General features: G+C 37.5%; 3 protein-coding genes across 4 annotated transcripts in view; all 3 read right to left on the bottom strand.

The window, feature by feature from the left end:
- Positions 1-7,925, bottom strand: part of LOC116805859 (dendritic arbor reduction protein 1) — a 14,098-nt gene extending 6,173 nt beyond the window's left edge. The window contains exons 1-2 of the mRNA XM_032740712.2: positions 7,807-7,925; positions 25-705 (exon numbers count right to left, since the gene is read on the bottom strand). Coding sequence (XP_032596603.1) covers positions 25-673 — 649 coding nt within the window. The 5' untranslated portion in view covers positions 674-705; positions 7,807-7,925. The remainder of the gene's footprint in view (positions 1-24; positions 706-7,806) is intronic.
- Positions 7,926-39,624: 31,699 nt separating this feature from the next.
- On the bottom strand, positions 39,625-40,849 carry LOC6568137 (general transcriptional corepressor CYC8-like). Its single transcript, XM_032740672.1, has 2 exons — positions 40,231-40,849; positions 39,625-39,785 (listed from the first exon to the last, which is right to left on the bottom strand). Exons 1-2 carry the CDS (start codon positions 40,838-40,840, stop codon positions 39,625-39,627), a joined length of 771 nt encoding a protein of 256 aa, XP_032596563.1. The 5' UTR covers positions 40,841-40,849.
- A 17,019-nt stretch (positions 40,850-57,868) lies between these two features.
- On the bottom strand, positions 57,869-59,859 carry LOC6568138. 2 transcript variants are annotated; one of them, XM_001994590.2, is made up of 2 exons: positions 59,487-59,859; positions 57,869-59,391 (listed from the first exon to the last, which is right to left on the bottom strand). In XM_001994590.2, exon 2 carries the CDS (start codon positions 59,305-59,307, stop codon positions 57,970-57,972), a length of 1,338 nt encoding a protein of 445 aa, XP_001994626.1. In that variant the 5' UTR covers positions 59,308-59,391; positions 59,487-59,859; the 3' UTR covers positions 57,869-57,969. The 2 variants fall into 2 exon arrangements, with proteins under 2 accessions (XP_001994626.1, XP_032596477.1); XM_032740586.2 differs by having other exon boundaries at positions 57,869-59,394; positions 59,487-59,818.
- Positions 59,860-72,089: the final 12,230 nt, after the last annotated feature.

Raw genomic sequence — 72,089 nt, 5'->3', positions numbered from 1 at the left:
TCATCTCTGTGCCGCTTTACTTACCGGTTATTGGTGGTGGTTCCACCACTGTCGATGGCCCAAAGAATGAGGGTATATCGCTGGATGTGGTCACCGGCGTATTGAGATCACCGGGCAAGGCCTCAATCAGCTGTTTGGCCTCAACGGCCACGCCGTGCTCTGTGGCCGTAACGGGACTATGTTGGCTCGTATTCAGCAGGCTGAGATGCGATGCTGAGCTGCGTCCGCTGCTGGCGGCTGCTGCACTGCCGGCAATTGGCTGAGCAGCCACGTTACCTGGACTGCCCCCCTGTGTGGGTGTGGCTGTCTGATTGCGTGCACGCAGCACCGAGTTATTGTTATTGTTGCTGTTGTTGTTGTTGTTGTTGTTGTGATTGTGACTTGTTGCTGCTGCTGCTGTCGTGTAGTGCAGCAATGTTTGACCGCTGGTGCTGCTGCTGCTGGCAGCCGCAGATGAGCTGGCGCCGAGGCCGAGACCGACGCCACTGCCCCCGCCAAATTGTGCGGCACTCAGATAACTGGCTGCCGACGGGCTGCTGCTCTGCGCCGTGCTTGTCTTGAACAGGCACGTGTCGAAGCTCAGCACATTGAAATGGGCCGCAGCGGCCGATTCGGTTAGCAGGAATGCGTGATGCGTTGGCGCCACAAGGGTTTCAAGCCCTTCCATGATCATGGCCGCTGATGGAGTTCCAGGGGCTACGCCGCCTAATGAAAGCAATAAAAAAATGCAACAAAATGATTAGTCAACTTTTATTCAGATTGTGGAGTTTTTACAAATATATATGGAATATTTAAGCTATTTTGGCATTTTATTTTAAGTACATTTCTATGTTAAAGACATGCAGCTTATTTTAACTAAAATTTGTTTAATAATTTCTTGAAGATTTTTAAGATTCTCCGTGGAGATTTCGGAAAATTCAATTGATAGAAGAGATCATTAGGATAATCTAAAAAAAAAAAGTTCATTAAATCTTTCAGATCATTAGGATCCTAGATAAAAACATAATACTTGTTTGTGAAATAGATCTGTGGGGATAATCTCATATTAAGTTCGTTTTGCTTACAGATTAGTTAATATATTGCTTCCTAATGCTCGTGAAACTTTATAATAGTCACTAGCTGGCAATTAATTGCATTTTCACAGCTTCAACTTAATTAGGCACGTAAACCGATCGGTTTTAATACCACTTGATGCCAGTTTTTATACGTTATGACCTGTTAGTTAAAAAGCATAAAAAATTGCAGATTTAGAGTCTGTCGCAGCGGGTGGTGGCGGACCATCAAAAATCGAGCAAACCATAAATTTCAGGTCGATTTTCGGCCTGAATTTTAATTGATTTGCCATGACAGCTGTTCAATTGCATAACACGCAGCAGTTGACAACAATTTATGAACCACAAACAATTTAATTTGCCACAAATTGTCTGAGTAACATCTTGTTGTTGTTGTTGTTGTTGTCGTTGTTGCTGTTGTTGCTGTTGTTGTTGTAAGACTTTCGTTTTTAGCAGCTGCGACTGCGCCCACACTACTGTCCCGGCTAAGCAATTAAATTAAAATCGATTAAACGCTTAAGTGGACGCCAGTGAGAAGTAGAACATGTGGCTTTCCCACAGCTGCCCACCTCTCCAAGCAAGTGGGTCATATTGCATTGGGTCAAGCATTGACCTTACGCAATGGCCAACACCGCACAAAACATACATATTTATTTACAGAAAATGGCAGCAAATGCTTAAAGTTGCGCAAGCGCAATTAAAATCCGCTCATATACCATAAACTTGGCTTATAATTTGGCAAACACCGTTGATTTGACTGGCAACACAGACTGTCATCTCCAGTTACAGCTACACTGAGAGCTTATTCGTATTATGAACGTTGTCACAAGACGACGTAATACAAACATTTAAGCACATTTTTTTGGCATATAATAAAAGTGAACAAAAAGCATTATTGACTCGAACATGACAATGAATAACGGTTAAGATAACTAAACACACACAGACTCAAAAATATTGTGTATACCACATGTATACCACATCAAGAGTCTATCGAGTGAATTGTAAAAATTGTAATTAATAATTTATACAAATTCTAAAGGTGTATCTTAGCTGTAATTTGTATGTTTTCGTGGCAGATAAAAATAGCCAAGTTTTCTATAGTGCTGCAGCTATCTTTATCTAAGAAAATATTTGAAATTTATTTTGCTTCGATAAAATTATGTAATTTTAACATTTATTTTTGTTAATCATTTCCATCCGTTTTGAAAATGTGATTTGGTTCAGTGCATGTGGTCAACCGTAACTGAGTGAATCTTGTGGCAACTGTGGCGTCATCTTTGAGTGCCGTCTTGCGTCGCTTCGCGTCGCGTCGCTGTTCGACTTGACCGCGTTGATTTGCATTACAAGTGCACTCGTGTTGACAGGCAGCTATGCGCCAAAATAACTACCGTGCCGCTGCGTATCCGACAGTTGTCGGCTACCCCTTCACTTAACTCCCCGCTCCACCATCCTTGGCGGCGCACGGTGAGAGACACTACTCTTCATGCTGGTCTCCAGCAGCGTTTGCTGTTTTGGCACTTTTGCTTTTTTATTTACATTTGATTTCACGCATAATTTCCGTGGCAAAGTGCACTCGAGACGAGACGAGCAGCAGCAGCAGCAGCAGCAGAGGCAGCAATGAAATTACGTTGAAGCTGCAAGCATACACAGCTAGAGATACGAATACAGCTACAGCTAGAGGCACAAATACAGATACAGATACAGATACAGATACAGATACAGATACAGATACAGATACAGCTACAGCTATAGCTACAGATACATGGACAATGGCAGCGCGTGCTGTGGCTGCCTTTTGTTGTTGCTCCATTCATTCATAAAATTATGCGGCGCAGTCAATAATTTTTACAGTCGATCAAAGATTTGTATCTTCTGAATACGAGTGCCACATGAATCATTCACATCTCTCGAACCAGGTGTGTGTGTGTGTTTTTGTTTTGTTTTTGTTCGCTGCTCTGGGGCAAAACTCAACCGTGGCGAACTGGTCTGGTCTGGCCTGGCCCGGCCCGGCCTGGCCTGGCCTGGTGGCTTCTCAATCGCCAAGCTCTGATCTTGGCCAGCTCTCGGCATCAGCTTCTTCTTGTGCGCTTAATAACTTGGCTAACAATTGACACTCCCTTAAAAAAAACGACAAAACAAAAAAAAAAAGAAAAAATGAAGCGAAGCTGCTAACGTTCAAGATGTTGTTGTAGTCAATGTTGTTGTTTTTGCTGCTGCTGCTGTTGTTGTTGTTGTTGTTGTTGTTGTTGTAGCTGTTCGTGCCACAGACATTTACATTTTAAGTTAGCTTACAACAGTGCAGCTTGCCTAAGTCCTACTGTTTTCTTAGTTTGCCTTAATAGGAGTAGCTCTACTGGGTGATCTGCCGCTGCTCGGAGTAAACTCTTCTAAATAGCCTAAGATGCTTTGATAGCTTGTGTGGTTAACGAATCGAGGTCAAATTACGTTTTTTGTTTTTATTACAACTGTTTGCGATTTATAAGCTAAAAATGCATTTTAAAATAAAGCTTAACTGCGAATTTTTTTATTTTATTATTATTTTATTATTATTATTTTATTATCTTATAAATTACAAGTCAATTTAAACATTTTTTTAAATACCAATCTACTGCAATTTGAAATGTTTTCCCATTGAAAATATACTTTTCCCTAAGAAGTCTTGCTTATAAAATAAAATTTTACTAATTTACTAATTGATTTCATTCAGCAACCTTAGCTAGTGCTACCAAATTATATTTTAAGCTAATATTCAAGATGGACAAATAAAAAAATCTCTTATAACAGCAAATATTAATATTATAAAATTCATTTCTGTAACTCTAGTTCTTCTTAGTGAGTTAGCACTGCAGTAAAACTCATATATATATATATATATAGCAAACTCATATGTATAGTAAATCTTCTGTGTGTGTGATTGTGTCTGTTGCCTGTTTCTTTCACTCTGCATAATTTTGCATAGCATTTAGGTAGATGTAGTAGTCTCGATCTTAGTCGCCTTAGACAGATCGAGACGCGTTCAAGATATTTGCCATGAATGAATATTGGCACACAGCTTCAAGCCGTACAGCCCGATATGAGGAAGAAAGAAAGGCAGCAAGAAATAATAAAAATTGTTATGTTGATATTATTTTAATTAAGTTTTGCCAAACCGGTTGCTCATGTTGTTGTTGTTGTTGTATTGGCTGTTGTTGTTGTATTTGCTGTTGTTGTTGCAGTTGTGTGTCTGACTGGTTCCGTAGTTTCATTTGGAGTTCTGCTCTTCGAGTGTTAACAATTCGATAGATGGGCGCCAATTTGTTTAGCTTGGCAAGTGGACCAGCGAGATCTTGGGCCTGACCCACAGTTAAACAAAAAACACACACACGAACACACACACACATACACACACGTACACGCAGAAATTCAATGCATCTTTGGGTAAGTTTGTTGTTTTTGGGTATTTTCATGGAGACCTCATTGAGGATTAAGTTGCGACCTTAGCGTCTCTGGCTACTTAGCGGCTCCAAAAATAGCTGCAATTTGTTTTTTTAACGTCTATTATTTTATGTACATAGCGTTTACTATTTTATTGTTTTATATCGTTGTTGTCTTATGCTGACAGATTTGCATAAAGAGCTCTGAGATTTGATATCACACTAACCTTGAGCTGAAATACCATCAACGACAGCAATATCAATAGCAATAGCAATAGCAATATCAATAGCAATATCAATAGCAATAGCACAACACAGTTCCCATATTGCCAAGCAATTAACAACAACAAGAATTAAGTATTGGTCTTTGCTGGTTATTAACATAAAAAGAAATTGGAGAAACGCCTTGAGAGTGAGAGAGGCGGCGTCATTAGTCAAAATGCAAAAGACTTGCAGTAAAAGTATCTTTGGCAGCTACATAGCTACAAACATGCAACTCGCATGCGACACGGATGCAACACACACACACACACACACACACACATAAGCAGAGTGAGAGTGAGAGAGAAGAAGGTAGTGGCAGAGGCGCAACAACTGTGCATATCAGAGAGTTGGCAGTTGCAGGAGACAAAGACAAAGTCCATCATTCACGCAGCGGGCAGCAGACTCGGACAACTGAACCAGCCAACAAGTTAAGCAGTGCAACAACAGCAACAACAGCAACAACAGCAACAGCAACAGCAACAACAACAACAACCACAAAAACAACAGCAACATCAACATCAACATGGAAAATGTATCTTTTGGCCGACGCCGTCTTTGCATGCGTAACACTTTGTCACACTTTTCATGCCAACAGCTTCGACTGAGCATGTTGCTGTAGTTGGTCTTGTTGTTTTTGTTGCTGTTGTGTTTTTCTCATGAGAACAATTAATGAAAATAAACAGCCGCAGGCCTTACAGCAATATAAACAGCGTTAAGCAACAACAAAAACAACGCGGACGCGTTATACCCTATTAAAAATAACTGAATATGCAAAATGTAGCTTTTATATTTGTGGTATAAAATTAAGTTTCGGTTCTAAAATATTATGTCTGTAGCTGGTCAAAAAAGCTATTCAGACAGCTAATGTAAAATGGCCACAATAGATAGACACAAGAATTAAGAAAAAGTCAATTTATATGTTAAATATTCATAGTTAAGATTGTTAAAACATTTTATAACTTCTAATCAGTAATTTGGAATGGCTTCTCCCAGAGCGGAAAATAAATGTTTCTTTAAAATAATTATTATTGAAGAACAGATAATTGAGAAGGAATAATCAAATAAAAAGGTCCTGAGTAATTTCAAAATTGAACAAAATTTAATTTATTTATTTATATATCTAGAGTATATAATGTATTTATGATATTTGTGAAGAATATGAATATTTAACATATATATTCATTAATCATTTGTAATGTTTCACATATATAAAAAAAAAAAATAAAAATTTAGCTTCAGCAATATTTTGTGGTAATGTAATTTTTCTTTTAAATTTACAAAACGTAAATAAATTAAGAAAAAATCTTAACGACACATTATCGAATATAAAATCATAGTAAGCAATGTAAGTAATTGAAACATTCACCCACTTTAGCAGCATTACAGGGTATACATATGTAAAAACAACACGAAAAAAAGTATATTTTTGTAACATTTTAAAATCATATGTATTAGTGGGCACTTAGTTGTTGGGCGGGCCAATGGCTTTACTACTTGTTTGGCTTGGCAGCTTCAATCACAACCACAACCCCAAGAATATTACCCAGCAGCAGCACCACTAAATTGAGTGGCCAGTGGCTGCGGTGTCAAAGTGCCATTTGGCATGGCAAAGTGTTAAGCGACTCTTCGACGAGCCGTCGGTACTTTGTTTTGATGTCATAATTATTTGGTTAAATACACAAAAAAACATATACATATATATATATATATGTATCTGTATATGTATATGAATATCTATATATATATATATATATACATAAACCAAACAGAGGCAGCAATATGAAAACTGGGAAAATTGAAAAAAGACTTTGTTGTTGTCGCTGGACATGGGAGGCTGCGTGTAAATCATTTTGCTAATTGTTTTTCTTTTTATACACACTTTTCTTTTTCTTGGCCTCTGCATTTTGTTGCCTTTTAACGTCTTGTGCTTTGGGGCTGGGTTAGTTGTCCCAACACTTTTAGCGGCTGTTGGCGGCGTTCCTCCTAAGATGTGCCATTAAATTATATACAACAATTTGAGTTGTTGTTGTGTTTGTGTTTTTGTAGCCGCTCAAATTAAGCGCAAAGTGCAATGACAATAATTTAATTACAAAATTGCAATATATACAGCTGATGCGTATGATGATGCCCAGAAATATCGTACATAGTTGCAGGTATGGTTCTTTTCTCGATTTGTGTTTCTGTGATTTTGCTGCGCTGTTTAATAACCTGCACACAATTTTATTATGCGTTAAATGAATTTATGCATCATTCGCATCGTTTCAAAATGAGCAAAATTTTGGGATTTGCTCAAAAGAAAGCCCATTCAGGAAGAGATTTACTGAGATCAGTGGGAGCCGAAGAGTGGAAAGAATTTGATCATATTTTCATTTGGATTAGTGAAAGTGAAAAGATATTTTTTAGTTGAAATAAACATAATAAAATTGAACTGATATTAAGAAAAATGGCACAGGTTATCAAATAACTTATTTGCTGTCTAGTCTTTTTATATAATTCCGTTGAAAACAAGATTTTCTACTTGACATCAGATTTATTTAATGCTCGTTGATTTTGAATTAAAGCTGATATTTCAACTTTTTTTTCTCTGTTTCAAATAAATTAAGCTGACGGTGAAATACATAAATCAACCAGAAGCTTAAGTTCTGAATTAAAATCAATGACATTAGTTTGATTTGTTAATCAATATTATGGGCTTAGACACTTGCTCTTAAATTATTTAAATATATAGTAAATAAATTTATACGTCTCTTAAATACTCAATTATGTTTACCATATTTTTCGAGATTACTGTCTGACTTAAATAGCATAAAAACAAATTAGTTAAAAAAATTTACTATCTCAATTTCCAGTTCTATACTTAAATCGGTGAACTTTTTTTAATAAAAAATTTAATTCGCTTGTGTCAACAAAAAGTTATTTGCACAAATTAAAAATGTGACAAATATTTTTATTTATTTTATGACTTCCGCTAAACTAAAAATCAAATCTAAAGAGACGTATCTATAGATAGATAGCTCAACAGTATTTAAATATATGTATGTCTAATTTATATATTAAATTCACTAGTTAATCACCTGGATCGCAATGGCACGTGCTGAAGAATTCAAAGGTAGATTTCCCTTTAGTCTAGCGCAATCCTTTGGATTGCTGCCTCACTTACACACACACACACACACACACACAGACACGTGTACACACACAAACACACTGTGCACTTTTTCTTTTAAATGTTGCCACTTGCCACTGCCACTACGTAGAATCAATATACGAATTCAACGCAGAATGCCTAAGTTAACATCTTTTATCGTATGGCGGCCTTTAACTGTAATTGTGTATATTTTTTATATATATTTTGTGTATGCTTTATTTGCGCATACGTCACAGTCACCGTTTACTGCACGATTTTCATTCATTAACTTTTTGTTTGAACAGTGGGAGATGTTTCGTTAGTGAGGGTGGTTGGAGGGGGGCGGCGGGTGTTGAGGAGCAAAGCTTTCGCACAGCGGCCGTCGCCAAGTCTTGCAAAAATATCCTTTCACTCTCTTTCACTTGTGCGTTTCTATTTGCGAGCAAAGTTAATTTAATTGTTGTTGTTTTTTTCACATTTATCGATGACACTTTTTCTTTTGCACAATATTTGTTTTGTATATATATTTATATATATATATATATTTTTTTTTTCTTTTCTTTTATATATATGTGTGTAGTTGTGTACGTTTGAATTGAATTTGATTTTTCTTTAAAAATTTTTCTTTTAATTTGTTGCTGTTTAGTTTTCAAACCGTCGCGTTTGCTTGTTCGAACCCAACTGAGACACGAGATGCGCCCTCTTTCGGTTTTTATGAATGAAAACTCAACATCGGCACGGCACAGCAACCACACACACACACACCCATATGCACACGCAGCTGGCTAGCACACACAGACAGAGAGAGAGAGAGAGAGAGAGTATGCGAGAGGAGCCACATAGACATTACCCCTACTTGGCAGCGACTGGCACGCGCCCCAAAGCATAAGCGGCGGCCAGTTCGATATCGAAACGAGAGCGCCGCCGTCGTGGGGAACTCGCACGTCACAGCGCACACACACATGCACACACTAATGTAGTCGCTAGCAACCGGTCGGTCAGCGTATCCAATCGTATGGCTTGTTGCCTCCCTACGTTGCAGCCATTTTCGTGGCGCACGCGCACTGCAGCCAATCAACAGTTTGCCAGGCCCGTTTGTCTGACGTGCCTATGTGTGTGTGTGCTCTGTGTGTGTGTGCGTGAGCTGTGGTGAGTTTTGCTTAACCGATCTCTCAGCGGCATTCGACTCTCTTTCTTTCTCATCGAAAGGGGGCTCTGAGGTAAAAATAAGACAACAGGTACCCCAGTCGATGTGCTCTCCCTCTCTCTCGATGTGTGCATGTGTGTGTGTTGTGTTATGATTTCCCAAAATACGTCATCAACGTTCATATGCGCCCATTAACTTTTCAATCTACGCAAACACAATGTAGGAACCACGCCAAAAACCAAAAACCAAAAAAAAAGAAGAAAAATGAAAAAGAAGGAATGAATAGAATTTAAACAAATGATTCACTTGACCATTTATGGACAGTTTGATTTCGAGAACTGTCCGATTTGTTTAGATCGTGTTGAAAACTATTTCTATATCTGCGTTGGGTGGCTGGGTCAAGGAAATTGTCTGCCGGAAATAGAGGTATTTTCACTTGGCTGGGTCAAGGAAGGTAATACTTGGTACACATAATAAAAATCGGGGTGTGTTTCAGTTGTGTTGAATGTATGGTATGGAAAACTTTGAACAGGGTATGATTGGAAATTTAGAGCTATTTTGTTTGTTTAAAATAAATCGTGGTAGGTTCACTTGAGAATTTAAATAGTTGTTAATTTATTTACAATTTTTCAGATTTTTACTGTAAAACTATATTATTTTTTTGAGTAACTTTTAAGTGAATTTTCCAGACTTCAGCTCAGTATTAAGCTTCGAAAATTATTGATCATAATTTTGTTTTAATATTGACTATTAATTAATATTTAAGTTAATTTTTTATGAGGCAAGGAATAGTTGAAGTTTTATATATAATATTGGATAGACGACAGCAAAAAAGGAACATTTTTTTTTTAAATTTTGGGCGAATTTATTAAAACAAAGTATTAAGTTGTTTTTCGATTGACAGGAATTATTAGAAAATTAGTTAATAATCTAGTCTTTTAAATTAATTTAGCTATATTATTAATATTAAAACGTTTTATTTAAATAAATGGCAGATAAATTGTATGCAATGTATTAGTGCACATTTGAAACTGACATGAAAAGTTGAATAATCTTAGATTTTGTTTACGCTAAAAATACCAAATTTATAATTCCGCATTTTGTATTAGCTTATGCACTGGGCAGCGCTTGTCAAAATTCCATGCCACATAAAACATTTCTACATTTCCTACTAACCTCCCTACTAACCTCCCTACTACCTCCCTCCCCCGCACACATTGACAGACATTTGCCAAATATTTTAGTTCGCACATTTTCCCCAAAACCAAAACAGTTCTCATGTGTTAAGGACAAGGTTGCACATCAGGCGGCATAAACAAAGGAACAACAGCAACAACAAAGTGCATGCCGCATTGTTGCACAAAACGAAACATAAACAAAATGCCATATAAACAAAAGGAAAACCAAAAACTTTTAGCGCGAATTTATTGAAACGCAGCCAACTCAAGTAAAATGTTCAAATGTAATTTATTTACGAGTTTGAACCGCAAAGTGCAATTTGGAAGTGTGCATTAGGGTGACCATGACCCAAAGCAAATAGGCCGGCCGGCTGCCGGTCTGAACCAAAACCAAAACACAAAACACAAAACCAATATTCTGTTTGGAGCTTGAGCAGCACGCCATGACCTAAAAATAAACCCGATACAATTGGCAACTTTTGACGTCGGCAAAGTTTTCTTTTTTTTTTCTTTATTTTTTTCTTTTTTTTTGTTTTTGTTTATTTCGAACAGACGGCGCGGAATTACGAATTACGTGCCGTTATCTGGCAGATACAAACAGATACAGCTACAGATACAGATACAGCCGATAAATACCAAAAATAGAACTTTGCCTCATTTGTGAAAGTTTTGGGCCATGCAAAACACTATGCCGAGGACTATTTTTAAAAGCCTTCACACGATGTGCACATTTACGAGTGTTTGTTTATTTGCCAGACCATCAGGAAGGTGAGCAATTCTACACCGTAAGCAATTTCACCTTCAATTCAAATTTCTTTTGATACCTATTCAATATTTCTTGAATGTATTTAGTTGCATTCAGTTATGTCTTAATTTGAATCAAATATAAATAATAAAAATATCACTCAGCCACCTTTGTTCTGCATTGCTTAAAGATATATATTTTTAAAATAACATACAAACACTTAGAATTGTAAATGTTTTTGGTATTTGACTGAAACTGACAAAACGATTTTAAGTTGCAATTTAATTTCAGTTTGTTTTCAATTTGGGATTGATAAGTCGACATTGTGTCGCACGGTGTATAAGGGTAGCTTCAGCTGATGAGGGGGCTTGGTGTAGCACTGGGTATATGCCACCTGTAGCCATCAGTGCGGTGTGTTTGGTGAAAAATGAAAACTCATTACGCCAGTCGGCCAAAAATAAAGTATCTATTTGGACACAACATTTTTATGACGTCGTCGCCTTCAACTTGGCCATAAATAGCAGCTGCATCCACTCAGCTACGACTGCAGCGTTGGGTCACTTTTTTTTTGGGGGGGGGGGGGGGGAGGTGGGGGCCTATTAACAACTGTACAACAATTCAACTGCAAGTGCCTCATTTATCGGGTTATAGTGTTTCCGAGTTTTCTCGGGGCCCAGCCCCTCTCGCCTAACACCCACACAAAAAAACACATTTCAGAATCGTCCCGCTCAAAATAAAAACAAGTGTAGAACGTGCAGACTCGAGTGCTGGGCCAACAGATACCCTGTACATGGGTAGTTCATCGATCAAGCATGAACTAAAAGATATACAATGATATATGTATGCAATGCATTGCAGAAAGTTCCAGTTTTATTAGAAAAATAATTATATTTTCTGGATGAATATGAATATGTTTTTTGCAGACCTACAGCCAAGTGTTATTGCGTAATTTAACATTAAACTTATTAGACCATTGGCAAATTATAAATTGAGACTTTAATTAATTAAGAATTTGGCAAGTCCTAACAAACTTTATTTTATTTACCATTTTAATAGTATAGGGTATCAAAAGAGACACCGTTTTCTAGGCGCAATGCTGAGTGGGACATGTAAAATGATTTTTCTTGGATGACTGATTGCCAATTTGCGTACTCAGAGCTGATGAAGAGCCAAAGATGGACATGACTGTCTGCTGTTGGCAGTAAGCAGGGGCAAATTAAATAGGAGCTAAGGCTGAGACGGTGACTATGACTGAGATTGAGATTGGGAGTATGAGTGAGGCAATGAGGCTGCTTGCTGCACCTCTTCCTCAATTGGCAGCGCACCCAGCGACTAATAAACATTCATAAATTTGCCAGCATTCATTTATACCCTCTTCTGTTTTGTTGCCGTTGTTGTCGCATTAGCAAACTAATTGAAGTTTGCCATGGCAGAGAATATATAAATACATATCAATATGTAAGTGTAAAGACAGCGCTAGTCAATTGCTTAGAGATTTCTGTAAGATAAAAGATTTCGACATTTACTGTGCTTTTGCACTCAGCCGATTGTTCATGTCATGTGTTTAAACTTTTATTGGCGAGAAAAATCAGAAATAGCATCCTATTAATAGTTATTAGTTACTCACCGAATGTGTTTATCTTGAAACACTTGCAAGTGCAATAAAAATGAACAATGCAACTGCGAGCAACAATGTTAATAACAATCCATTCAAATCTGCAGCAAACACAATTTGAGAAATACTATTTTCGTTATACATATTGTAACAGCTTTGATAGTTATGGAGTATGTTTTATTTTTACATTTTTATTATGGGAAATGTAAGAAAAAATCGAATATCTGTTATTGAAAATATTTGAAATGGGATACTAGTTGGGGATGTCTTTTCGATTAATATAATGTGTACTTTAAAATCCATTTAAAGATTACTTAAAATTGTTAACATAAATGTGGTGATTCATTGCTATTAATTTGAATTAAATTTATTACTTTTCACACTCATAAATCGAAAGTATTTGAATAAAATATATAAATATATTTATAAACATATATGTATGTATATATATTTATTTGCATTGTATTTATCAAGCATCAATTAAGCTAACAAAATGACAGATAATTATGTTAGATAAAGCGAAAGCCAATTACTTTGTAATGATTCATAGTTGAACTAAATAAAGGCACAACAAGTTGGTCACACTTTTTGTCGCGTTTCTAATCATGTGAGTGGCACTGTGCGCTCATCTAGTACTTGTCGAATGAGTGTACATGCATATATATGTATATACATATATATAAATATATATACAAGTATATATATGTATATGTATTTATCTGCCCATATGCCAATTGTGTGTGTCGTGTGGGCTTTCTATGTCGTGTTATCTCTCGTTGAGAACTTTGCTGAGTTGTTGTTGTTGTTGTTGCTGTTGGGGCTGCTGCTGTTGCTTGCTGTGCTTGGTGCGTGGGTCAATGGGGAGACGGCGTGTTGTTGATGAGGCAGAGGCGTTAGATAGTCGCAAGTCGCAAGTCGCTAGTTGCATGACACATGGCACGCGCCTCAAAAAACATACAAATCAAACAAACAAACATTCAGATAGCGAGAGTGAGTGTGAGTGTGAGAGTGAGAGAGAGAGAGAGAGAGGGAGAGTCGTAGAGTGAGAAACACAATGAACACAATGAACGAGACGCGCCAATGCCAAGCAAACTCCCCACCGCACCCCTCTCTTAACACGTTCACATTCTCTATGTGCTAGTTGTAGTTATCCCAACAAGGTCCGCATTGCCATAAATGGTCGGCAGACTGAGAGGCTCTTGTTAGGGCAGCTCGAGCAGCTCGAGCAGCTCAGCAGCTCAGCAGTGTGTAGGCTGTAATTAAAAGCGTATTGACTGGTCTCGCATACTTAAACCTTTGCTTCGATTGCATTGCACAATCGCGCTATCTCGCTCGCACAATTTGAAATCTACAAGTTGCTAGTGTGTTCATGTTTGTTGTTTGCCACTTGTTATTATTGGTCGAGTCTGCCAGCTCTTGACAATTATTTTGTTTTTTCTTTTCATATATTTTTTTTGTATGCTTTGCTTTTCCATTTGACCGCCACCAATAAGCGCTTTGTAGAGACAACCCCTCCTCTTGATGCCCCCCTCCAACATTCATATTGGAATTTGATTGTTAAGCGTTTGATTTGCTGCCAGCTGCGCATTACGCAAGTCAACTTCATTTTCTATTGCTCAAATTGGAGAGGCTATATGGGCTATATAGCCATAAGCCAATGTGGCTATAAGCCCAATGGCCAGTGGGCGTTGTCATTCAGTGAGTTTTCGAATCGCTCCATAGAGGTGTGAATAAATTTATGTACATCTTATGCATAAATATATATGTTTATAAATATATATATATAAATTGTGTATCTCTATTTGTGGCGACCGTTTTGATAATGCTTAAATTTCAAATTGTAAATCTTAAATATATATTTATATATATACAATATCAATGAACAGTTTTCCATTTTATGTACTCAGCTCGCTGTTGGCTTGGTTATTTGTGTAAAATTCAGTAAAAAAAAATGTTGTGTTATACTTATATATTATATTATATTGAATAATTTATGAGCATCATAATATGCTTTATGAGCTTGGCATGTTGCCGTAAATTGCTCCAGTCAACAGAAAATAGAGCAATAACAACAACACCAATAACAACTTAGACATAAATTAAAAATTTAAACAGTAAAATTATAGGAAATTTTCCATTGGTCGAAATGGCGTAAAGCACACAAAACATGCAGTGGATTGAGTATAATTTTGTAAAGGTGAGAATTGGAAATGATTGGAAATTTTAAAGAAATAAAAATTATTTTTTGATGATACTTTTATTAAAATATTACCACATTTTTATACGAAAGTGTTGCTAATAAATTATCGAAAAATATGGCGATCGTAAAAATAATTATAAAAAATAAATACAAAATATTGATACAAATTGCCAAATGGCCATAAAATATTTTTGCCATCAGTTTTACTTATTTCACGATTTAGATATGTTTTATGCCAAGTTCAGTGCTCTGTAAGGACGAAGCTCGTAATCAAAATATAATATAATATATATAAATTCGGAATAATAAAAGATCTTGTATACATATATTTAATCGTTGGTTGTTAAATGTATACTTACTTTAGCGACACATTAATAAATATAATTAAAACAGATCATAAATTAAGTCATAAAAGTTTTATTTAAACATTTAAAATATGAAAGAGCTGAAGGCCAAATTAACCCTTCAAAAGATATGTTAATTCATTAATAAAAAACAATATTTCAATACCATAAGGTGTCCTTAAAAGGCTGAACTTTCTAACAACTTGAGAGATTATAAATTTCTAGATATATCTGTGTAATGTAAGAAAATTCAGCTTTCAACTTTCAGCCGTATCAACAGCATTTTAATAACTTTTAATTATTTGCTTGTCCATAACTGGAACTCAAATCTGATATTGAATATTATACATATAAACATATATTTTCTATTGATTTCGAAAGCTGAGCCAATCTGTCTGCCAAAGTATTTATCGCCTCCCACTGGCAGGCAGGCAAGCGGGCAAATATTGTTATTGTTGTTGACTCTTTGTCTAATTGCAAACTTTTATTATATTTGGCATAACAACATGAATATTCATAAATAATGTGTGAGCATGCCAAAATAGGCATAAGCCGCTCGACGCTAAAATTGGTGAAAGTGGGTCAACAAATTGCGCCAAAATGGCAAAAGGTATGAAAATAGTGACAAGTGCCTTTTGTTTTTCTTTCAGCTGCCCATTGGGCCTCTTACTCTGCATCTCTGTCTTTCTCTCTGGCTCTCTGTCTCTCTGTCTATCAGATCTCGTCGTCGCATTTGTGGCAATTATAAGGCCGTGGCAATCATCTAAATATAAAACGCGTGCCTCATTCCACTAAATTTAAAAACATTTTGATGAACATGTTTAGTCGAAAACACACATGAGAAATATTTATAATTATTATTATTTGGTTTTTTTCAGCTTTTGCATACGTACATGAAAAAACAGCAGCCGGCTCCGATATGAATAAAAGTAAAGAATGATCTGCTAAATATTAAATACTCTAACTATCTTAAGCAAAAGTAGAAAGTGTAGTATTCAATGTATAAATTCTTACTGAAAAACTGTATTTATTTAAATAGTTAACTCGTAATTTTGGCCAAGCTGTAAATGTAATGATTTTAATTAAAACCATTAAAGTTTTTCATAAAAAGACACTAGTCTGTGGTATATAGATAATCGACTTAGAGTAAAGTTTCTTTAATTATCAAAACCTATCAAAGAAAGGTATAACATATTATTAAAATTTGATATTTATATTTTCTGTAATGAAAAGACTGTTTTAAAAAGTCAACCCAAATAAGTTACAGATTGCATGCTGAAGTAATACAACTCTAGGAAATGATACCCTTGCGAATCCGTACAAAAAAAATAAATATACAGAATAATGCTGACTGCTGCTAATCAGCTGGTCAATGTGTTTTTGAGAGAGCGTGTGCCAATATAGAACCTGGTTAAGATCTCAGCACGGCATCATGCCTAAATTGGAATTAGACTCGCTCTAGCACACCACCCACTCTACCCCTCTCTAGATTTTTATTTCGCTCTCTGTACTGATCTTTGTAAACAATTGATTGACTGATTGTTTAGATTCATCTGTTTATAGTTAGTTGGCCAGGTTATGACGTGAAAAGCACCTCGTGCAAATATTGCAAATCGTATTATGTACGTCAAGTTCATTACTTCTGGCGGTGTTTAATCAGCTCTGTTCGATTTAGATGCTCACGTATTTGTGTACAATGTATGTGAATGGATGGATGCTGATTGTGTTGGCTATTATTAGTATTTGGGCATTGCGCTGCGGTCAAGGTAATTTTAGGCATTTTTAATGACGTCCAACACAACATTAAAAATAACTAATGCCGATGATTGGCAGAGATTTGCATTCGTACACGAATGATTGTGACAGCACTTTTGTGCTGTAAATACAAATATAAAAAATACAGATGCAAAGATGAAATTTTCTTCTTTATTTTTTGAGTTGTCGAGATGCCTTGGATTCCATTTTAATGACTTTATTTACGAGGCGCTCACCGAAATGTGTGGATATTTATATGACAACGCCGGCCACAAAAAGTTAATCCCACTAAATGCCGTTTATAGTTTATAGCACAAAAATGTTGTCTGTCTGTGTGTGTTTTGTATGTGTTTGTGCCAAACAAATTACTGTTTTGTATACCCTGGAAAGGAGTATTATAATTTCATACTCATGCCATGTATTACTTAAGCCATAACTGTTACTAAAGCTCAAGCTACAAGTAACAATTGTAATATTTTTAGTTTTCTATTCAAATTTTGTTTTTTTTTGCATTGGGTTCTAATTACAAATTTTCTAAAAATATTTTTTTATTTTAAAACGCTGCAAATCCTTCTCGAGTAAATTTCGCTTATGGTTTTATAAAAAAAGGATGGCAAGTTAATATAAAATTGTATATAATCTTTTCGATTTAAAGTATAGATTTAAGAAGTAGAATAAATAATAAATATATTTTTCGAAATTTGTATAGTTTAGTTTTGTTTTAGGCTCATTATCTGTTATTCTCAATAAATAAGTGCATTTAGACTTTATTATTTTTGAGCTGGATCTTTTATAATTAGAAATTGTGACAACAGATGATTGCTAAACTTTTCCGCTTCACACATATTTATGGCTAAGAGATGCATGCGGAATGCGATCCCATTTTTAGAATGTATTTCCAGCTAAGAAAATACACATAGCAACTGCATAGACAACAACTAGATGATGGAATTGTAGTTCCTTTTTGATCATGAATTGGCAAATTTGAATGCGGTTTGGTCACATTACGCTTATCGCTTATCAGTTGTCAAAGGACGTCACAAGTGAAGATACAGATACAGTTAGATAGATATCGATAAGCACGATAGCGTCACAGGGTTCACATTGTGCGTCAATCGGCCTACAATACAAGCACACTTTGCTATCTAAATTTAGTCGGGCATATATACACACATAATATATACCTCTATATAGATACTCAGCTACTTGGATACATGTCTGTCTGTATAATATTTGATTAAAAGCCAACTCGTATATTGGGTGGAGGGAGGGACTGCTATACTATGCCCGGCTAATGAACATTCGAAAGATTTGGAGGTAGCGCGGAATCTTTAAGATCCATGACACACTTCCGCTGCGCCAAGTTACATCATTAATTTTCCGTGTTCCATATGGCTGGCTAATGCTTTCTATTTGACAATGGGCCAGGCCAGGCAGCCGACAACAGCAACAGAAACAAAAACCAGAAACAGCCTAGAAACAAAAAAAAAAAAAAACAAAAAAAAGAAGAAGAAACAAAGACAAAATAACAAATTTTTGTCATGTTTGCGCCCGCGTTGTTGCCATTAATTTTTGGTATGCCCGGTCGAAGTATCTGCAGTCTTGATATAGCTTGTAATTTTAATGTTCGCAGCGCTGTTCAAAAGTCCACCCCAAAAGAAAGAATTTTCCCAGTTGCATGCTATTTCTTTAACACATCTGTACACAGTAAGAAATACTTTCGTTACAAATTATATATTATATAATTTAGTGATAATAATTTATAATATTCAAATCAAAAATCCAGAAAGATACTCTTAATTGCTGATGAAATTGTGAGTTAGAAGTAAAAATAATTATGTTTCGTATTTGAATTACTTATTAATGCTTTATAAATGGTTGAGTAGAATTTCTTAGGTTTTGTTTTTTGTTTAAAAATCAATAACTGTATGGAATTTGAATAATTCTTCATCAAATCCCATTACAATAAAATATGAAAAACAATTTCTCTTTTGGCTTTAAGTGTATAGTTTTGTCTGGTGATCTGAAGTGTGTCACGTACTATTGGACTTTTGATATCTGTTCTGTTTTTATTGATTTAGTGTCCCATTTAGCTGTTCGTTTATTTATAGACCCCAAAACTAACTCAATTCGGCTAAAAAATCCATGACGTGCTCCGATAATTGCAAATACGGTTGCGTCTATATTTAGATGTTCCAGACTGAACGGAGCACTATAGTTAGAACATGTTTATTTGTTTTCCTTTTTTCGCCGCAATAGTGTGGGTGGGATTTTCGTGTCTCAACCAGCCGCAGCTTCACAACAACTACAACTACTACGTCATTGTTGTGTTCCTTGTGGGGGTGTGAGTGTATTTGCGAATCTTTCAGCTGAACTTGGAGCAGCGTCAGAGCGCGTAAATACTTAGTGGAAAAGCATTTTGTTTATAATCAACAGCTAATATTCGTTACGTGAAGCATTATAAATAGCTTGGCATGTTATAAATATAGCGCTGCCCAGCATATGAAAATTGGGCAGAGATACACAAAATACTTTGATTTTTTTATTTTTTATTTTGTATCTATTTTTTTTTTGGATGCTGCTGACGTCGCTAAGCTAAACAAATGGCAGCGCAAAAAGTGAACTATTTGTTTTTTTTTTTTGTGTTTGAGATAGTACTAGTAGTGGTAGGTATACATTTTCCCCCAAAAACTCAACGCCGGCTAATACATTCTCCAATCTATCTAGTTGCTGTCATTTTTCATAGCGCAAAGTCGCTGGTTGACAGAGAGACGGCAATCTTTGGGGGCGACATAAATCCCTTCAAATGCCACGACATGTAAATATTTTCAAGAGTCGACGCGACAATCACAATATGAGCAACAAAAGCCACAACTCAAGTTGAGCAGGAAGAAGCAGCAGCAGCAGCAGCAGCAGCAGCAGCAGCAGCAGCGGCAGCGGCAGCAGATAGAAAAGAAGAAAACGAAGTCGCGCAGTGCAGCGCATATAAAATATAATTTCATTCTATATGAAAAATGCAAAGTGACAACATAATTCGCCAGTTTATCATAATCAAAATACGCCTACATTGTTCGCTTTTGCTGCTTTGCTTTTGGATGCATAATGAAAGCGACAGGCGAACACTTTACAGCCACACTCCAGCAACAGCAAAACCAACTACAACTACACTAACAACTGCAACAACAACAACAAGCAACAAACAACAACAACAAGAGCAAACCATACATGTAACAATGACACAGACGAGTGTCAGGCCGAGTGGCGAAAATAACTTCAAATAGTTTTGGCTTTTTTGGTTTTTTGATTTTCGTTAGCAAAAACATGCAATTTCTTTTTCGGTCTGCCAACTTGCATTTCATATACTTGTACTATTTCCCCATTCCAATCTTTTGGCAGTAAAATGTTGCTCGAGTCTCGGCCACAAAAATCACACGGCAAATTAATGCTGAACACGATGGAAAACACTTTTGTAATGCAATCAAATTAATCAACTTTAATGCTTCTAATACTAAGTGAAAATCTTTTCGGACGTGCACAAAAAGCTTAAATAATTCGAAGAGATTTCAAAGTGAAAAATATACGAAGTATTTTTCTTATTTTTTGCAAGGAGCTTGGAGTAAAATTTAAGCAAAGAGATACTTTAGATTTTGAAAATTTAATTGTGATTTATTTTCCATATTTTTTTAAAAGTTGTTTTTCCAATTTGTCTGGCATTTATAACAAAACTATCGTGCTAAAACTTACTAATATTTAACATTTCAGTCTTAGTGCAGTAAATAACTTTTAGTTTTTATTCAAAATTAAAAAACATTGCTTTTAATATCTTAATCCACTTTTTCCGACAAAAATATAAATCTGTATTTTTTAAATTACTTTTACTTAAGTCTGAAGTGTTAGTCAGATGTCAGATGATTTTGAGACTGGCCGAAATAAAATGTCAAGTGCTTAAATTCATAAATTCAAAGCATTTTATTTGCTTTGGCACCACAATAAATTCGTGTGGCTTAAAGACAAACACAGCAGTCAAGCAAAACAAAGAGAAACGGGTCAAGAGACAAAAAGCTTTTTGGATGGGTACAGGTACGAGCTATACAAGTATATTATACAATACATTTTAAAAAACCAAAATCGAGCGATAAACGTTCAACCAAATTTGGTCAAAAGTAGGCACCACAAATTTCGTGGCACATCATCATTTTGTGGTTTCTCTTGTTTCTCCCTTTTGCTGTGATGGTTGTTGTTGTTGTTGTTGCTGTTGTTGCTGTTCTCTTTCTTGTTTCTTGAGTCTTAACCAATTTTGGGCAAACTGTGTGATTTGTGCTTAATTGCGTTTTCGCTGGGTCTCAACTCCATAAATGGCAACATTTGCTGCCAGCAACAAAACAAGTTAATAATTTCATGGGACCGCTTAATCATCAAATGCGGCCAACAACAGCATCATCGCTGACTATTTTTAACTAATTTCGCCATGCAAATGCGAATCGGGGGATTTTAGTATCGTACTGTTGTTTTAAATTATTAGTTTGGCTTTCGTATGCACAAAGCCATTTAAATTACTTTAATAACACAATAATAATAATCTAAAATGGGACAAATGGTATTATGAAGCTCTGCAAATATATATAGATATTTCTGAATATAGAAGCTAAAAGTTCTCAGTTATCATATGCACATCAAATTTCGCGAATACCTATTTTGTTGACCAAAAGGTGCAAATCAATGCCATAAAACCTTCCATATATAATATATTCCAGGTTCCCCTAGCGGATCTGTTACGACTTTATCAATCTCCAATTTTGTTTATAATTGTTATTTATCTATATTTATATTTCTGTTTTTTTTTTTTTTTAAAGGATTATTTTCAATTTTCATTCAAGTGTTAAGACTTATTACTAAAAAGTAAATTTTTTCTCGCTTAAAGTATATATATTCAGATATATATATAATTAAGTCATCAGAAAAGTGCAGACTTTTGATAAAATATTATTATCTAACAAAAATAATTTATGTTATTTTTTGGATGAACAGTAATGACTTTTATCGAACATCTGGAAACGAACACAACTTATTTTCAAAAATTTAATATTGTTAGTATGTTTTCTCTTTTCTTAAAGAATTAAAGTATTTCTTTTTTTTTTTTTTAATCGATAATTATTTTTTACTCCCTATCTTACTGATTTGATGAAGTCATTCTTTTTAAGCGCTTTATACATGCTTGTTTTTAGTTACGGTTTGCGCTGAGTTCAAGTTGCATGACATTTGACTCGTTTCTAGTTGGTTTATTTTTAGCAACTTGGTGCAAATGGCAGCATGCATGAGTCTAATGACAATTTATGGGCTGCGACATTTTCACGACTTGCCCTGCGTCAGAGAATACAATAACAAAAAAAAAAAAACAAAGAAAAAAATAAAGTGCCGCCAACAGCTATAGAAAAATCCACCTGTTGTCAGAGTCAAGGACGAGCCACTTTCGTCACAGCTCAATGTCGCAAACACAAACACACACACACACACACACACACACACACATACACACACACACACACACACACACACTAATACACGCAGGCGCGCTGTTAAGTATGCTATGATTTTCGTATTCATTCATAAAAATCACCGGGAAAATTTACGCAAGCAACTATTTGGGGTGGTGCAAAAGCTCCTAAAAGCCCAGAAACCGGCAATTTTTAGCTCCATCGATTTTTGTTTGACACAACAGTAGAGAATGAGAGAGTTTGGAGAGGATGCGTGTTGGCAAGAGTGAAAGTTTGATGGCGTCTCTTGCGCTCTCTCGCTCTCACCCTCTCGCACTCTCTCGCACTCTCTGTTGGATGCTTCCCTTGACTTTGAGTTGAGTTACCACAGAATGCACATTGAGTGTGGTGGGGCAACAAAGTTTGTCGCATTGCTGTGACGCCTTCAAAACCGGTGCACATTTATCATTGCTGCAGTCAGTCAAGCCGCCAACCAACCAACCAACCCGATTTGTTCAGGTCTCGCCACGAAGGCGTTCAAAATTAAAAGTCGCTCAACTGCAGCAACAACAACAACAGCATTAAGGTGATTGCATTGCGCAAATGCGAATGATATTAAAATGAAAAGTTTGCCAAGTAATAAACTGATAAAGAGGCGACGTCTGCGCCGACTGACGGCGACATATCGCAAAGGTAACTTATTAAACAACATGGCGCTGAATGTTAATCAACTACTTAAGGAATTGGATACCACAACTATGCAATTCAGCTTGTGACTCATACAATCCTTGAAATTGGACAAAACTAATCATCAATTATAGTGGCTTTAATGTCTGTCAAGGATCAGAGTTCTGCAGACAGACAGAAAACATAACTTGATTTATTAACTGTTAAAAAAAAAAAAACTCAGAAAATAAATGCTCAACTATATAAATGAGTAAAAATTATCAAAAACTTTATTACTTCAAAATAAAGAATTATACAAAAATAAATATAATTACCTTACATATTATTATATATTATGTATATGTATATATATATTACATATATTATATATTATTAAGCAATTTAAATACTCTTAAAGTGTAAACAAGAAGCAAAGTCAAATTTCAACAGATTTAAAATTATATTCAAAAGTTTGATGTACATTCTTGAAATAATTGAAACCTCTCAGCTAAATATAAAATTAGCTTAAAATTTGTACTACGCCATTTTCTTCTGAATTACTTCGTATACTTAAGTTCTCAAAGTGCATTCACTCGTCGCCTGGTAAAAAGAATTTCTCTTTATTGCAAATAAAAACTAAACAAACCTCACGCACAAAAATATAGCAAGACAGTTGTTGTTGTTGTTGTTGTTGTTGTTGTATTGTGGCTGCCTCGTTGCAGGCAGATAAATGTAAATTATTATGTCGTAAATTTGTTGACTGCCATGTTGGCTAGGCTCTTCTGACAAGGGGCTCCAACAATGCGCCAGGCGTCGATTTGCAAAAGCCAAGCAAAAAAATAAAATGAAATAAAAAAATGAATAGCCACCAAAAAAAAAAAATAAAAAATGTTAAAATGGCTTATAAAATGGCTTGATTGAGTCTGTACTTGAAGCTTTTGCATAATACGTTCAAACAATTTGTATACATGTTTTTATTTCATATATATTTATTATAAAAAAAAGAAATCAAAACTGAGCTTGGGCGAACCGGATGCAATAGGCGTCGTGCAACAACAGCAGGCAGCAGGCAAAAGGCCGCTTGTTATTGATTTATTTGAGCCGGCACACGACCAGGCGACGACCACGTCAAAAATAAAAGAGAAAAAATCAGGAGAAAAAAAAAGATGGGCGACAAATGACACGCAGAAAAGTGCAAGTTACGCTCAGAATGTGGTTTAAAGAACGTGGGCCAAATCGTCAACGAGGCGTTCTTCGCTTGTAGCGCGTGCCAAGAAAACGCCCAGGCTCAAAACAAAATAATGATTCTAAATATTTTTTATTTGTATGCTGGCTGCCCTTGAACTTAGTCGCAAGCAGCTGACCGACATTTTGGCGGTACAGGTGGGTGGACATTATGGCCGGCCGGCTTTCCGACTGTGTGTCATGTGTGTGCGAGAGAGTGTGTGTGTGTGGGCATATGTGAACAAACAATAAAACAAACAGGTAAGAATGCACGACTAGCAGATACCCTAATACAAATTTATAGTCATTTTTACATAGAAACACCCCCAAAAACTTCTACACACGTTTTCCTCTCTTTTCGGAGTATTAAACTATGAGGAATTTATTGAATTCATGTGTTTCTTTGTCAACATTCTGGGTAATATCGCTAAAGATCCCTTGAGATCCTTTCTTTTTTTTAATATGTTGTGGTGCCCTGAAATATGTTTTGTCTGTTTGTTAAAAAATAAACTACACAAATCTTCAAATCACATTTCAGCTTACGCCAACCCCTCCTAAGCAAGGCCGGATATAGAAAAAAATTATATATTTATCGAATCCCGTCGGAATGCGTCTTCTCGGACACCGTTCAATCAGTAGAGACTCGATCGAATCCTTGCCGTTTGCATACATATGCAAAACTGTATGCTACCCATTTTAAGTGAGGTTACAGGGTATCCAAATAAAAGCCGGCAACAGCAAAACAAACAACCCCCGCAAAATTTTGCGACCAGACGCGACGACGCGACGTCAAACAAACGTCCCCTACACTTGTCGATGCCAAGCGAGAGCACGCAAAAATTCTCATACTACGTAACTGTTTGTGGAGGTGGTGGAGGATTGCGTTGGAGATGGTAGTGGTGGTGGTGGTGCTGCTGCTGCTGCTGCTGCTGGTGCTGGTGCTGGTGGTTGTCTGTGACGTGAGCCGGTCGCGTGCCGCTTTTGTCCTACACACATAATGGGGGTTCAGTCAACTGAACTGTATTGAACTGAACGGAACTGAACCGAGCTGATCACGCTCCAAAAACAGATCGAGAGATGTAGACAGTAGACAATCGACTGGAGGCGTCCATTTAGTCGCCACGCGACTCAGTTGCCAAATTGGTTAGCCAAGTGGGTTGCCACTTATTGAGTACACAGTGCATAGTTTAATGGTTTTTGGTGGGGTGTGGGAACTAATCGCACTTGAAATGCATTCTGAATTATTGTACATAAATTTCACACACTCACGTCTTTTTTTTCTCTGTCCTCCCTCTTTCTCTCACGCCCACCTCAATAACGGCCAACAAAACTATGGATACGGTATTCTCGTAACCAGAACGACCGATCGCCTTTAATTTAATTAGTTGCGCGTGCGACGAGAAGAAGAGACTAACGTCAGGTTGCATGCCTCAGTGGGCACCCGGGTTGCATCTCGTTATTTATGCGTCGCCTTCTTTATGGCTTCCCATATAAATTCTCATTCTGCTTGTCATCATTTTCGGGGGCAGTTGCTGTACGCTGCGATCTTTTCGCTTTTGTATTTTAAGCTTGTCGAGGCCATAAACTATGCGGTAGCCTTTAAGAACTAAACCGTTTTTGGCTGCAGAACATATGCAACAATGTTGCGTCAATTTACATATATTTCAATTAAAATACATTTCAGCATATATTAACAGGTGTTATATAGTTGCTAAACTATAAGCTATTGTATTCAAAGTGATATATTATTATTTGGTAGCATCTTTTCGTCATAATCATTTTAAATATGTGTCTACGATCATAATTTCCTATGAATCAATATCAATATTGTTGATCGACAACCTGTAAAGTGAATGTTGTATATCGTGATTGGAATATTACGAAATGTAGATTTGGTATCTTAATGAAAATAATTAATATTTTATTATGTTTAATCGATATTTTCAATAAAGACAACTTTATTTATTTAGCTCATATTTTAATTGAATTTAATTTATTATTGAACATATTTCAAGATATTACTTTATTTTGTTTTTGAAAAATAATATATTACTTCTACTTATGGACATTTTTATTGCTTAATTTTATCTGTATAATTGTCTATTAGTATATATTTATAAATGATTTCCCTGCAAGTCTTTTGCTGTAATTGAACGAGTATATAACATACATATGTATAATATATGCATTGTCTATTTATGAGGTGGATAGCCTTGTAAATGGGTACAATTAATTGATCAATTTTCGCAGCCATATTCAATTGGCTGCTTAGAATATTCTTTAACACAAGACCTAGACAGGAAATAGAATTAGAATTGAATAAGCCAGACAAGAAACCAAACAACCAACCAACAACAAGCACTTGACCAGGTCACAAAGCTGCTCAACAGCTTAGCGGATCATGGCTTGGATCTCTTGGCAGCTATAAATCGAAGTATCTGTGTTTTGTCTTTCGCTTTTTTTCTTTTTTCTTTTTTCTTGTGTAATGGACGCCCACCCGGCAAAATGTCTTTTGCTGTAATAATTTATTATCACATTCACGGCTTGGCAAAGCCCAGCAATTAATATGGGTAAAAACAGTGAGACGAGGCAAAAATGAAATGAATGAATGAATCAAAGCAACAAACAGGCAGGCAGCTGACACTGACAAGGCAAATGTCATAGACACAGCTCCCAAAAGCAGAAATCATCAATGAAAACGACCAGGCTTCTAGACAAGTATCTATGTATCTGTATCTGTGAGTGTTGGCGTAGCAAAAGGCAATCGGCAGCTTTTGACTGGCAAAGCGTTTGGCAATGCAGAAATCGAATTAGCCGCAACATGGCGCACGACAGCCGCAAGTAGTTAGAGAGACTCGCTGCTGAGCTGCGTATCTTACAGATACTTGGCGTGTGTGGGCTGCGGTCAGTGCGTAGGCAGTTGCTGCAACAGCACCCTGTATCTACGTATCTACGTCGCAGCATAATAAAATTCAACAATTTATTGCAGTTGCCGCTTTAATTTGTTGTTGTCGGCCAAATAAGAAAACAACAAAAAAAAAATAAAAATCAAAAAATTGAAAAAAAAAAAACAACTTTTCATTCACAAAACGGCGGCTGTTGTATGCAAATTGACCGCTGCTTTTAACTTTGTGATGCAGCTGACGCCGACACCGACGCCAACGGCAACTGAGACTGCGACACACTTGGCAAGCGATGTTCAGTGATTGCAACAGTGACAACAGCAACAACTAAGCCACCATCAATGAATGAAACTGTGCCCTGTGTACGGGCCTACGTGTCGGCTACGTATTGGCATAAATTATATTATTATACACTTGGCAGTCAAAGCATAGCGATAATCAGATGAAGAATATATTGTTCTGATCGATAAATGCGTTTATATATAAATGCTGTACAGCTTCACTGAATGATTCCTTCAAAATGGGATCTTAACTCCAACAGTTGTGTTCATCATTTTATTTCATCTGTTTCTTTAAGATACTTTTCAGCTTTTCGATTTTTTTTAAATATTTAAAAACTGCAAAAGGCATGGCTAATTTTTTTTTGAATAAAATGAACTGCATTAATTCAAATAAAAAATCATTGTAAATATTTATGATTTGCTTTTATTCTTGAGAGCATAAAAACTTCGTCTGCTTTTAGATTGGCCAACATTTCATGTTGACTTTAACATTTTACATTTTGCATTCGCATTCGCATTTATTTATTTAAAGCATTAAACAACGATACAGACACACATGTTGTTGTACTTGTCGTCGTTGTTGTTTCTGTTGTTGGTTTTTGCTGTTGCTGTTTTTGTTGCTGGCGACATGCAACAAATGTTAGACATTCAATTTGTTGTTGACACTTCATTAGCAAACCAAAACGAAAAAGTGGGTTAAATGTTGCTAAAATTAAGCGAAGCAAAACAGCGACACGAAGATGCGACCAAAAGTTGCAAGCAGCGAAGTTGGTGCCGGGGCAAGCAAAAGCGTGCAGCTTAGCCTAATAAAATCAATGAGCAGCGTTTTGGGTATTCGGTTACAGTTTCGGCCAAGATCTGCCGAGTTGAGGGCAGGGCACGCGCGTGTCCGACTTGGTTTCATGAATGAAATAGTAAAAAATTAGAAAAAAAAAATACAAAAATACAGAAATGCGCCCACGTTGTGCGCCACATGATGAAATCATGAATGAAATGAATGAGTGAATGAAGCAAGCAAACAAAGATCTATGCACCCAGGTGCCAAAAGGGCACGAGACTCGGGAAACGTGGGCAGCAAATGCAAATTGATGGCCATGGCTAAGAGGCAGTTGGAGCCGATATACAACTGGCTCGTCTCCATTAGCCACGCACACCGGAACCGCATTAGCATCATGTTGTTCGATGTATTCGATCGGAGGAAGACCGGAAAGCGTCTAAAGCCTGACTTTAGTGAATGCAAACAAATTAACTGTCAAATGCTTCAACATCATTTGATGCATTCAATAAAAATACATTTCCAAATCTTTGCTTATTTTATGAATGAATGAAACTTTTCTCAACTTTTGTTTGGGTCAGTGAAAACTCATACACTGCAATCAGCAGGCAGCTTTATTTTTATTTTGTCCATAGTACAATATCATATTTCAAAAATTGTCAACGGCTGTCATTGTTGCCATAGAGACTGTTCTAATATTTTCAAGTCGTTAAGGTTTAGTTCACGGTGTCACGTATTGATCGAGGCCGTTAAAAGTTAAATATTATGTGTTCCCATTTCGGGCTTCAAGATTATCACTAAAGCAGTTGACATAAACAGACATATTATTTGGTTAGCTTTACAGAATACTGTAGAACAATCTCGTGGGCTCTAGCTGACTTGTAATAAATTTCCCACCTTTATGACTTTATTACAAATTTGGCACTTGTGAGAAAATTTGTTGAGATGATTAGAAATGGATAGGATCGTTAAAAATATAATATGCTGAAGGAGACATAAAAAATACTTGTATTTTTCTACGATATTATTATTATTATTTTATATTTCTGTATTACTTGAGAATTATATTATAATGGATATTCGTTATCTATGCAGAAAAGCTGCGTTGAGCTGGATTTTCTTAAAGATTTTTTCATTTCAGTTTTATCTTAGTATTTTTATTAGCCTTAGGTATCTTTATAAATTTAATGTTGCGTTTTTTAGAGCCCATGCAAAAAGTGCAAACTTTCCTCAGCTGTACTTTGTCTCTAGCATAGTTCTAATGATATGGAGTCATAAGGAGCGGTTTCTGCCTACACATACACATACACACACAGAAACATACATATATTTACATATACGACATAAACATTTAAGCACCAACTTAATTATGGAATGCTTTACACGTATTCTGATAGATGTTGAGTTGATTCCGACAATGGGTATGCAATGTTGTGTGTTTTGCTTTGGCTTTCAAGTTGCTGTCAAGGCGCTGGCAAAAGCCAAATTCTCACACAGCTGGCGGGCATTACAACTTTATAGCTGGTAAACAGCAAAATAAAACTACAGCAACAGCAACAGCAACAGCAATCGCAACCACTGAACCACTAACCACAACCATGGCCAAGCTGACGTCATATATGCATGCATAAATGCAACGACGATGACATAAATTGCATTTGAATATTGGCCAACAGCACAAAAAAGAAAAAAAAATTAAAAAAAAAAACCATAACTGTGCCTCTCGCGACTTGGTCTTTTTTTTTTTTATTTAATTTTTACTGCCACTCGCTTGTCACGACGCAACGTCAGCGTCGGCGGCGGCGGCGTTGATCGATTTTTGGCATGAAAAGCGACAAAACTGCAGTTTTGGCAGCGACCGCTGCGCCTGCGCCTGAGACCAATAGGTCGCACCACCACCAAATAATTATAAGCGAGCCGACTAGAAGATACCCTGTTATATTTGTTTAAAAAGTATAAGAACGAAACAACCTTCATTTTGAGCCACTAATTCAGTGGGTATCATTTATGCAGTAACAAGTTCTTTTGATTAGTATCTTCTTTATATACAATTTATTTCATATTTCATATTTTTGATTCATAAATTATTTGGTGTTTATTGTGCTGACATTATCAAATGTTTTGGGCACACAGTTATCATTTAAATAAAATAATTATTCTGTGTTTATTGAGCTGTCATTTGAAAATGTTTTGAGCACACATATTTTATTACATACTGACTGGCATATCAGTTTCAACTCGGTTCATCGTGCTGATCAAGAATATTTATACGTTCTTTGCTTCGTTCGTAGATGTCGTCAACTTGACTAAATTTTGTTGTTTTTTTTTACTAAGTTTTTAATGGGTAAAGAGTGTAAAAAATAAGCAAAAATATTGAAATACGTTTAATGAATGGGGCGCAGCACGCCAACAACTATAACAACAACAACAACATTGAAAACAGAAACCGCAGCAGCGGCAACAACATCCGCTGTCGACGTCGACTGCAGCCTTAGTTGTTATTTGGATTTATTTTTTTCGGTGCTGCGCGTGGGCAGCTTCATTCATAACGAAAAGGTTTTTTTTTTTTTCATTTTTTGTTTAGTGCTGAATGAGTTGCAGTTTTGTAGCGCAAAGTTTTGGGCCAAATAACGGCACAATATAACGCCCGACAGCTGCAGGCAGCGGCAGAGGAGCAACTGCAGGAGCTGGCAGGAGCAGCAGCATTTAATGCACAAGCAAACTGCTGAGGCGCAAATACAACGCGCTGATTGGAGCCCGAAAAAAGCGCTCGATGGCGATTTACATAAATCAGCTGCAAATTTGTTCCACTGTTCAAATGTGCGCAATGTCACCAAGTGCGAGCGAGAGGTCCGAGGAAGTCACAGCAGCTTCCACCGACAGCGACAAGCCAAGAGCAGTATGCTGAGGAGGCGCGTCGGAGAGAGTTGTGGTGACTTGGAGGCTGCTGCTTTCGTGTAACCAAAGTCAACGCGTGTCGGCTTAGAAAAAAAACCTCACAGTTGTTGCAACTGGCGCAGCGGAGATTTTTTTTTTTATTTTTTTGGCTCTTTTTATTTATTTTATATTAGTTTTCTTATTTTTGCGGGGGCTGCTGACAAAGTAAGTAGCTTTGTGTACAATTTTTGTTGGCTTTGTTGGCTGCTGTCGTCGTCTGCAAGTTCCAGTTGCAGTTGAAGTCGTTGCGATTTGGTGGCCTGATTGCAGTTGTTGTTGTTGCTGTGTGTGTGTGTGTGTTTCTGTGTATGATTAGAGGATGTGCAGTACAGAATGTCTATATGTCTTTATATCTATATATATATATATATATATGTAGTTTATAAAGTGCGTTTAGCTGTTTGGCTTTAAACGGTTTTTGTTAATGGACCACTACTGCCTGCGATTGTTGGGCAACAGATTGTTTAATAAATGTATTTTGATTGCGTGCAATGCATTTCCATACTATGGACAACAATATCTCATTTCTTTTTGTCCCTTCGCTGCTTAGTTGAACTTCCTAATACATATAGAATTGTAGCCATAAGTGGGTTCCACAGGTCAATATGTGTTCGTATATGCTGGGACGTTAAAAGCCAATCTGACAAGCTCTTATAAATTTGGCAGTTTCATTTATTCATTTTCAAACAATTGTGGGATGCTCAACGTATTAGATTATGCAAAATCAACTCCAAATTTGGAAAATTTGAGGAAAACTGAAAGTTTTCCAGTTTTTATTTGATTGGCCACAAACACTTCTTTTTTTCGGATTGATATATGATTTTGGAAAATGCACTCTTTGAATTGGAAATTTGTTTCTGAAATTGTAATTTATGGGTATTTTGTATCCTTGAACTTGAAGTTTATCCTTTAGGATCAATGTCTATTTGAAAATAGGACGCGCTGCTCAAACCTTTTCTGAAGCAGCTTGTGATTCGTAGAGAGAGATAGAGAATGGGAGAGAGAGAGAGAGAGAGAGAGAGTGAGTGTATGTGTGTGAGAGAGAGAGGGAGGCTAACGAACTTCATATTTAAAATTTTCGATTGCATTTCAAGCTGGTTGTCCCATTGAATTTCTGTCAAATTAAATGCACTCTGCGATTAGAACATATTTTTAAAAGTCGAGCTAAACTTAGTTTAGCAAATTCATAACTTTCTTTACATGTTGTTAATATACCAAATGTCTACACATATGAATGTATGTAGATACATTTGTGTAAATGTTTATATATCAAGCAAGCACTTATCCCATTAGCAGCACTAATTAGCTTGCTTTCTGTTTGTTCAGTCACAAATCGTCGCATCTTTCAACATTGACAGCAGACAAAATTTGGCTTTGTGCTAACGATATCTACACCAGCGGAAAAATAAAAGAATGAGGAAAAAAATAAGAAAAACTTGGCAAGCAGCTCGGACGTCTTTTGCTCCATAATCAACCCAAAAGCCCCCCTTTTGTACAAATGTGCGCATGTTTGTGTACTATGCATGAGAAAAGCAGGCATAAATCTTAGACACGTACACTTGAAATTGTCAATTGGTGACAGCGCAGGAGCTGTGTGGATCGGCTGGGGGAATTTTGGCCGTTCCGTGCGAGCCAAATCGCTTCGAACCATGTCGATCCATGGCGCGCATGAGCTCATTAGAAAATATGCGCGTAATTTGTGTGTTTCTCTTTTTTCGGCTGCGATGCGGCTATTTTTGAATTTTGTACGCACGCTCGTTGCTGCTGTTGCTGTTGCTGTTGTTGTTGTTGTTGGTGCTTCATTGAAATATGTCAAGTGGCGGCATGGAGAAGCCAACAAGAGCAGTGGGAAACGCACTTGAAACTTGGCTACCACCATTGACCATTGACCAATCAAATCTGAGCAGCAACAGCAGCTACAGCAGCAAAAACAACATCGGTGGCGGCTCCTCCAAAGCGGCACTAAAAAAGGTAAACGCCAAAAAAAATGAGTGGGTCGAAAGCTGCGCGCGCGTTACGCCCACCAAGAAAAGTGACTAAAAAAAAAAACAAAAACAAAAACAATAACAAAAAACTTCAAATCACGCAACAGCAACAACAGTACATAATAATAGCAACATCAAACAGAACAATAAACATTATAAAGTTCATGTAAATTATTTGACTACCAAATTTAGTTGGAAATCTTGTGCACTGGCTGACTGCCCCTTTTTTAGATACAGATACACTTCTACAAGCCAAGTTATTCGGCTTGCAAGGCAATAAGTTGGGAAGAAGCTTATTCACAATTTTTAATCTATATAAATTGGAACTTTATATTTAAATATATTTTATGTTTTCAATTGAACAGCAAAATTTGCACAAAACGCTTGAAAAGAATTATACGAAAAATAAAATTCTGAGATGAGATTCACTTTTTGAATTCCCTAAAAGAAATAAACATATTTGGGAATTACAATTTATAGTTATAACAATATTAATGTTTTCAATTTGTAAGTAAGAGGATTCTAAATGTATATGCATATATATAATGAATTATATACAATTTAGACAAATTCCCTTAGCTGTCTAAGGCCCATTCTTGTATTTTACATTTTATACACATTTTATTTAGACAATAAAGAAACCACTCAGTAACTATCATAAATCAAGGCAAGAGTATTAAATATTCGTACAAGTTTTAAGAGAAAATCATATTTGTCATATTTGTAAACCATCTCTTTGGCCAAGAGTCTAAACAGCCCACGATGTTGTGCGGCTCGAGCGCTCTACAGTGAAGCAGTGAAGCAGTGAAACGAACGGACTTTTGAGGAGTGACTGACACTTCGCCTCAAATCTCAAATGTCAGACGATTGTGACTCTGACTCTGACTGCGACTCTGACTCTGACTCTGAATCTGAATCTGAAACCGACTGTGGCATGACAGTTCAAATGTGCACGATACCATTTGGTTGATTGTGCCATTTTTGGCGAGCTGAATCTGGGTGGGTGGACTGTGGGGTGGGATGGGGTGGCGGTGTTTTGGGGGAATTTGCATTGTATGAATATCCATTGAGCTTGTCAAGCGGGGCCAAGTGCGTGATAAAGTGCAGCTGAAACGGGCTCAATCTTAGTTCTGAGTTTGTTTGCGCTGCCACACATTTGAAGCGTTCTCAAAAGCTAAGGCCAGAGAGAGAGAGAGACAGAGAGAGAAGGAGAGAGAGAGAGAGAGCCTTGCAGCATCGCTGTTGTTTTTGTCGTACCGGAAACCCGAAGCGACAGCCTATAATTTGCAAATTTAATTTGCAACACACGCCAACATGTGACCCCAAAAAAGAACTGCAAAATGTTATAAATAATATGCAGTTGCCAGTTGCCAGTTGCTGTTTGCCAGTTGCCAAGTAGCCAGTCGTTGGCTGCAAGTTGGTAGTTGATAGTTTACTGGTAGGTGTTGTTCGCTTGGTGGCTTACCTTAAACTAGAAATGTACAACTTATGAATGGAGCTCATGAATGAAATCAACTCGGGCTGGGCTCCGGCTCTGATGTGTGTTTCTCCGGTTTTCATGTTCGATTTGTTGCCAGCAATTTTTTATGCAAATCCCAAATACATTTGCGGTTTGCTTTTGCAAATGAAAATCAAACAAATTTCTATGTAGTTTATTCGCTGCTTGTTTTAATGATTGTTTGCGGTTTTTAGATTTGTTTTTAGTTTTGAGTTGGTTTTTTTTTTTTACTTTTTTTCTTATGTCGCGTGGGTTACTACCAACTTTTAACAAACGACGGCGCCAACAGGTTAATGCCGACTGCGTGGGCATATCTTCAGGCTGATGTTTATCTCGAGTAGCTAAAAAGCAAGGCGACGTCTATCAATGATGACCTGAAACCATTCATATTTTTCTCGCCGTCGAGACTTGACCCATTCACAACTTTTAAGGAACAAAATATGACTGCTATTATTAATATATATTAAGCTATTATTTGACTTGTAAATTGTTGCAGTACAGTTTTTATTTATTAATATATATATATTAGTATATTGTCTAATATTCTTGCATGTATTATGAATACCATACTATGCATCCAATGAAATATATCGCTAATATATATATATATATATTTATATTTTCGATTCCATTGTGAGTTTCTTCAATTCTACTCGTAAGTTAGGACTGCATTTAAGTGCTTCAAAGTGCTTCTGTAGCTCGGCACCCACACAAGTTTATATAAATACATTCGTATGTAATACTGGATAACTCCATACCAACTTTTGGCCTCTGAGCTATGACTCTATTTTTAGCAATATGATGCCAAAGTGGCGTTCACTTTGAAAGCCGTTAAAGCGATATACAGATACACAAATTATAACTTAAGCAAAGTTAAATGCAAACCACAAAACTAAAAAAAAAATATATATATAACTGCCCACGTGTTGCGGTTTTCTGATATAAACATTTGATTTAATTTGTTTGGGCCGGTCCGAGACGTCGGACAGAGTCTGGTTGATAGACTGGCGCCAGTTCGAAACTCATGGCAGCAGGTGACAATGCGAAAAAATAAATAAATAAATAAATAAATAAAACATATTAAGTAATATAGAAAATGTTTATGACTCGCTCATCAGATCCATTCATGGCACACTTTTCCAGCCCACACAAGAAATGTTGATAAACTTTGATTCGCTCCGTTTTGCTGGTCAAATTTATGAGTCTGCCAGATTCATTATGCTTTTGGTAGTGGCTCCAGCCACAGAGAAGAACTGTGACAAATCATTGCAGTTTGGCAACTCTCCCAGTGCAATTCATCAGCTGCATTGTGCCACCAACAAAGTATTGAGCCGGCAGCAAACGCCATTCAACATTTGCCATGTAAATGGCAATTAAGTTGCCCGCAACTGCGTCTCGTGAGGTCTTGTGAACTTGTGAACCGCACACAAAGCCACGACCAAAGGCAAAGGCAAACGCAAAGGCAAAGGCAAAGGCAAAGGCAGAAGCAGAGGCAGAAGCAGAGGCATACATTTGCCTCACATAGGAGCAGGCAACAGTGGTGCCCCTTTCCATTCATTTGTATTCCCCTCTAATGTGGCTACTTTAAGTGCCATCGAAATTTTAACTGAATTGGCAAGTTCTGTTACTTATCATATAAAGTAAATATATTAATGAATAATATACGTATTTTTTGTGCAATCTGTTTTAAAATTCTTGATAATAATCAGCTTTATTATAATTGGGGACTAAATCAATTGTGTCCTTTCTGAGTATATAGCTCTTCCCTCTACCCGGATTCTTTGACGAATTTAAGCATTTTCAATGAGACGCCTTCAAGGAAAAAAACAGTGGCAAACTGTTTGTTTGAAATTTAAAAAAACTCTTAACGGTTTTTAAATATCAAAATGGTTCTTTAAGGCTAGCCTTTTTTCTGGCTTGTCAAATGTTGGCAGCACTGACAGGCAATGCACATCATCAGCACTGTAGGTTGAGTGCCGCCTAGGAGGAAGTCTAGGCCAATATTGCAGTTTCCTTAGCTCATTTCCATTTGTGCAAGTCACTCTCTTTCACCAGCTCTGCAATTAATCGCCGCTCAACTGGCGCACTGATTGCAATTAATCTTCATTAAAGCTGGGGCCCTGTCTGGCAATCAGCGCCAATGGCGTTTGGGCCGAGCAGGGGGGGAAGAACAAGCGGGACGATCGGGGTTTGATGTCCTTTGGCCCAAAGTGTTTGACATGGGCGAGCGAAGCACGCTTAGATCCTTACAAACCAATTTGGTGATCATTCGTGAGGTGTTGTTGTCAGCCAAACAACAGCAAGCAACCTCAAGCAGCAACTGCAACAACAGCAACAACAACAACAACCATAACAACAACAACAACGTTCAAGTGACCGCACAGCAATCACCTTAATTAAACATTAGGCAAGCCTCAATGGCTTGCTGAGACGACAGGCAGACAGTAGTCGGCATGGAGTTGCTGTTGCTGCTGCTGCTGCTGCTGCTGGCTCTGGTGTGGTCCATGTCAGCGATTTCCGTTGCACAAAGGCGCAAAGGTTGCCCCAGCGCCGATTGTCGCCTTAATTTTCTTGCAGTTTTCTTGGCAGTTTGCTTCGTGTTGCTGCCAGTTGCAAGTTTGCCAGTTTGTTGTGGTGTCAACGTTGTTGACAAACGCTGAAAGGCTTTGTGTGTGATTTTCATTGGAAACGATCACCCAGCTTGATTCTGTATATATATATACATATATATATATCGCATATATAAAACGGGTCACGTTATTAATTGGTGGTAAACCTTTGAGAGACGGAGTGAAAGAGATTTATGAATATTGATTGCAACTGAAGTGCAACAGAATATGGCCATGGCCTGTCTAACTATCCGTCTGTCAGTCAGTCTGTCTGTGTTTTGCTGCTCAGATTGAGTCAGCTTCCTGTCGATTAGGGTCAGTCAGCTGTGTGACTACTGTGGCTGCAATTTCTGCTGCCGATCGGTCAGCTGGGGTCATTTCCTGGCTAATTAGCGTTGCCATGAGAGACCGATTTTTTTTTGTTTTGTTTATTTTTGCTGTGTCTCTGCGACGTTTTTGCTGCTCCATTCGACAATTAAGCGCCGTCGCGTATTTATGATATTAATTAATTAAGGCAATTTGTGTGCATCTTGGAAATACGAGTACTTAACAGCAACTGGTCTGCTTGTCGCTTTAAAGGGGGAAATACTATTGAAACCATAGTCCGAATCAGAATCAGAATCAGAATCACAATCAGAATCAGTGGCAACTGTTGCAAAATGAGCAAATTAAATAACCTTGTTACAGCATATGCGAGCCTGAGAGTCAATTCTTTGTGACCTTAGCAAAAGATTGTCATTTCAAACCAAAATGATTCGTTGCTGAACAGCATGGGAAAATATGTCATTAAAACTGTCAGCAAATAGATTAATTTTGAAGGTTAGACGCGGGATTAGACGGATTTTATGAAATGCCAAACTATTTTTAGATTTAAAAAAAAAGAGGAATATTCAAGCAGTTGCTAAATGGATCATCAGCTAAATATGGTTTCATATATACAATTTATGGTGAATTTTCAAATCAAATTTCTCATTCATAGATAATAATAATAATTTGCAAAGATCACAATTACAAAAAATTAAATGTATTCCCTATAAGCTAGACTATACAAATAATAAAAATAGCTATAGCTATTGTTTACGTGAGGAAGATCATATTCTGTGCACAATCTGGTTCGATCTGTACATCATAGAAAGACGCAACATTGACACACTTTGGGTGGTCTTGGCGCTGACTTAATTTTGGCAGAGCCGCAAAGTCGGCGACCAAACCCAAAACGTCAGACAGAGTAATCGATGGAACGTGTGACGACTACATCGACCATTACATGCATTTCCAAGTGGCCCCCACAGACAGAAGAGGAGAGAGAGGGAGTGGAGCGGTGGTCGACCAGACCTGCGCCAACACCTGTTGCCCATTGCCATGGCAAAAACAAGAAAAAAAAATGAAAAAAAAAAAAATAGCGAAAGGGCGCTGGGGGCCAATGCGCTGCATCATTTGCGAATTCAATTTCAAGTTTTTGGCAACGTTTCAAAAAGAGCGTCGTCGACTGCAAGAGAACGCTATCCATTGAAGGCGCCGTCAAATATTACAAGCGACCGGCATTAAAGTGCGCACATTTTTTTGTATTTATTAAGTTATTGCACACAGCAACAGACTGTGAGTGAGAGAGATGGTCGGAGAGGGGGGTAGGAGAGTTTGAAGAATAATATAATATACTCAGACAACTCGGCCTGTCAGCTCATTCATAGATTAATTTTGGCAATTTATAGCCGCACTACGATAATTTTGAGTAACTGCAGCATGGAACATGGAACATGGAGACCGGCCCCTTGACGCCAGCAACATCGCCAGTCGCCAGTGAATTATGCAATGAGACAGCCAAAAATATGTACGAGGCGCCATCAAATGCCAGAGACAAAATAATATGTTTATGAATACACTCGCATTAACTGAGTTCGATCGGTTCAAGTGTTTGAGAAATACATTTCAATGAAACTGACATGAGCGAAAGTATCTTTGAAGCTTATGGAACTCTTTTTATAAGGATCTATGACTAAAGTTTCCAAAAAGTTAGAGTGAGGAGTTAATCAATAAGATCTCATTTATCATCAATATGTCTGGTGTATTTCAGAAAAATTCAATTATGAAGATGAAACATGTAATGCTCTCAATCGGCGAATATTTCAGGTGTCTTAAATTTATTTTAAAACAATTTATGCAATGGAATTTTGATATTTTAATGCGCTATATATATGCCTTATTTTTTAAAGTGTATTACATTTTCGAAGTCAACTCCTTCTAACTTCGCAACTAGCCGTTTTATTGCATTTTCGTGTTGGCAGCTCGTATCTGGCAGATACACTTATGAATGCATTCGCGCCACTCGCCTATGACAACTATTCACACTCGACTGGAGGTAATTATTAATTAAATGCTGCACTTGTTGGGGGTCTGCTGCATATCGACTTCTCTAAATATATCTCTCTCTATATGTATATGGGACTGAATGACTCACCTGTTCCATTGCTGCCAAACCAAAGGGCCACAAGGTCCTCACTTGGCGGCGTGTGATGATAATGATTGCCGTACAGATACGGATTCGGGTAGTCCAGCAATACGCGACGCGATGCAGGCGATGTTGTCTCAGCTGTTAGGAAAAGTAATCTATGAGTATTGCATTTCAATACAACAATAGTCACACTCAGAAAAAAATCTGCTCAAGTTTCTATGAAAATTCAGCTAAGTTTCTATTATTTTAGTCAGTGAAACCTATTTAATAAGAAGCCTTCCTAAATTATGAATTTGGAAAAAGAGTTTCATAAAATCATAAATTTGAGTTCTATCGGAAATAAGATTGTTCAAAATATGAAGTACTTAAAAGAAAAAGCCTATTTTAATAGATCACTCTCGCTGCTCAAATCTTTGTTATTTTATATTCTTTTCAACAAAAAAAGAAAATGAGATTTTTAAGTGTTTTATATTTTTGCTAATATTCCTATTATATGCCAATTGATTTTAGTTTTGTGGCAATTTTTGAACTCAAGACCATAATTATTTCCGAGTTCTTTCACACATCGAAGGGTTGAACTTACCCTGCGCTAATTGGGCGGCATACTCCGATGCTTTTTGTAGATTGATGCGCGGTCGTGGTTTAGAGAGTTGTTGTTGTTGTTGTTGTTGCTGTTGCTGGTGTTGTTGTAGCTGTTGCTGCTCTTGGGAAGGATTAGCAACGTTCTGGTTAGCTGCCGCTGCGGCGGCCGCTGACGAATCCAGCAATAGTTGCTGCACTTGTAAAATGTCCACGTACTCGTCCAATTCCTCCTTGCCTGTAGCTTGGGGTAGATGCTGCAAATAACTTGTAGCAGGCTGAGCAGCTGCAGCAGCAATGTTATTGTTGCTATTGTAGTAGCTGAAAGTGGGCGCAACGCCGGGCGCTGCAAGTGGCGGTGGGGGTTGTGCAGCAAACTGCAAAGGATTGCGGCTCACTGGCGTTGTGGGCGTATTTAGTGAATCTTGTGCAACAGTTGATGTGGTGGCCACAAGACTCAATCCAGGCGCTGATTCTAATGCTGTGGATGGGGCTGCTGCCGCTGTGTGCAAGGGTGGAGGCGGTGAAGGCGTGGCTGTGCTTGTGATCGTCCCGGGTGTGGAATGCTGCTGGCTGCTTATCAGTTCATTCTGCCGCCTCATTGTCAGCAACATTTTTATGACTTCTGTACGCGTTGTTATCGAGCGAAAATGAAAATCTTGTTGAAATGAAAATGCAACCGAACGAAAAAGAAAAACAAAAATGCATCAGCACAGTTGACTCCATTGGTTTTGTTTTAGCTTCGGAATTTATACATCTTGCTTTAAGATTTACACATATTTCAGGGGCTTAAGTTAAACTTGTTTTGATTGACATTTCACATTTGTGATTGAATTTTTCACACGATTTTTGCACTTGTCATTAAATCAGTCTTTAAGTGGTGATTTTTTCTTGATATTATGTTAATTAACTGAATAATTATTGCGGAGATCTGTAAGTGAAAAGAGAAAAACTTGTTAGCAATTTCATTTGTTTAGGTCCTAAAACCTGTTGCTTGCTGACCCTATCCGTTATATATACTAGTATATTTTGAAATGAGCAAGCTTTTGAATTGACAGTTGGTTACAAATAATCCTTTTACTAAATCTATTACATATTCATTAAATAGAAATTATATTGTATTCATCTAATAATAGTTTCACCTTTTGTTATTACCTTTTCTATATCTTTCTTCAAGTTTGGTTTTCATACAAATATCATCTATAAATACATCAAAAAACTTTTGGACTTTAATCTCTAGATTCTCTAAATAATTTATTAATTTTTAAAAATATATATATTTGTTTTCACTAAAAAATTGACCATCCAAAATTGTAAATACGAAGAAAATTAAGATAAATTGTTCTCAATAAATATGTTTATTCAAAAACTGTCGCGCAATTTGTAGAAATTCCGACGGATATTTTTTGTATTTTTTTTATATTTTTTCATTTATATTTTTTATTTAACATTCGAACATAAAAACTCTTTGGCACAAAAACTATTTTTATCAAATCATTATTGCGATATGCATTTTTTGTTTCTATTGAAAATTTCTTTTCAAGTTTTATGAATTTTGCGTTGCGTTCGCAAAATTGTTGTTAATTTTGAAATGATTGACGGCGTCGCGGGTGGCAAAGTGAAATCGAAAGCAGCCGAGACGAGCTGCTGAGCCGTCAATGCGCTACTGGCGTGCGAGCAGTGAAAATTGAAAATGAAAATGGAAAACTCGACATCGGTGAAAAATCGTATCAGCTGCAACAACAACAACAACAACAACAGTGACAGCAGAGGCAGAAGCGGCAAGTCGGGTGCGTTGGCGTCAACATCGGAAACGAAACGAAATTCCCGAAAAGCGTCTGCTTCGTCATCAACAAGAGCAACAGCAAAGGCAGCAACAACAACATTATGAAAAGTTGTATCAATGTAATTGTTATTTTGTGTTTCGTTATATTATCACATATTACGCTTTTTTTTTTTGTATGTATTTTCTTTAATGCTCTATGTATGTTCGTGCACCTCTCGGCTGCTCCTATACGGTGGATACTCGCATTTTGGATGCGAGAGTTATGAGATGAGATGAGAGTGAAAACCGGCATTCTCGATTTGTTGTTGGAATAGGCGCACATCGGCGGCAGCTCCTGTCGAAGCAGCCAGCGTGTGGGTTGAGAGAGATAAAGCCAGATAGACAGAGAGGGAGAGAGAGAGAGAGAGAGAGAGACAGTAAAAGTGAATGAGAAAGAGAGAAAGAGAGAGAGAGACAGTAAAAGTGAATGAGAAAGAGAGAGAGAGTATGAGTTCGACTGTGAAGTGGCCTAACAAATTGTCAACGTATTTGAGTCATTAATTAACTGATGTGCTCTCTATCTAAACGATTCCTTTAGCTACGTAATAATTGGCAAATATATAGATATTCATATAGCGTCATACGTTGCTTATCATATAAGCAATTGCTTTCACTTTTCGTGCTACTTGAAACAACTATTGATAATTGCCAATTAATGTGCTGAATGACGTATATGTTGGGCTCATGCTGCGTATGCGTAATGTTTGATGTTAAGCATACGCTAATTAGCAACAGGTCGAATTGTAAAATATGCTGAGTGCAGGATATTAACAGGTTTTTGTTTGAACTTGCACTTGTTCTTTTTTTCTTATAAATATACATAATTCGAATTTGATTTTATTAAATATTTTTGTAGTAAGGTAATTGCAAGCAAAACAAAGGTAATACATTTTTTGTTGATAATAATAAGTTTTTATTTCAGACATCTTCATGACATTTACAATTTCTGAAGATCATTCAAAGTTTCTTTACAAATTCCCTGAAGTAGCATAAAAATTGCTCTGTGATTGAAAAGCTCTTGACTTTTTACATTTTGATGAATGTTTGGATATTTAGAATTTGCCCTTTTGGGATGCTGAATTCTACGAATTGCAAAAGCTTTATATGTGAATTTTCGACCCTGGAATATGTTAAATGTTAACACCCACAACAAGGACCAGACCAATAACAGCTAAGGCAATGGCAACAACAGCAATTAGAGTTGCAGGAAATGCCGGAAAAACAGCAATAAACTGGAAGTCCCACATCCCATTTGACATTTAAAGGTCAAAGTTGAGCATCAATCAAAGCGCTTCAAGAATGGGATATTAGGCGGCCAAACAAAAGCAGCAACTACGCCCCATAAGTAACAGCAACAATATCATTTCACATTTTAATAATCGCATGAGCAGGCAACAATATGGCAACTGCCAGCCATTGAAAAGAGAAATGGGAGAGTGAGAGTGAGAGCGATATGGTGAGAGAAAGAGAGAGAATAGAGAAACAATAAACGAATCAACCAAAATATTGCAACATTAAGGATAACAGAAGAAGTACATTTTTCAGACTGGCATTTCAACTTGTTGATTCGTGCCAGTTGGCATTTCGCTTCCCAACTGTGTGGGGGTCTATTTGTATGGCAAGAACCTACTGCCTGACTAAACTGAGTGTGGGCGTTGCAAAATATTTTGTTTTTGTTTTAAAAGGAATTTCACTCGAAATGCTTTCCCTTCTCCAGAATGTCGGAGGCGGACTACGAAAATGCCTTGTCTATGTACGAATATACATATGCTAATAGATGCGATTAAACGCCCACAATGCCAAAGCATAATTGAGCAGTGTCCCTAGATACAATAGAATAATAAGGTTATTAGCTAGTTACCCTATAAAGTGATTTACAACTGTCTGCCAAGTACCCTGTAAGCATGAGCAATCGGTGGTGAGGCTAATACCACAACTATACTTATATCAATTCATATCAAAACTCCAGCAATCTTTTTAGTCAGCACTTAATTGTAGAACATATATATATATATATTTATTGAAGTTATGAATCGATACATACTTTAAGTATAATCTACCAACTAATTATAAGTAGTCCATTCCTGATGACCTATGAAAATGGTTATGGTTGCCTAGGAAACAACGCCGTTTGCCTGAAGATAGCAAAAACAGCCAAGAGAGTTCTTCACTCCAGAGTGCCTGACTGGCGGATACCCGTTAGCAAAATCTACGGTATCTTAACACATATTTGTACTTGGATTATTGGCTAATAGAACTACTTATTGACAAAAATAAATGAAATTATCGACTGTTTAGGAATAAAGATTTAAAGCAACGCTCGTAATTTTGCATTATAAAATCTAAAATAAGTTTATTTAGATTACTAAAGAACAACTCGACTGTTTACTATTTGTATATACCCTGGGCTATAGAAAACGACATCGTCTGCCTGTTGCATCTACACATTAAACGCAACAGTTTATATATAGTATAGTAGGAATCAAAGAGCACAGAGAACTGAGCTATAAATTTGTATGAAAGAGCTGAGCCAGCATTACCAGGATATTTGTGAATGCCGATGGCGCTTTGCCCTTTGCGGTTAGCTGCCTGCTTGCCTGCCTGCCTGCCTGGCTGCCTGAAATGTGTGTGTGTGTGTGGGTGTGTGTTGCTATGACAGCAACTGGATGCTAAGTGGGAAGTTAGTTGTATCTGGCAAAAGGCAACCGGCAACAGGCAACAGTCAACAGGCAACCGGCAACAGGCAACAGGCATCTGGCAGAAGGCAAGTGTTGCTGAAATTGGGTGCCCGGGTGTGCAAAATGGCGGCAAATGGCGTTACTTGAATGAATGAATGAATGAATAAAATGCAGCCATCAATGAAAAAAGCTCACATAATGACGTCATGCGGGGAATGTATCTCGAACTCCTCGCATTTCATTCAATCGTAAAACCTTTCGAATGAGAGTCACAAAATGGCGAAGTATCAAAGAGAGCGACTCCAGTTGACCGTTTCAACTTTGGTATTTGTAGCAGCATACATTCGCTGTTATTCAAATGTCAAACTGCTGCAGAAAATGTTTTCCAGTTGCTGTACTAACTTTAAGTAATGTTGCAAGTAAAATTGTAAACCGAAGCCAAGAATCCCATTTAATTAGTCACACATACAGTTCGTTGCGAGCTGTGGCTCCTCATGTTGTCGTCTTGACCTTTGACTTCATGTGGCACACGCGCACTTTTTGACATTTGGCATTTGCAACTGTACAAACATGAGAAGTTTTGTGGGCGATACTACGACCGTTAATTGCCCATCTAATTGATTTGCTACGCAGCCAATGGAGGAGTGTTGCTGTCCATAAATCTCTCTTTGCCAAACATTGTATTTAATTGGCCGTATTTTATAATTGGTATATTCTTTGATGGAGCTACCAACTTGACATTAAATCTATTTCATTGTATGTATTCTCCTAACTTCCTTATCATAATAAATATCTTCTTGGTCTAATTTTTTCAAACTTTCTCAACATTTTAAATATTTAATTTTTGTTTATATTTTTTGATTATATTCAGGTGCTATATTATTTAGTGTTTTTGCATATTTTTTTTTGCATTTCAAATATCAGTATTTGTTTATTATAATTTCTAGAACTTTCATTTAGAAAACTTGAATCTGAATCATTCCCTCCATGATCTAATGTGATTCCATATGCGTTTTAGATCACTATACCAGCGTATACTTGTTAAATATATATTTATATATAAATATATATTATATATATTTGAATTAGAATACAAATCAATAATAATATTGCTTTCACTGCCAAATAAGTGAAAAATAACTAAAAAGAACCCAGTATTCGTGAGTCATATATATATATTTGATATCACTGATCTGAATCCTTTTTGCATTTTGCACTCATTTTCGTTGATCCTTTTCATTCACTTGACTCGAGTACATGCTTTGAATTGTGCTGTGCGATCATCTAATAAAAATTACCATTAAAATGCGGCATAAATCAAAAATAATCCGCCAAATGAAATGCCCATAAACATTCACAGACACAAAAATCCAAGCAACTTGCAACAAATGGATACTGTGAACTGGGTGCTGGCCTGCCTTTCTGGTCTGCCCATTAATAGACTTGTTTAGATGTCAGCTAAGCCCAGGCAATAGACCCCTTTTGAATGGTGCTGGGGCCAAGCTACTTACCCGCCATAAAAAGGCAATCAGATGTCGTCGATGCAGGCGCTGCGATGCACGCGAGGAGCAGCACAACAGATTCACACACACACACACACACAAACACACACACACGCAAAGAGGGACGAAGAAGGGTTGCGCCTTTTCTCTCTCGCTCTCTCTCTCTCACTCTCTTGTTCTCTGTGGTGAAATCAAGATAAAGCGCGTAAATAAGAAGTTTTCAGCGGCATCTCTGGCAAATGCCGGCAAAAGCCAGAGAGTGTGAGAGATAGGGATAGAGATGGAGAGAGGGAGGGGGAGAGGGAAAGAGATAGCAAGAACGGGGAAGAAAGAAAAGAAGTTGCATCCGATCTGCGACTGCGTTTGTAATTAATTATAAGGCGGGCCAAAACGACGACGCACGCGCGAGCTTCGACTTGCAACGTGCGACTTGCGACTTGCGACTTGCTACTTCAGCTCCAACTGCGACTTGGACTACACGTAGTAGTAGTAGCCGAGAGATGGCCAGGCAGCGATAAAGAAAAGCCGCGCTAGCTAGTCAAAGGATGCGCGCGCCGGCTACTGCGATTACGCGACGAGCTCAATGCGCGAGATAAGCGCGATAAGCGGCTAAAGATGATGATGCTGTTGCTGTTCTTGTTGCTGTTGTTGCTGTTGTTGTTGTTGTTATGGTTGCTGTTGTTGTCCGGGATCGGTCGAGATTATGCCATTTTGATTTGAAACACGCAACTATTTGGCAGACCTAACGATCTCATGCAGCTGGCGCGTAAATCGAAAGCGAACCGATTTTTAACTATATTTATATATATATATATATTTGTGTATATAACTATTTAGCCGATAATTTCCTTCCGGTTGCGTTTTTGCGTTTCAACTGAGGTTGAAAAACTGTTTGGAGCCAAAGCTGGTGCTGCCTGCCTGCCTCAGTTTCGGTGCTCGCTCCGTTTTGCCGCTGCTCCGACGCGTCGCTGCCAACGACGCATCGTGGGCCGATCATCGCCTTACTTAGACACACTCTGTCTGTCGCCCAAGTGTTGTTGTTGTTGCCTCTCGACTGTGTGGGCAACTGTACATGCATGCAGCTAGCTGTCCCTGTCTGGCATTCGAGCGACAACAACCCCCGCAATGTGATTTTTTTCTTATGTTACCCTGTAACCTATTGAAGCGCTTAGAAAGGGTATCATAAGGTTGGTCAAATAAACTGTAAACATACTCTTAACCAGGTCTAAGAACTGATTCGAACTATTTGTGTGAGTCTGTCTGGTTGTTTGGTCGATCGCGTAAAAAAAGAACTCGCAATTTTATTTGATGAATATTGGCGTTTAGGATAGAAACTACTAAGAGAACTAAGTTTCTAAATAAAATCAAATTTGAACATATTTTCTTAAATCATACACAGATAAATTATATTTCACCAATATCAACATAACTGCTAATTTAAGCCTAAAATATATTTAAATTTCAGGGACTCCATGAACAAAATAATCAAAACCATGATTTAATTAAATCAAATTAATTTTTGAACGAAATGAAAAGTTAATCTTACTTTTGCTAATCATAGAAGCTATTCAAAGAAATCATAAAGAATCAGAAAGAATGTTTAATTTTTCTATACTTCGGCAACTCCTTGAAATCGTTGCCGAAGTACAGAAATAAAGCCATGATCTTTTATATATGGACGTTGATTAATGGCAAAAATGAAAGATAATAAGTATGAATAAGTAAAGGGTATATTCTAGTCGTACATTATCGACTCAGTTGATTTTTATTCAAGTGCTTTTTACTGCTCAAATGCTCGACTAAAAGATTGAGCTTCTATCTGGAAACACACACACGCACACATACACAAGGGTTAACACCTTAGCTTTAGCTGCTTTCAAGTCCAGCTCGTGCCAACTGTGCGTGTGTGTGTGTGTGTGGGTTTCAACTTCTAAGTAGGCTTTTTGTAATGGCGTCTGCTCAGCCCACATACACACACACACACACACACACACACACACACACACACACACACACACAGCTGTTTACAAATGTAGTTGCTGATCTCAGCCCTACGCCCAGTTCTGGCAACTACTGCACTTGCGTCATTCAACGTTGCAGCTGCAAAACTCCCCGCCCACCCGCAGTGCAGGCGGCACTTGTTGCAACACGTTGTTGCATCCCATATTACGCATAAGTTCGCCCAGCTGTGCACAAATCCTGCAAACTTTTGTTGCCCTCAAAAAGCTTTGCGGCTAAAAATAAAACCAACGAAAGCTTCCGAAGCTGTTGAGAGCTTGACCGAAAAGCTTTTTCGTGCAAAACGCTGCGCCCACCGGCGAAAAACAACAAAACAAAAGCATCTTCACCTACACACAGCAAGCGGACGCTGCAGTCGCAGTCGGCGTCTGCGCCGGCGTTGGCTTCGCTGCTTATGTGGGTGGCTTCATTGATAAATTTGCGCAGCTTTGCTGCTGCTGCAGCTGCAGCCAAGATTAACTGCAAATTGACTTGCAAAACGTTGCAGCTGTTGCAGCTGGAAAACGAGCGAGAAAGGGAGACCGAAAGACAGAGAGAGAGAGAGAGAGAGAGAGAGGGAGAGAGGGAGAGGGCTCCAAGCAGCGCTCCACTTTAAACAACGTCATGGCTGCCGACATGTGGGTGTGGATCATGCTCCAGCATTAGACTCTTTGACGTGACTTTTGTGAATGAATTCCGTTTGTTGTCTTTGAGAGACAGAGAGAGAGAGAGAGAGAGAGAGATAGAGAGCAAGAAAGAGGGGGAGAGAGACAGCCACAGAACCGAGGCAGCCGCCAACGCCCACCAAAAATAAGCGACGCTTTTCTCACACACCAATTGGATTTTAATCATATTCAAATAACAAATACATACTTATAAAGAATATGTATATCTATCTCTAGTCTCCACATCGACTTCATTCACAAAATGCTTATATATGGAAACTTGTATATTAGTTCAAGTGTCACCCCGTAACCCCTCGGGGTACACTGTGCGAAATGAATGCAGAGCCAAGCAAATTCATTATACTTAGGGGAACACCCACACACAGCAGCACATCGATTTGCCATTTGTACTGTGGCATTAACTGTAATTGCTCATTCAAACAAATACAGCTAGAACACCAGAAACAATAGGTGCAAAATATAAGAACTGAGACAAAGTCCATTAGACCTTATTCATATGATTAATAGACGGCTTTTGTTCGCTGTGACTAAAGGCATGTGACTAAAAGTTCTCCACCCGAGCTAAAATAGAATTCGCATTCAAATTGATCCTCCATTTTTTATTGGAAACTATTTCCATAAATTAGCAAAAATTGTTTTACAGAATTTTATAGTTATTTTATGAATTCTACATAAATTGAATTAAATCTGCCTAAGCAAGAATATGAAAACTCACACTTCAAACTAAATGACCAATCATTAACCAAGTCGGAGTAAGCCTGGTTAGCTGCTGGCTTAGTCTGATTGACTATGTAAAATTGTTGTATAAAGAAACTTCCGTTTCGACACCTTTTAATGAATTAATGAGGTAGATTCAAGCGCCTCAACAAGCAAGCCTTAAAAATGCAACAAGCTAGGAGCGAAAAAATAATTTATATATTAAGGCAACCTGATGAAATACCCTTCTCTGAACAATTATACACAATATTTAGTATCATATAATTATCAATTATTACGGCATACACATTTTAGTACAAAATCTAAATCTGAAATTGTTTTCTAATTTTTTTTTTTAAATATTAAACTTTACTTTTTGTAGTCTTCTGTATTTATTTTTTGTAAATACATAAGTAAAAATCACAGTAATGTTTATAAAACAAAAGCTTAGTTTACATTTTATTAAATAATTTAGACTAGTGTATTGATGACTTTTATTATTGTTTTTTTTTTTCTTAGGTTCACTGTTTGTAATGACTATTCTCTCTGCTGTGTCTGCTGTGTAGGGTATTCAGGAATAGCTACGCAAAAGTTAGCCAGCAGATTAACGCAACTGAACTGTCGGCTCTAGGAGACTACTCATTAAAAGCGTCTCGTGGACTCTCGACTAGCTGGCTGTTGCTGCTGCCATTTGGCTGTCACTCACTCATTTACTCAGTTATTCATTCATTTGGCAGACATTTAACAAAGCGCGTTCCATTCATTAGCATTGGCTGTACGCTGTTCTTGTTGTTGTTGGTTTTTCCTGATAGCTGTTGCTGGTTGTTGTTGCTGTTGTTGAATGTTGCCCTAGACAACACTTAACTCCTTGGCAGCAAGGGTTATATTTAGTTGTGGCACTCACAGCCATGTTAACAAACTGTTTATTTTTTTTAATTGAATGACATTTAGGGCCAGTGTTGAAAGGCGTTGTCCCCACTCTTAACCAAGCAACTCTCACCAAGTAAGAGGCCCCTATGCTGGTGGTCTGTGCTGACTGATAATTTATCTAAAATTATATACATTTTACCAGTCATAAATTTCTAGCATTTCAATTGGCCAGCAGGTTTTTAGAGTGTGCATGTGTGTGTTCGGTTTTGTTTTCATCATCATCAAATATCGTCAGCATCCCGAACAGATACATATGTTTGTGCTTATGTATCTGATAGATGCATAGAGACACTTTTATTTGGCATTCGCTTGTGATTTATGATAACGCGCTCCATAAAGATCTATGCAAGTTTCATTGATTTTATGCAAATTTTCATGCCAGCAAGTTTCATTTTTGTTGTATATACCATATATTTATTGAGCATTTTCTTTATTGTCTGACATCAGTTTTATATTGTTTTATTGACTTTAGATGGCAGCCACACAAGTTGAACGGATTTGGTTACCCTCGATTATCGTATGTCTCGCTTCAATCAGCGATAACTTTAAGAATTGTGCATATGCCACCGCTTCAAAATTTATAATTCTTCAATTAATAAACGTCTCTGTGACTCGCCTCCCTTTATTATTATTATTATTTTCTTTGACATGCCCTTCCCTTTTCTTGGCCATAAATCTGTTTTATGGGCCAGCAAAAATTTCCACCCAAAAAACACAAATGTGAGCTGCATAAAACTTCTATCAATTTTGTATTCTTTTTTGCTTCTTTGTTTTTTTTTTTTTTGTTGTGTCAGACAACATTTGCAATTTCAATTAATGCAACGCCCCAAACCCAAGAAAACTATGTCAAATAAATCATGGACCTGCAGCCAGACCCAGACGTTACCTTTGAGTTCTGTCGCTTTGTAAATGTCTCAGTTATGTGACTGTGCAGACTCAAGTTGTGTCAAGTTGCGCACTTCCTGCGTGCTTTTCGATTTTAATACCCTGTTTACATCATGAAATGGGATCATATTGGATTTGTAAAACATTTCGGTGTTGGTTAACTTGGCTATAGTTATTTTTGCAAATTAGAAAATCGGTGTCTTCCAAAAAATAATTCCCTCACATTAATAAAAAGCTTGTTACATTTTTACTATTTTAATGTTTGCATCTTAATAACTATTCCAACCATAAACCCTCTTCTGTAACCCTTTCCACAGGCTTTAATAATTGATTTTTGAACTACGTTCTTATTTTCTACTTACCATTATCGTTAACAATAAACCTATTCCACATATTTGTACACATAGACCAGAGAATCTGATCGCCTGTAGCTTCCCACTGATAAAATGTTACTTGTTAAATTCATTTTATGCAAAAATTTAAATAAATAAATTGAGTTACCACCTCAAAACTGAATCTTAATGCCTGTCAACAAGTTGCATATTTTGGTGTCATATAATTGCCAGTTGTCATCCGAGAGACAGAGACAGCGAGAAAAGAGAGAGAGAGAGAGAAGCATTGATAGATGGAATAAAACAGCGCCAAGGGCCCATTTAGGAAAATTTCACCATTAACTCAATTGGAGGAGCCTATGCAAATGAATTCCCATCCATATTTCCATAGTTTACACAGCTCGTGTGATTGCCCCAGCGATTTCTCTATTAACTATAAGCAGGGTAAATAGGCAATTGACTTGAAATTGGCAATTATTTTTTCCTCTTCTATGTTTTGTTTTTTTTGTTGCCAATACCAAAGCTAAACTTAAAGCAAAAATTTAAGATGCAGGCAGGCAGGCAGTCCACATGTGAATGGATATGACTGTCTCTCATGTGCCATGCGAGGTTGTTGTCTTTGTTGCTGTTGTGGTTGTCGGTGTTGTTGGTGTTGTTGGTGTTGTTTTGCCGTTTGTCTACATTGCAGTTCCTCCAAACCCAAAAGCACATTATGAATGAATAATGTATGAATGAAAATTGCATGCACGTGCCTTTAAGCTATAAAATGTTGCACTTTTTCGTTGGCCTATGCACGGACTGCGGCTCAAGCTGTTAAAGATGCATTTGGCTACGGATGGTACTCAAGTTACCAGAGCTTAACTGATCACATTTTCATTGCATATCTGACCAAGTTCGTCACCTAAGTCACATAGTCAAGAAAGCAAATAGTGATTATCGAAAATGGCAACGATTTTTGCTTGTCTATAAGCTGAGTGCTGGATGAATAAATTTTGTATGCATATATTTTTATTTAGTAAAAGTTATTAAGCTCGTAATATATAATTATAATCTACAGGTATGTGTTTATTAAGATCACTGATTGACAAATGACTAAGTGTATTAAAGCAATGTTGGAAAAATTTAATAAATATACACATATATACAGACTATTGTATGAACTCCGCTCCTTTCGTTTAACTGTATTTAATTTAAATGTAGTTAAAGAGATGACTAAGTCGTTCTCAAAGTATAAGTGTGTTGTATAAAGGAGTGTTGAGTTTAAAGGTGTTGTTTGAGATAATTAAAAAATTAAAAGTTATTGTATTTTATTTACACGCCTACTTGTTTTAATTGAAATGCAAGTCAAGTTCGTCACCTAATTTAGTTAGTCAATGGTGAACGGCGATGATTAAAAAATGCAAAACATTTTTAATGACTAATAAATAAGTGGATTTTAGATACATTCATATATATTGTTAATATATTGATTGATTTATTATAATATATAGTATACAGAAGAAATTTCTTAATGCGTTTTTATGTTTGTTAATTAATTAAGTTTTTATTATTTATGTTTCACATCTAATTAGGGTCATAGTACATAGCCACAAAACCTCTATCTGTTTTTGATTCGTTACAGTTTGAGCGTTCCTATTTCTCGATCAATTAATTATTTTGACAGAGCTTATATATTTTTAGTTATATATAATCTGATAGTGATCACGGTGTATAAGCGTAGTTTCGTTTCTTTTGATTCGTCACAATTTTAACGAGATTTTACTTTTCAGTCTTAGAGAAAAGTACCATTACTTTTATCGTTATTGTTATCGTGGAATCTAGGCGCCCACTTGCTCTCCATTATAATGCAAACCAAGTTCGTCACCTGAGTCTTTTGTTTGTCAGCACCTGCTGCACTGATATCTTCATTAGCAGCGACGTCGCTGTCGATAAGCGTTGTGTGTGATGGAAATCGGTTTTTAATAATCCGGCCACGGTTTTTTAATTAATTGTTAGGAATAGTGGGTAAAAGTGGATCGATCCATTGTCAAATTTAAAGATCTACCAGCTGCCGCCGCAGTAGCCAAGCAATTTAAATGCAAATTTGATGTGGAGTGCTTTGCATCGTTAAGTTGGCGGCGAAAAGAAAATTCAATTTAAGCACTTTTCCATTGTTAAATGCAGTTATTAGATTTGACAGCTTACAGTTGGCGATAGCTTTGAAAAGTTGCCGCCGCCGCAGCCGCTTCAGTTACGGCTACTAAATTACTTCAACTTGTGGAATTATCGGCAGCTTGTTTGGTTTTCTGGTGCAGCGGCGGTGCAAGATGAAAGGCTGTGCAGCGATTTCAATTAGCATTTTGATGGCACTACAAATGAGCGGCTAGAACCAAAATCACCGGCCATTGATAGGCCAATTGATAGCACTTCATAAAGCAACCGATCGTTTGTAGCTCCAATCGGCTGCTCGATTTTGACTGACGAGGCGGTCATATTATTAAATCATTTGCAGTTTATGAAACGTCACGCGATTTTCGAAAGACTTGAGTTCGAGACGACCAATCAAATGGCCTCCAGCAGCGCCAGCTGTGACAAACTTGTGGTAATTAAGTTTTTTGCGCGATTTTGCCTGCGGATAAATTAATAGAGGAAAATGCCAAAAAACGGCTTAAAGCCGCTAACATTAATCAATGCAATCGCCGACAGGGATGCAGTTTTGATTTGACCAAAGGCAAAACACAAAGAACAAAAACAAATGACCGGCTGTGAATGAGAGACATGCGAGCAGTCAAAAAGGCAACACACTCGACAATCGACAAGCGTCGACAAGACGTCAGCTTGTTTGGCAATAAAACTGTAAGCATTTATCTTGTATGTAGTTTTGTTGGAGTTTGTATTCCGCCGATGCCTTTGTGTATTGTTGCTTTTTCTCTTGTGCTGTGTTGTGTTGTGCTGTGTTTTCTTGTGCGTAGACAAAAATGGGCTTTTCTTTTTGCATTACAAAAGTATTGAGTTACGAAACGATTTGTCAACGTTTAGAGCCCAGTCGCAACAATGCAGCAAGAGGCAAAAGGGGTTTGCCCGAGCGGGGCTCGGAAATCAGGCATTTGGTTAGCTCGTAAAGATTTGTTGACACTTGTGTTGATGTTTTTTTTCTCTTTTGCTGTTGTTTTGGCCATGCAAATCAGCAGACGCGGACCACCTGCAAAGATCACCTAGACTTGGGCTGTAAAAGACAAGTTGACAGAAATGCTTATAGCTCACTGAAGTTTAAAAATCTTAATGAATACTCTATTTATTGTGATCAATGGCTGCATTCTAGAATCAAATCTAGTTCAAAAAGTCACGTCATTTTCATTTCTGATAATGTAAGGCATTTAACAATTATTTAAAAAAAATTGTATTTAAATAAATAATTTATCCTCGGCCAAAAAGTTTAATTTTACATGGAATTAAATATTATTATTCGTACATAGAAAAATAAAATGATAAAATTAACACAGCTCTGGATGTCACAAAATATGGAGTAGCTTTGTAATAGTTTAATGTGATAAAAAAAAAATACAACATTTTTAAATGGGAACGGAAAACTAAAAACAAAAAAATGAAATAAGAATAATTTCACACAATCAACAAATGTGGAATTAATTGGCCTGTTAAATCGCCTTTGCTTTCACATTGTTAAATTTAGCTAATTCATTTTCTATTAGTAAATGTAAATTTGATGAATAACAACTACAGAGTTGTTACCTCTTTCGAAAATAACGGAAACACTTGATACCCAATATCAATCATTGGAGCGCTATCTGGCAAGCGAAGTTCTTAAAATGGATAGTTTTAACTACTGTATTGTCGCTCACTAATTATACAAGGTTTTATGGCGTTCTGGATGCAACATTTCATATGACCTGTGAACAGTGGAAACGGCAGCTTCTATTCATACTGAAAAGCAATATCAAACGGGCCGGCAAATTAGCCTTAGTCTTAGTCTTATCGCAGTATTTATGGGGCTGAGCGATTGAGTTTATTGGACATAGTGCACCACTTAAAGCGACACACAGACTATGCTTAATTTAATTATGCTTAAATGAAATCATTTAATTTCATTTCGGTTTCGTTAACAGCATCCGCAAATCCACTAGTTATGGCTCTGAACGAATTGAGCTTGGAACTCGTTCAAAATTTCACCTTAAAATTTGTATTTGAGACCATGACGAATTGCGACCCGAGCGACCCTTTTCTGGGCATGTTAAATAAAATTAATAGAGAAATTAGGCAGAGAGGGGCCAGTGTGGACTGCCTTTAATTGGCCGCATTAGTTTTCAGCCTTAAGTGGTGCAGGTACAAAGCCCCCTGCAATTAGTCAATTAATGAAAAAGCCATAAATATACGGCTAACATTTATCGATAACACTCAAAAGGTCTCTACACACCCCTACCGCCCCCTTTTAATCACTGAAATGGCAACTGGCAACGGTCTTTGGCAGCCATAAATTAATAGTCCATTATTTCTAAATATTGTCCACTTCAAACTGTCGTCGCCAAGTCGCCGACTGTGGCGCATTCCGTCGACTGTTTCGGCCGCTTCGTTTGCATTTTAATCTCTCGGCCACATTGGAGCCCACAAATTAGTCCAGTGCTGACTTTGTGTTGACTTGTCAGTGCGGCCAATAACTTAGCCAGTGCCAGTGCCGCTGAATGGTGTCACGTAATGGAAAACGAAAGCAACAGGAGCTTAGCTCGATGTTTATTTCTCATTTTGGGAAAATTATGTAAATCATTTTGAGATTGAACATTATTCAAAATTGCTTAATTTCCTCATATGCTCATTGAACGCAGCTAGTCCACATTTACGCATATTATGCACTAGGGATGGGCGAAGCGAATTATTTGAAAGGATCAGGTTAATGCGTAACATACAGTGAGTGATATTTAAAAATAGTTTTTATAAATGAAATCTATTAAAGATTTCTTAAGGCACATAATAAGTTTACTATATGTAGCAACTGGTAGTGTTCTTTAATATAACTACATATATTCTAAGTGAGTTTGGTCAATTTAATTGATTTCTAACCCAATATGGGATAAGTTTCTTGAAGGAGCATTCTAGAAATGTATTTCAAAATTGTAATTAATTTATAACGATGTTTTAGAATTTAGAATTTCTTAAACTTGCATAGTTAAATAGTTAATCGATTAGATTACCATATGGTAAACTTCATGTTCCTAAATTTTAAACTCCGCCAGAAAGAATCATAACCATTAAATCTGTTCCTTGTGTAAATAAATATTTACACCCATTGTATGTATATTCTAGGTCATTACTTTTGTCGATTATTGTGATTTATATTTACTGCTAATTTGCCAACGACAGTAGAAACAGTTGAGCATTGTCAATTTCACATTCTCCATGTGTGATATTGAGTCAGTCTTAGCCTTGCCCAACCCTGGAGTAAGTATGTGGCCAAGTGGCCACTCAAGCTGCAGTCTCAAACGCTTTGGGCACTTTGCGAACTCATTTTCCGACTCAATCAAATCAAATAATTTATGCTTTGCAAAAATGAACTGGCCAAGTGAGTGGAGTGGAGGTCATGCTGTTGCCATTGCCAATGCCTGTCTTTATGTGTATGTGTCTGTGTGAGAGAGCTGGCCCAAAGCACAGTTAAATCTCTTGGCCAGGCCATAAAATGTGTTGATTTTTCCATTTGGCTAAAGCCGCAGACGAGGGGCCCTAAAGCGCTGCAATGAGTATAAATAAGAGAGCCTGAGACACATACGAGGAAAATTACTAGGTAGGGTGTTTGAGGGGGAAAGTGAGCCAATACATTGTTATTTTTCATTTTAGATAATGCGTGCGTCTTTATTCGCAAATAGTTGCAGCAAATGCAATTACGTTTCCAAAAGGCAATTCATGTTTGCATATCATTTATTTGTTTATTTATTTTATTTATTTTCTTGGTTATTTGAATAACAATTTACATATTTTTGGATTTAATTTTTTTTATGTTGACATTTTTTTTAATATATCATTTCCACATAACTCTGGAATATCATACAGCAGCATTTTGTTGTTTAAGAAGTTTAAGTATTTACTGATCAATTTGCAAAAATTAAAAAAAAAAACATGTGCGGGTTGTATTATATTATTATATGTTCCAAGCAACTGTTTGTACAATATTCCAAGAACTTAAGTGCTATGAAGTATTTACAATCTGTAGAGTATAAACTGAATTTTAGACAAAATCAAACTCGAATCCATCCTCCTGGTAATCATAGTCGCTGCCATCGCAGGTCACTTGCACATACTTATTGGACCTCCAATGCTGATACTCGTTGGGCGACAAATGAGTCCACATGATGTCACTGTACACCTGAAGTGGTTTCGCATTGCGCTCCAAGCTGCGAATGCTGTGTAACTTTACCAATTTATCCACAGTACTGTGATACGTATTTAGGGCCAACTGGGTGAGCTGAGGACACTCGGAGACCAGTTCGAGTAACTGAAACTCTCGCACCACTTCCCAGCCACTGAAGCTGAGCACCTGCATCTGTTCGCAGGGCATATGGCGGTTATCCAAAAAGAAATCATCATGATACCAATTCTCACAGACCAAAGCCCGCAGCTTGGGCAACTCCAGCAGCAGACTATGCTGCCAACGGGGCGGCAACTGCACCACCTCATTGTTCAGGGCGATTCGTGTGATACACTCACTCTTCGCCACAATGATCTGCTGGAAGATGGTCTCCTGATCCGCGTGCAGCTGTCGCGAATCATCGAAACGGACGGCCAATTTGCGCAACTTGGGCAACTGGAGCACCTGGGATACAATACACTCCACACTGCTCAGATTGATCTTAAGCACCTGGAGATTGGGCAGCTTAATGTCATGCAGTCGCACACAGCTATCAAAAGAGTCGGTGATGTCGAGGACCCGCAATTGGGTCATGCTCAGACAGATCTCCTGCATCCAGCGGCTGTCCAATGGCACCGAATGATACATCGACTTGAAGACCAGTTGCTCCAGCTTCCTGAATCCACGCATAAACAGGCCGGATAGATTCATGCAGCTCGTCAGGCGTTTCAGATTCGGCAACATCACTGTCAAATCACGGATATCCTCATCCACCATAGTATTGGGATTTCCCCCCAGAACACAACATTCCACATTATTGAAACGCATTATATTAATATCGCACAAGTGTGTTATGTAATCGTAGAACTCGGCAAAGGAGCCAACACCATCCTCGTGGACATGCAGCTCGGTGAAACGATCGGCCATATGCTCCATGAAGAACACATAATCCTCGATATCCAGCAGACCGAGAAATGGTGTGTTTGGGCCAACAATCCGATAATGCCAACGCTTCTGCCACATTTTCAAGATTTGTGGCAGAAATTGGGGATAGGCGCGAGCCATTCTCACTTGATCACTGATGTAATCGATTCGCTCGAAAATTTGCTCAAAGAATATTTCATGTAGATTGTCTATATAATTGGGAGGCAGTGGCTCTTGTTGCTTAATCCTTTGCGCCTCCAAGGCGTGTTTATAAAACTTCTTATTTCGTAGCATTGTGTTTAAGCGAAAAGTGTCTACAGAACTGTGTAATACTTGTTGTCCGTTTGATTGGTGTCTGCGGAATGTGCGGAAAGTGGTCTGCTGTCGTGGTTTATATTTTGAACAGGTACAGGTAGTAAGTACTCGTTTCAGTGTACGCAGGCACAGGTAGTCCTGGCGCTTAAAGAACTTACCTAACGATGTAGTTGAAATCCTTTCCAGCAGCTGTGATTCCTAAAAGTCTCTTTCAGGTTGCTTTAGTTTTGTGCAGGTAAGCCGTTTGTTAGGATCGTGCCAGCAACATAAATTGCATTACAGTGTCTGCAATTTGTACACGTACAGTGTGCCTTATCTGTACAGTTATCGCCCTCCGACTAGTTTGCATATTACACGACTCAAGACGTGTAAGTTTTTCAGCTCCCTGGCCGGATGCGTGTGCAAACGTGGTCAAGATTTCTGTTTCTGTTTTTGTATTTTTTTTTTTTTTTTGGCGTTGTTTGGATTTCCTAGGAAACTGCAGATAAAAAACAACCACAAAGCGAGTTTAGAGTCTAGACTCCAAAGTCTGCCAGGCCATTGTGCTTTTTGAATAGTCTCTGCTACGATCTAATAATCAAAGCCTGTTGCCTGCTGTTTATTTTTTCTTTCCAGCAGCAGCTTAGCGAGCGATTAGAGCACCAAACGACAATGTGAATGAGATTGAGAATGAGAATGTGAATGAGAATGGCATTGCCAGCAGGTTCACACCAAGAAGTGTCATACAATAACCATTGATAACTAAGTATTTCACTATACATATGTTAATACCCTAGAAATGGGTATCGTTACTTTGTCTCAGAATATGTAGCGCCCTGAAAAAATACATCATTTTTGTTTAGCTCCAACAGGCAAGTTCTTGTTGCAATATTCTTATTTTTACTGCAAAAGGCTCTCACTTCTATCTACAACTCAAACCATTTAAAGTTTATTTATTATATTAACTCTTTTTGGAGATGTCAAGCCGACTACTATCTGATATATTATATTAAAAGCTATGCCAACCTCTTTTTTTCAATTATATCTTGACTAAACTCACTTATTCTCAATTTTCTATATTGTGATAAATAAAGTATATATTATAAAGTATATATTATATCTCCCATCCAATGAATCGAATAGAAACTTAAAAATATCTTCCATCTTCGTTCTTCAAAATAAGTGCTCAATGAAGAACAGATATTCCATTCCATAATTTGTTATATTTGTAAGGGTATTTAATATTCTACAACTTGCAGCTGGCTGCTATTCATTCTTGTTGCTCAAGTCGAGTTAAGTTTGTCCATTTCTGCCGCTTGTCAATTGTCGCTGTGGTGTCTTTGTTGGGGCTAATGGCATTGTTGTCAGCTTGTGTGTGTGTGTGTGTGTAACGCCTGTCAAAGCATAAAACTGTTACTAGACAATGCTAACCCCTCTCCTCTTGCCCGAACGATCCATACATAATGCACATTTATGTATGTCCGGATGATGGTGAAAATATTTGTTCGTTGTTCATAATTTTCAACAAATTTCATTGAGTAACAAGCAAAGTATTCTTGATTTCAGATATTTTTGGTTTTGGGAAAGCTGTTTCACACGGCTCGTGATGCAAATGCACTTGTCTCCGAGTTTGACTCTGGATTGGATTGGACTGGGCTGGGTAGTGGTTACTCCGATTCCGATATGATTTGAAGTTTCGGGTTTTGTTGTTGTTGTTATTTGGTTGGTTTTTTTTTTTGGGACTTGGGTTGATTTGGTTATTTGGCTGTCTTATCTCAGATCAGTGTCGATCAAACGCGGCAGACGAATTGTGAAACATGACGTACACGAATATTACGATATGCGAAGCCCGGGCCAAATTCGGCTCAGCTCAGCTCGGAGACTGTTTTAATAATTTTGACGTAATCACATCACAACAATCTGCCTTCTCAGACATAGCTTTGTCTTTTCAGGCACTGCGTTTTTTGACTCTGCTGCACTCTCTCTCTCTCTCTCTCTCTCTCTCTCTCTCTTTGTCTGTCTTCCTCAAGTGGACATTTCTTTGTTTTCACAAACATTTTTTGATTTGTTCATTTAAATGAATTACAATATTTTATCTTTAAGCGGAGATCGTTTCGTGTGCCATGACACAAAATCTGAAGCTTTCCAAAAGTCTCGTCGTTTTGAGAGACTGGAAACAACTGCAGGTAAATCAGGCTGTGAACTTTCCAGCCAGCTGCGCGTTTTTCGAGGGCCTTTTTCAGTAATTCCAATAGTCATAAAAAGCAGTTTAGCTCGGCTGATCCTCGACAGCTGCTGCAGCCAGCTGAGGATGCATGTTGGGCAGGTAAAGTGCGCTCTGGCCAAATTATTTCACACCTTCGGCCAAACATGATCTCAGCTAACCGAAGCGCACGTTTTTAATTCATTTGTTCTAAAACTTAATCAGCCCAAGTGCGAAACTGCAATACTGCAGCACTCCTCCACCGACTCCACCGAGTCAAGCAGCAAGACAAGAAGTCGTGATTGCGCAACTCATAACTCACCAAGTTGAACTTGACTACTGGTGGTTCCTCCTTTCCCTTCTCCATCCCCCTAGAGCAGGGGGAAGCGAAGTGTAAGCTGCAAGACGGGGACGATGGCCCGTCGCACCGAATGCTGGCAAGACTTATACATATCCTATATAAATTAAAAATTGCTATATATAATAAAGATATGGAAGGGTAGAGGAGTAAAGTTCAATAGATGTGTTCAATTTTAAAGGGATTTTTCGGTACAAATTATCCCATATGAACATATCGGATTATAACAGCAATGTCTGTATTTTCTCAATAGATTCATGAACATATTTTTGCACAGATAGTAAATATTCATAGCGGCGTACAGGATATCTCAGAGACAGGCACTCTGGGGTAGACCACTTTTCACTTATTTTACTTGTTGCCTTTGCTTACATTGTTTAATTAAAAACGATGCCGTTGCCACGTACTGAAGACCATGTCCATGACAACACAGTCGACGATGACGATGAGTCTGTGGCAAAGACGTAGACAGAGACTGAGACTGAGACTCGAGCTAAAGCTGGGTCTGCTTCTGCCGCTGTTGAGGATGCAGTCTCTGGGCAACTCGAGTGACTCAAAAGGACGACACGTTTTGGCTTCTGTGCGAAGTTGTTTGTTAGCTTGCGCAGTAGCAACTGCAGCAGGCAGTCAGCGTAACAACTGCAACTGCAACACACGAGCGCGCCACTTGCCACAATTACGGTTGAGGGCCACGATGACTGCTGCTGCTTAATTTTAGAGCCTGCTGCCTGCGATTATATTGCTCCAGAAATTTACGAAAATGCATTTGGCGAACATTTCAATAAATAGGCAACTTAACTTTGATGTGAACTTTGTTACATTTTCGAGGTGAAAGGAACAGGAGGATAGATATAGTTTTACTTCATATATGCCACACAAAAAGAAAAAATTCGCTTAAATATATATTTTTGTTCAAATTGTTGCTAAATATTCTTAATGTGAAATGACACATAAATATTTGATCATAAACTATTTTCTTATACTTCGATTGTCAGCCAACCAAATTTCTTAATTTTTCTTATCTTCTGTTTAATATCAGACCAATTTCATTTAACACAATTATTTAGTTGTTCATTTATTTAATTTATTATTTATATACATACAAACAAAGAAAACAATTATTAACAATTATGTTCAAATGGTCAAAATTTACCTTAAGCCAGATAGATTAAAATAAACTTTTATACTCAATTTTATACTTCTAATTTAGCATTCAACATAATATATTAATATCATCTAGCGTTGCTCAGCAAACCATTGTTCGCATGTTATATAATTTACTGTGATGCCATACCGAACACAGAAAAGTTTTGAATAATTATTAATTAAACATATTTTAAATCTTTCATGTGTGCCACACAATTTAAACATTTCGATGACAAGTGAATGAAATTGAATGAACTATTCAAATTATTAGTTGATTAAACTTAAACAGAAACACGGTCAAATGGGTCTTAAGGCTTTCATATTATGTTTCATATTTTTAGAGTATAACAAGTTGGGTGCTTCATTCGTTTTTATTACTGATCTACTCGGCGCGTGTATTTATAATTCGCGAATCATGTTGCATTGTTCGGGGAGGCTGCTGCTGTTGGTGATGATGAGGAGCTTCACTTTTATGGCCAGTGGCAATGATGGGGCACATTTTGAGACGTCGCACTCGACGCCTCGAAATGGAGTTGGAGCTGCAGTTGGGGCTCTGTTCGGGACTGGTGTTCGATCTTAGGCTCCTGTATGGGTCTGGCCTTTAACAATGACAATTGTTAGCGCGCTGCGCCTGATTATTTTGACTTGATAACGAGCTAAACAATAAAAACAAGCGGCTGCCAAACAAACTCATTTCAACTCGGCTCAACTCTGCCGAGTCATGTTTAGCAGGAGACGACGAAGGACAGGACTCGTCTGCATATCTGTCGGTCTGTCTATCTGCCCGTCTGTCCGTCTATTGTCCGATGTTTTGTAATCAATTTGAATGCACTGTGAGTTTTTTGAATCAGTCAGATTTTTGAGCTGTTTGTTGCTCATTTGTTGTGATTTTTTAAGTTGTAGCAATTATGTCCAGTTTGTTTGTTTGTTCATTTGTTTATTTATTATTTGTTTGCTGCTGTTATTGTTAGTGTTGCTGCTGTTGTGGCATAAAATCGAAAACAAAAGCAAACAGATGTTGAACAACAAATTAACATTAGCGCTGTAAATTAGATTTTATTTTGCCACTTTAATGCTTGTGCTTAAGACACTTTTGTTACCAGCCTCTTTTCACTTTGGGCCGTAAATTGAGTCGCACACAATACGCGACTAACTATCGCTACAAGCCATTTTACCCCAACCTGTGCCTGATGATGCGTAACAAAATGTGGAGCGACTACCATTTGGCTACCAAATGCTTCCAGCTCTGCTCTCTGCTCCAGTTTATGATCTTTTAGGCTCTTATTCCATTGTTGGTCGCCCGATTAGCATAAGAATGTAACCTGCGGCAAAGGGCTCTCATCTGGTAGCCTTTTTAGCCGCACCCATAACGAATGTGCCACAGTCGTAAAGCGAGGTAAAAGAAATGCAAACGAATACTGCCGAAGAAGCACTTGATGTTGCCTCTCTCTTAAATGGAGTCTGTAGTTCTGGACTGTTGTTTCTATTGTTAACGCCAGTTGATGTTGTGCCAGAATAGATTTTATTGCAAATAGTTTTGGTAGCAGATAAAGCTTCTGAATTCTTAAAACACTTCGTGCTATCTTAATACTGATCTTTTGTTTTTCCAGCCCTATCGACTTCTGGACTCTTTAAACCGTAATATAAAGAATTTGTTTTGATCAATATTCCTTTTAAGACTTTTGAATTTGTAAGGCCATTTCCGCCTCTTTTGTTTTTCTAGCCCTATCAGCTTCTGAACTCTTTTAAGTCGTAATGTAGAGAAATTATTTCGGTCAATATTCCTTTTGAATTCGTAAGTCCCTTTTATGTATTTTACTGATATTGTGTTCTCCATTGTATTATTGAACTTCTGAATACCTTAAAATACAGCATTGTGAATTGGGCTTAATCAATATATAGAATTTTAATACTTTCGATAGCAGGTAAATGGACGCTTCTGAACTTCAAACCCAATTCGGAAATACTTAGTTTTCCGAGCTTCTAAGCACAGAACTATGGAAAAATGTGATCAAATGTCTTCTTTTTCTTTTGCTCTGATAGCTGCAAATTGTAAAATTTAGCTGAAATTAACCATTTTGTTCAGTATCAGCAAATTGATAATAATACAACGTTCTTAGTTTGGACTAGTAGCCCTTGGTGTCCCGATTTTGGGGGTTTTTGATACAGCACCTCTTTTATCTTTGCTATCTGAGTTCTTTAAAAAACAGTTGTAAAGAGTAGGTTTTCACGTACGTCGTTATCAACCTTAAATCCATCAGCAGTCTCTGTTTCTCTTTGCTTCGATGATCCGATCGCATTCAATTACACTCGTACGTACCCACAGACATATCAGAAATCTCTGGGGACCGCACAGGCCGTTTCGATTCGTGTAGCGAGATCGCTGCACTCATCATTGTACACTTGACTTGAACTTTCGAGTCAATTCATAAATCAACAAATCATTAATTTTTCACTCCTACAAGCCGGCTACTCCGCACACCGTACGCCTCAGTGGTCATCGAGTGCTTCATGCTCGACTTGGAAATACAAATGGCTTGCAGAGAGAGAGAGAGAGAGAGAGAGAGGGAGACCCTCCTGGTACTATGAACCCTGCCTTTGTTCAACTTAGCCCTATTCTCACAGTGGGAAATCTTTGCTCCCACAATTAATCAAGTTGTGTTGTTGAGCAATGATTTGGAACCGCACACGCAACACACCCAGTTTATTTGTATATTGAACTGCAGCATTCTGTGGCAATAATTTAACATGCTAATTAAAATTGCATCGCTGAGTTCTGAGTTCAGTTCACATGGTAAATCACTCGCAACGATTCACCTGTGACCCCCACACAAGTGGTATATTTACAAAAAAAAAAAAGAGTTTCTTTTATTTTTCTTTCTTTTTTTTATCATATACATATATCCTGTCGGTGTTTATGATTCGCATTCAAAGGAAGCTCGGCGGCATGCAAAGTAAGATCGCTTATCATCTCGTCTCTTCATAAATATCTGTGCAGGCGATAGCGCTCACACTATTTATTATACAAAGATATTGTATGTAGATGCTGGCTGTGCTTATCGTTGCATATGATCAGGCCGCAGATTCCGATCCTTGCGTTGCCAAACAGCCAGGCTTGTTGTTGGCCGCAATTCGATCGTTTCGATCGTTTCGATCGCTTCGATCGCCGATTGATTGATAATAGCACGAAACGGCTGTTGTAAACGGGTTAACTGAAAAAGTAAACAGAAAACTCATTAACGCAATAATTAAGACGACAACAAGGTTTTTAAGATAACCCATGGCAAACGACATGCCACAGCTGAGCTGATCGAAGATGAATCTGTGCGGCGTTTGCGGTGTTTTCTTCTTCTTCTTCTTTTTTTTTAGGTATGTTCCAAACAGCAAGTTGTATTTTGTGTTTCACTCTCTCTCGTAATCTCTTGTCCCAGACTCCGTGACGCTGACGCGCTGCTTAGGCATTTGTCCTGTGGCAAATCTTTGTGTGCGTGTATGTGTGTGTGGTGTGTGTGTGTGTGTGTGTGTGTGTGTGTACCTGCTCTCAGTCCAGATGTGATGTGATAATGATAAAGGGCTGCTACATCAATCGCTGACAGTTGGGCTACCACACTTTTCATTTGCCTGCCTGCCTGCCTGCCTGCCTTGGCTGCCTGGCTGCCTGAATGTCTGACTGTCTGATCCCCTAACTGATCTTCAGATCTCGGCCTGGTCCCGATGCGTAAGTACCACTTCACGCTCTCCGATGCCTGGCTGTGATAAGATATACTGGTTTCGCCTCACCAGCCAGCTAGCCAGCCAGTAAGCGAGATATATTTATTGTGAAATTGATTTTTTATTACACTGTCACATTTAGACCCGGGTACGAGAAGAAGATAGCCAGAACCGGCGATCATTGCACATTCCTCTACACCAGCCTCCCTCCCCCCTCTCCCTCTCTGTGTTTCTCTGCCTCTCCCTCTCTGTCTCAGTTACCAGTCTGATGTGTTAGTCTCTGTTAACCTGTAGACCGCCAATTCAAGACCAGCAGCCGGCGGGCAATTTTACGCATCATTTAGCGTGACGTTTAATTGGAAGTTGCTTTCCTTTCGCTTTGCAGATGATCACCAGTTCTGAAAGTGATTGCAACTTGATCGATTGTTAGCTGCTGTTTAATTGATTTGATTGTTTTGTATATAAACATGCGTATGACCCTTCAATATGTTGGCTAAGAATATTGCTTGATCATCATGGCAATTAAAATTACATGATCAGCGATGGCAGCTAAGATGGGATGAGAGTCAGCGCTCTCTAGACTGAGAGAGAAATATATTTAGTGTCTCTACCGAGTTGTCGATGCTTGCAACTTGCAACTTGCAACAACAGCAGCAGCAGGCACCTCCTGGCGTTATTTAATTATGGCGCTGATAACATTCCGCGTAGATGGTGGCAATTATTCATCGAGGCAGATACAGTACATATATGTATATGTGTGTATGTATGTGAATAAACTAAGGTTGATCTTAGCTTGGGCAGATCGGTAGCAATCCAGCCAGCTAGACGCAATAAATAAACCAACATGATAAATGGCGCGCCCGTTTTTAAATGTATTTTAAATGCAATTCGAATGTGGCAATGGGTAGCCCCTTTTTTTCCATCAGCTGCAACCAGCAGCGGCGGCGCCTGTTGCAACTCATTACGAGGATAATTTATGAGGTCCAAGTGTGAAGGACGCCACCGGACAAGCCAAACCTGCCACAAAAACAAATACAACCACAAAAAAAAAAAAAAACAACACCAGAAAAATCAAACTAAAATTTATAGATCAGATTGGTTAGACAAAAAATCCACAGTTGGGAAAATGAATCCCAACTGAAATTGCTTAGAAACAAAAATTAGTCACATAGCTAAATATAAATATAAAATTATTTTAAATGTAATATCCTCCATTTCAGCCATCTTTGTAAGCATTTTATTATATTTTATGGCGCAAACTTCAATTGACAGATGATTTAATTTTGGCATATGGAAAAACTTTGAAAAAACACAACAAAATTCTGTTAGATTATGATTATGAAATAAGGAATACGATTTTGGTTTCTCAATTCGTGCATTCTTTACTCCGTATCCCCCCAACAGCATCTTATTTACAATCTTGTTTATAGCATGCCAATGCCTTGAATCCAATTTAATCGTGTCAAATATGTATGACATCATTAACATGCGTCACATTTCATTTTAACAACTTAATTAGATTGCAAATAAGTCACCCGGCTGTGGCACTTGCCACCGGGTTGATATCGGTGTGATTCACTTGGCGCCAGCGTTGACAAACGCCTGGGTGGTAAATGCCACAGAAGGGGGCGACACAACTCCCCTAAGCTGTGGATCTCCCTACACGTAATGCAACAGAAACTCTGCAGTTGTTTATGGCCTGGCACTTATATTGTAATTAAAATTATATCATTGATATCGGAGGGGAATTCTATAAATTTTGTTGGCTTGTGTAAGATCTGTACAATGCTCAAATTGCTGAGGATACTTTGTAATGCGTGGCAAATGAGTTTTCAAGACTTGTAAGTATTTATTTGTCATCTTTATCAAGGCTACTGTATTTTTGTTAATTGAAATTATAATGTTTTAATTATTTTGTAGTTACATTACTTATTATAGAGGTCTCTTCTAAAATATGAAATTGTATGGAAAGTAAATATAACATAATATAAAAATATCAATTGTAAATTTTAACTTTTTAAAGACTTTTAAGCTAAGTCTACCAATTTAATTTAATTTTATAAGTTATATAATTTAATAATAATTATAAAATCTTTTCGCATATTTTACCGTTTTAACATTTTGGATAAGAGAATGCAATTAAACATTCATAAATGTTCAATAATTAAGAGAAAACTACTAAAAAATGTTAAATAATGATCAATATTTTATCCATTACAACAAGAAGCTCAACTTTTCTTTTCATATACATTTCTTGTGTGCTTTTGTGGCGCTCCAATATAACTTTGAATCGTGCTGTTCCGTAAACCTTTTTTATTTTCTTAATCAGTGCAATCTTGTAATCATTTTTCGAGAGCCTTCAGCTCAAGCTGTTTTCAATTTAACATTTGTGTAGATTTGTGCATTTATTAAGGCTTTCATCGCCTTATAAAATATGCGTTATTAGTTAATCATTATAGAGAAATGTTCGGCATTTGCGTGTACGTGTGTCGAGTGTGTATGTGTGTGTCTTGTTGTCACCTGCTGTTTATGTACCAAAATCAGCATCTAATTGTGAACTGCCCAAAATGCCGCCCATCTTTCCAGCTCTCTTTTTGGCTGGTGCTGCATACATAAATTAACAGACGCTTTGCTCCAAATAAACTGACATAATTGCCGTTGAATTTATGGGGCTTGGGCCCCGGGGAGTTTTTTTTTCGTTTGTTTTTTTTTTTGTCGGACATGCTAAGACAAAGGTAAAGTGTCAAAGCAAGTCATTAGGGCTACAAGTTTTTCATTGGGTCTGGATTCTGTAAATGCAGAGTCCGCAGAGCGATGCAATTAATTAAGCATTCCTATGCCTCTGTGCATTGTTTTCGTTTTTTTCTCCTTTTGTTTTTTGTTTTTATTATGTTTGATTTTTTTGTTTATTTGAATATTTTTTTAAATTTTTCACTTTGACACAAGAGAAAGATCCGTTCGTGATGCCGACATTGTGATAACGATAAATGCGATAAAATCTAATCGCTTCAAATATAAACTTTTTCTCATCTAATTTTTCTCGTTTAGGTTTGGCCTCAAAATAGAAAATCGAATGAATAAATTGCCCTCCTATATTTTATTCAGCACACACACATACATACATATATACGATGTATTAGGAAAACTGATGGTTGGGGCAATTTTCGCGATCTAATTTGCCAATTTCCAGGCACGCCAAGAGTGAGATTGATCATAAAAATTGATTTTCCGTACGAGTCGTGACGCCAATTGAATTAAATTTGCCATGAAGTAAAAAATAAGAATACTGGGAAGGTACTGCTTTTGGTACGCCTAAACCATTTTAGCCATGGCTAAGTGATTTGCTTGTCATATAAATATGTTTGATTTGGGCTCGGGTTTTTGGGTGCTATAGATTTATGAGTGTCATGGCATGGCCCAAAGGCCATAGATCAACATTTGGAACGCCTTTGGAATGTCACCGAAATTGTTATTATGACGCTCAAGCGTAGCGATAATGGGTATGAAAATGCATAAAATACGGCCAAAACTTTATGACCGCGCATAGTTAAAACGATCTCAGAGTATTGTTTAGTTATTTACCAGTCGAGGGGGGGGGGGGGGCGGAAGGTGGTTAAGAATTTACACTATATTGACTCGTATGCCCATAAAATAATTAAATCTCGGACAAACCAAAAAAAGAGAAGACCTAAACAAAAGGCCAAACTGGATAGTTCAATCGAGTTATGTTAGGGCTGATCATTAAGCTGGTGTTTTTTTTTTCTGACTGAGTTTTGCCTTATTTTTGGAGCTGTACCCGCATTGTAGACATGACGTTAACAAGCATGTTATAGTTTTCTAATGAAGTCATTTCGGGTTTTTCTAATTAGGAGCTGTCGCATGGTTTATATATTTTGTATTTTTAGTATATTTTTGTTCTGGGATTCTCTGGGATTGCCTGATCGCTTTCTAATTAATGAACGAACATGTCATCGGTTTCTGGTACATGAATGCGGTCTTCCAGGCATTTATATGCATTTATGGCCAGTGCGCTGTGTTATATTTTGAGTTTTTATGGGCTTTTAACAAGACTCGTTACCCCAAAGACGTTGCATAAGCTGCACTTTTATGCCAGTTAATAACTTTATTAGAGAGATGGAAAAAAAGCAACTTCAACGCTCGGTTCGCTTTTATGTTCGTCGAACGAGTTTTTATGGCCACAAACGGAATTTATTATTGATAGAAATGAGTTTGAACTATATTTTACAGTAGTTTACCGGCTTTATGGCCATATACCGTAACGCCATCAAGCACACGACCTCATCTTTGGCTAAATTCTAGCCCTAGCTATTTCCAATCCCAATCCCAACCCAAAACCCAACTCCAACTGCAACTTCAACTTCAGCTCGAACTGCAGCTTGGACTTCATCAGTTTGTCGGCTCTGGGGAGTGCAGCTAATAAAAAATCGTAACTGACATTTTTCGTTTACCAAAATGTCACAAATTCACAGCGGGACTGTTGCCAATACAAGTGATTTAAATTCAATAAATCATTGAAATGCCCCAGCCGAACCATTGATGATGAGGAGCTCCAGCAGCAGCATCATCTCTGTGCAACAGCTTTTTGCAACTTATTCCATACCGATCGGATTCGATCCCATCCGATCCGGAACCGGCTGTTGGGGACCAGCATATCTGTCTGTCTGCCAAATAAAAGTTGTCTGGCTCCGTCCATATTGCGATTTAATTACAATTGCGACTCGACTTTGGCTCGTCTTTTGGGCCCGGCCATCTCATTTAAATTGGCTATTAGTTTAGCAATGCTGGCTAAATGCTAGCTAGACCACAAATGGAGCCTCAACCCAATTTAAACGCGTTTCAGCCACATGATTTGTGGGTGCTCTAGAAATGCGGGCACTGATTTGAATACCCCTTCTTAGATTATAATTTTTTTTTTATGATAATGCCTTTTAAGGCTCTCTAATAATTTGGAATGTAATAAAAACTATAAGATATCTAAATGTATTAAAGATTAGTATTTTTATGTATTTATGTCGAATAAAAGTTGACTATATTTTATCAATATTTTTGTGGACTGTTTAATGGGAATTGATTTGAGTATAAAATTGTCTAGAAAAGTTTTTTTCCATATTAAACTCTTAAAAATGTAAACTGTTCACAGCTGCGATTATTATGATGTGATTGTATAAGTAAATGTTTTAATAACAATTGAATTTTCATCACACTTCTTGATTTATATATGTAGTCAACTTCTTGAACTTAAACATACCTTATAATATTATATATATTTTCAATAGGTGTATTTGGCGTGCTCCATTATTTAATTAAAGAGTGGTATTCCAACATTTCAGGGCTGATGGACTC

This window comes from Drosophila grimshawi, unplaced genomic scaffold, assembly GCF_018153295.1.
Source record: "Drosophila grimshawi isolate 15287-2541.00 unplaced genomic scaffold, ASM1815329v1 contig_311, whole genome shotgun sequence".
Classification (NCBI taxonomy): Eukaryota; Metazoa; Arthropoda; class Insecta; order Diptera; family Drosophilidae; genus Drosophila; species Drosophila grimshawi.
The sequence above is the reverse complement of the archived record's forward strand: the minus strand, read 5'-3'. Positions and strand labels throughout refer to the sequence as shown.

What these genes read in the sequence shown, in the direction of transcription:
- LOC6568137 (XM_032740672.1), bottom strand. Translation starts at nt 40,840, where the DNA reads ATGTTGCTGACAATGAGGCGGCAGAATGAACTGATAAGCAGCCAGCAG. An exon ending in TGCCGCCCAATTAGCGCAGG is followed by an intron (nt 39,786 to 40,230) that starts GTAAGTTCAACC and finishes TTTTCCTAACAG; the next exon opens with CTGAGACAACATCGCCTGCA.
- LOC6568138 (XM_001994590.2), bottom strand. Translation starts at nt 59,307, where the DNA reads ATGCTACGAAATAAGAAGTTTTATAAACACGCCTTGGAGGCGCAAAGG.